The sequence below is a fragment of the Tachysurus vachellii genome, chromosome 13, assembly GCF_030014155.1.
Source record: "Tachysurus vachellii isolate PV-2020 chromosome 13, HZAU_Pvac_v1, whole genome shotgun sequence".
NCBI classification, from domain to species: domain Eukaryota; kingdom Metazoa; phylum Chordata; class Actinopteri; order Siluriformes; family Bagridae; genus Tachysurus; species Tachysurus vachellii.
Window position 1 is genome coordinate 6,768,243 of NC_083472.1, and position 60,948 is coordinate 6,829,190.

General features: G+C 37.6%; 2 protein-coding genes across 9 annotated transcripts in view; one reads left to right on the forward strand and one right to left on the reverse strand.

The window, feature by feature from the left end:
- The window catches only part of map1ab (microtubule-associated protein 1Ab), a 33,770-nt gene extending 7,568 nt beyond the window's left edge, over positions 1–26,202 (forward strand). The window contains exons 1-6 of one of the 2 annotated variants that reach the window (XM_060885166.1): positions 4,700–4,781; positions 10,928–11,010; positions 11,211–11,348; positions 11,847–22,131; positions 22,208–22,437; positions 22,519–26,202. In XM_060885166.1, coding sequence (XP_060741149.1) covers positions 11,955–22,131; positions 22,208–22,437; positions 22,519–22,674 — 10,563 coding nt within the window. In that variant the 5' untranslated portion in view covers positions 4,700–4,781; positions 10,928–11,010; positions 11,211–11,348; positions 11,847–11,954 and the 3' untranslated portion in view covers positions 22,675–26,202. Of the gene's footprint in view, positions 1–4,699; positions 4,782–10,927; positions 11,011–11,210; positions 11,349–11,846; positions 22,132–22,207; positions 22,438–22,518 lie in introns of those variants that run through there. The other variant, XM_060885165.1, reaches the window with a different exon arrangement.
- Positions 26,203–27,764: 1,562 nt separating this feature from the next.
- On the reverse strand, positions 27,765–56,843 carry ppip5k1b (diphosphoinositol pentakisphosphate kinase 1b). 7 transcript variants are annotated; one of them, XM_060886054.1, is made up of 29 exons: positions 56,621–56,843; positions 52,835–53,207; positions 52,141–52,336; positions 51,950–52,040; positions 51,772–51,857; positions 50,809–50,963; positions 50,617–50,712; positions 50,350–50,511; positions 50,150–50,271; positions 49,869–49,970; positions 49,401–49,487; positions 49,244–49,319; positions 48,592–48,701; positions 45,188–45,273; positions 43,081–43,206; positions 41,476–41,597; positions 41,071–41,253; positions 40,831–40,972; positions 40,386–40,609; positions 40,161–40,291; positions 39,119–39,239; positions 38,912–39,019; positions 38,716–38,832; positions 38,447–38,584; positions 37,551–37,647; positions 36,355–36,483; positions 34,570–34,632; positions 30,161–30,298; positions 27,765–30,003 (listed from the first exon to the last, which is right to left on the reverse strand). In XM_060886054.1, exons 2-29 carry the CDS (start codon positions 52,985–52,987, stop codon positions 29,909–29,911), a joined length of 3,456 nt encoding a protein of 1,151 aa, XP_060742037.1. In that variant the 5' UTR covers positions 52,988–53,207; positions 56,621–56,843; the 3' UTR covers positions 27,765–29,908. The 7 variants fall into 7 exon arrangements, with proteins under 7 accessions (XP_060742037.1, XP_060742038.1, XP_060742036.1 ...); XM_060886055.1 differs by having other exon boundaries at positions 39,119–39,233; positions 40,164–40,291; positions 50,611–50,712; XM_060886053.1 differs by having other exon boundaries at positions 50,611–50,712.
- Positions 56,844–60,948: the final 4,105 nt, after the last annotated feature.

The window sequence follows — 60,948 nt, forward strand, 5'->3', positions numbered from 1 at the left end:
CCCTTAACCCTCAACTGCTCAGTTGTATGAAATAAAAAAAGCGTATGTTTCTCTGGATAAGGATTTCTGCCAAATGCCATAAATGGAAAATTTGTCAGTTTATTCATAATCATTTCAGTAGTTTTGGTCCAAGAGACCTCAAAAAATTTGAACTACAAAGTTCTTTCTGCCATGCTGAACCATTTTCATGGACAGAATCCTTCATAAAGCTTTTAAGTTTTTTCCTATTTACAGTCAACATTTTTGGCACATACCACTAAAATGCAATGTAATGCAATGTATGATATTTTAGGGTTAAATATACATGGGCTCTGTATAGTTTAACTGAAAATGAATGATCAGATGTTAAATCGTTAGAAAGGCTTTTTGGAGTGCAGGGTGTAGTTTTATCATGTGTCCTGGTGGTAAATTCTATTTTAATAAACTTACAGATTAGAATAGAATAGATTTAAAATTGCTCTGGTTGTAATAAATGGCATATTACTTGCTTATATGTTTTATATCCATTACCTGACTTTTGTAGGTTAACATCATCACTGTTTTGTACTGAAACATTTTGGACATGAAATAATAAGAAACATTTACATGTGTAAATATATAATAAATAAATAAATAAATAAATAAAAGTTTTTCAAATTTAAAATTTTACCACATATATTTTCGACACGCCATTATCATTTCTTATAAGAATATCTTATATGAAAGGTAAGTAATTGATCCTTTTAAGTGTTTTTATTGATTGTTTTATAAGATAATATTTGTATAATTTTTTATCAACCATTCTAGAGTACAGAGAATAGAATAGAATACAACAAAGTATACATGTGAATTTTTAGTAGGCTGTTTGTTAAGTGTAAATAGGTGTCAAGAGAAGTTGCTGAGAAGAGTAACATGGAGCAAATCTGCCTGCACAGTCACATCGCATTAGACCGGACAGCTCAAACCTGCAATCCTGGTCTCCATCTACATCAGGACAAATGGAATCTATTTGGCTGTATGTCTGGTTATTGCTCCATTACCAGATGTTATATAACCCTTTGTTTGATTCATTTCAGTGAGCTATATAGATATTTTACTCTCAGTGGAGTGTGCTGACTGCAGGACACTGAGATGCAATACTGTGCAAAAAAAAAAAAATCCTCATGTGCTGGCAACAAGGGTGACAGTAGCAAATCACCTACAGTTAGGGTATAATTTTGTCTCAGTGGCACTTAATCTCACACTGTCTCTCTCTGTGCCCTCCCACCTCCTGATGCAGGTATAAATAAACATCAGAGTTTAAATTATAGCTGTGATCAGGGCCTTATTCACAAATTAATGGTCAGTATATAGATTATACAGAGGTGGCTATGCTTGGTTAGCATAATCTGATCATTTTCTATTTATAGTGCATGTGAAGGTTTAATCATTTATTTACACTTGAGTACTGCACTGATTATACAGGCACACAGACTGCATGGTGCTCTGATGTGCTGTGTCATTCTGCGCAGCTTTTTTTTTTTTTTAATTCTTCCTGTTGCTGATGTCATATTCTGGAGATGCAATGCAATAAGCTTCAAGTGATGTTCCCAGACATCTTTCTGTCTAGGTTTTCTGTACAAATGGTTTGAATCTGTATTAATTTGCAAGCTTCTGGCAAAACATACATTTATATGAAATAAGCAAAGCTTGTTTTAGTGGTTAATTGTTAACGGCTAATGACTGTTTTGAAGCATGTGTTGTTCTGGCTATTCTGAAACTACTGTTTAAGCTCTAAGGATAACTAATGTGAGCATATTGATATTTCAGAAGATCCTAGAACCCATAAGGGGGAACTCATACATTATGGACGAAGAAATTGTAAACGCCTTGGAAAAAAAGTTAATATATTTAAGGCACCAAATGCAAACAAGACATTAGATTCAGTGGCTTTTTATGGAATCACGGTTTGTACAATTTCACAGAATGTATTATATTTGAGGTTGAATTACATTAACATTTCAATATTACATTAAAATCCATATTTATATAAGCTGGTTACATACTGTAGACATCAAAACTTCTGTGTAATGCATTTGATGAAGATCATTCAAGCCAGAATATAGCTTAACGATGATGCAGTTCTCTCCTCATTCTTCATTACATACACAATAGGTACCTCTATCTACATCCATTTTTTTCTTTGAATTCAAACTTGAACTCACACATTCCTGACAAATATGACTCAATAAAACTAATACCCAAAGGGATTTTCAGGGTTGCTCATGCAGGGAATAGTGCAGACTTCCTTGGCACCATACATAATGGAGTATGCTGAATAATTTAGAGTTTGGATATTGATATCACTGCAGATTGGTTCTGAGGGCTAGCTTTGCATTACTCTGTCAAGGTCTTCTGGCATTGATTCCCTAGGCAGATTTTGCATGACTATCGATATCACTTGCAATAAAGCATAATCTTACCTGTGTTTCTAGAGCAAGCAGGATCACCAGACGTGGACATTAAGCCCATTAATGTGTATGCTCATTCAATCATTTAAAAATTGATTCATAGCTCATTCAATCATAGCAAATGATTCACAGCAGTGGGTCTTGGAATTAATGTTGGAAATGGAGTTTGGTATTTAAAAAAGCTATTAATACACTTTATTTGGCTTTTTGATTTTGAATGATGAATATTTTTAGAGCTCAATGAGAATGTCAGCTGTATATATTTGGCCCTTATATGATTATAAGCTATGCATTAATATTAGCTTATCACAATACCCATCTCATATGAGTGCAGGGTCAGTACTATGGGTGGCAGAGAGTATTTTGGACTATAAGGGCCTTGCTTGATGGCTCTATTATTGTAGAATTAACATTGGTGCTAGTACTGCTTCACCTAATGGTCCACCTTTATATGTCTGAGCCATGTGTATATAATAGTACTATGAATAATTAATAATATTAGTACCAAGTCATATAAGCGAGTATTACTGGAAGTTTTGATAAAAAAGAAAGCCAGTTAAAATTTTAATTGTCTGCACCAATCACTTGTTGTATTCAGTCAAATCCATATAAAAATAACTCTATTATTCACTACAGCTGGTGCACATCTAATAAATCAATGAGATGTTATTTGTTCCACAGGGAAACACAGAAAATATGGCTTGTCTTTGGGAATTGACACAGCACTAAAATCTCTATGACAAAAAACCTCCAAACAAACAAAAATGCTGGCTGGGATATAGATCTATCCTCATGTCTTCTACCAGACCCTAAGCAATGTCTCGGCACAAAATACACTTCTATACCATTCCATGACCATAATGTCTGTTAAACAATCTGTTAATGTAGTTCTAATGTAATTGCCTCAGCTTTACCCATGAGGCTTTTCTTGAAGTTTCCACATTAGACCGATAGCCATGCTGCTTATTTTGAGTTATAAATAAAACCGCTGATTAAGAGAAACAATTTAATTTGTAAGTAAACAGTGATGCAGTGGGTAGAGTTGCCATTTCCTCGATTCAGCCTTCAGCTCGGGTTGCTGTCAGCTGAGTTTCTCATTTTCTCCCTGTGTTGACATGGGTTTTCTCCTGTTGGCTAAAAACTTGCAGGTAGGTGGAGTGGACATGCTTAAATGCCTCTTGGTATGAGTGTGTGAATTTGTGTGCGCATGGCGACCTGCGATGGACTAGCATCCCATCTGTGGTAAATTCTCCCACTTTGCTCCCAGCTTTCACTGAATAAACTCAGGATCCTCCAAGACACTGACCAGGATAAAGCAGTCACAAAAGATAAATACATGTGTAAATTATTTACATTTGTCTTAGAAACACATTTCAAACTTTAACCTTTGTTACCTTTAATCTACTGTACTGTATATTGTATATGAAATTGTTTTACCTGTTATAAGTGACACTGTACCAAGGCCAGTGTCAAAAGAACTATCAAGCTGAACAAAAAAACTAAACAAATTAATATTATTTTTTTCCTGTACAACCATCCTGTACACATAAATACAAGTTAACATACTATAGAAATTGTGATTGAGTAATTGAGTAGTTAATCGTCTTTAATGGGACTTTACATAGTTAACCATTTTTAGTTTGATAAAGAGTTTGGGGAAAAAAGGGGAGAAAACACAAAAACTATACGGGATAAAGTCATTCCCAGTGAATTCCCAACTGAAGATTCCTTATGAGTTCTAGACTTAAATGTTTTTATTTGAAAGAATACCCTTGATATAAGTAAACTAAACATGAATATGAATAAAGGCCATTACATATCAAGATAATTGGATCTTTGATGCTAATTCAAGACATAAGGACTAGGAGTTCATTTATAGTGTAATGTATTGGAATGTATTTGTAATGAAATGTTAGCTCTCTGAACACTGCAGATAGCTTTAACCACACCTTCAACCTGGCAGGTGTGAAATCATTACATTAAAGTGTTAACTGAACAGATTGACACGTGACACTGCAAAATGACCTAATGGATGTTTTCTAAAAGCCTTTTGTTTCAGACCATTTTTTTAAGTGTAGTGCCTGAGTGTTTTTATGATCATCTCCCATTGATCAACATTCAGCTGCATTTCTCATTTTTTTGCCGTGCCACTGTGGCCGTATCCCAATTCTCCAGCCTCCCTCCAATCCGCTCCTCCCTTCACAATCCCCCACCCACCCACCCACCCTTCCTTCCTCCCTCCCTCCCTCCCTCACTGCCATCCTCTCTCATCAGATCCGCACACACTCCGCACAGCACTCACCGCCGGCTCCGCACACGACACCGCGGCTGAAGTGGCCCGCATCAGTAACGGTACGTAGATGTGTGCGCACTTTCTACTTGCAGTTTCTCTCACAAAGCGGGCGTTGGTATGACATGACTGCGGATGTAAAGTCATTCTCTCTCTCTCTCTCTCTCTCTCTCTCTCTCTCTCTCTCTCTCTCACTTACACACACACACACACACACACATACACACACACCGCCCGGCTTCTGAAACAATGACGTCGTTAAATCTAGACGCCGGCTGCTTATCCTTCCGTGACCGCATTTTAGTGACTTTATTAGTCCTGAAGTAAGAACGAAGTAATTAAACCTTCAGACTGTGTGTTAAATTCACACAGACGTGCGCTTGAGGAGCGAGCAGAGCGCATTCAACCCCGTCGTTTTATCCAAACTAAGTGGATTAATTTAGAGTCATTCTGCCGGCTGACAACATAAAACCGAGTTCAGGTTCAAAGCCACAAATGTATAACGAGTATATAATGTTAGAGACGCTGCATCGCTTTGACAGAGACTTGTAGGAGTTAATAAAGTGATGTTATGTAGTTATATGAAGATCTTCACCATCCTCTGACTCAAACGTCCTGAATGACGCACTAATGCGCCACGGCGCAGAGACTCGACACCGCTTTAAGGTATTTAGTTTGTTTTGTTTTGCTGGTATGTTTAGGCTTGCTATGCGAAATATTTTGTATTTATTATTCCTGGAATGGACAGGAATAAAAAATAGCCTGTTAAATAACATTTCACGTCTCTGTATTGATAGGAGTGTAAAAGTGCGCATAGAAAATCCGGTCCATGATCGATTACCGTCTGTGTCGCATAGAGAGAATCCGACAAAAAAAAAATCCAAATAATTCCGCGTATTGATGAAGTGGTCAGTGACTCAGCGTAAACCGGCTCCCTCCCATCTCTGTCTGCGTCGCAAGATTAAATCCAAAAAAGAAAGAGAGAGAGAGAGAGAGAGAGAGAGAGAGAGAGAGAGAGACCAAAGAAATAAGCGTGTTGATGTCTGGATTTTTTTCACATTAGCTTTCCATTAACTTTAAACTTATGTTCTTATCCAAACAAGAAATCCTCCCAACAAAATCAATATGTTAATTGTTCTCTTATACTAACTACATTGCTGACTATCCTGTTATTATAATAGTCTAAATGATCATGTTTTTTGTTTGTGACTGGCATGGTTATCAAATGCAGTTATTATTTCATTTTTCAGGGTAACACGTGAGGTGGTATTCTTCTGTGAATTATTTCTAATACTGCCAACACCTCATATCAGCACAGCAATGGAGGCTTAGTGACGGTTTCATTGCTCCCACTTACAGTAAATGGTGGCTAAGCAACAGCAGTGCAAAAAGCCTGTCAGTTTATACTGACCCGAGAGTAGAGTTGGATCAAGGTTAAGACACTGTAAGTAGGAAATCTGGTTGGGGATCAGCAGAAATACCCACCCTTACAGAAATCAAAGTTTCCAGACAGCAGATTAAACTCAGAGTATGATAGACTGAGTGCATGTGTCAATCTATGTAAATGTCAATACTTTTCACATTATGTGTAAGGAATTAGTACTTTTCAATATTTCCATTCACTTGTATCCTCTACTAAATAAAGCAGAGTTTCCTACCCCATGTCTAAAATCCATCGATTATACCCCCACCCTATCTTTTTCCAAACTAGTGGTAAATGCTACTATAAACTTGTGACCTGGGCTGGGAGGATCTCTGGGGTATTTGGGGCATCTCAGTGTACTTCCTGATAGAACCAAAAAGGGAACCAATCCTGAGCACTGAGTTCAGCAGGTTTTTTTGGAGTTGTGATGACCTGCAGTGAAATTTCTGCTTGTCATCGTTGTCCTGCATCCACTACATCATGTTTGTCTGTTTCGATAGATCAGCTTCATGTCCTATTAGACTTTGTGATAAAGTTAACATGGCAGGCTGAAAAGTCCCTGAAGGGCATGTCTGTCAGATTCAGTGTTACAATGGGACACATAGGGAACAGGCAGACAGGGACAGTCAGACCGATGACTCTACTGAGTCATTCATTCTGCTTGTTCTACTTACCACTGGGGGGAAATTAAGGACACAACATGACCTCTTTGTCAACACCTACATTGTCTTTACATTACATTAGGAATTGCATCTGTGTGATTATTCCTTAATCCGCATTAGGAACGGCTTGTTGGGGCAGACTTTGGGGGATTAATGAGCTCAAAAATGCTTCACCTGACAGATACCTATCTGGAATTTTTACCATTTACAGTATTAAACCAGCACCTGGTTTCATGGAATTCCAGTACAAATTACTTGTCAACAGTAAAGATTTCATCCCCATTTGATTGGAGAAAATCTGCCTAACCAATCATAGGTGGCAAAAATAAGCATAAAGTGGAATTTTGTAACAGCGTGTCCCTCACTTCTGTTTATTACAGTCAATATGTTGCAGTATCTAACACATGAATTGGTTAGGAGAGTTACTGCAGAAGTTCACTTGAGGAACAGTCTCCTTGGATATAGCATGCACGCTGTCTTTTAGGTGCTGAAGTGATCTGATGTATTGTGTCAAGTTTTCATTTACTGTGAGAGACGCTGAGACCCTTTGGGCACAGTGAGGTGAAAACCTCTCTTTCTTTCTCTCTCTCTCTCTCTCTCTCTCTCTCTCTCTCTCTCTCTCTCTCTCTCTCTTTCTCTTTCTCTTTCTCTAAGCAATGTCCTCCTCTTCCTTCTCTTTTACACACATCAAATATTTTTGTCTTTTATCCCTGTTAGTGGGCGACTGTGTTGGTGGGAGATTGAACAAACTGGCATTATAGCTGAACACCAGTATTAGTCTGTTGTATGCGGGCGTCTCTCCTGCACTAAGCACTGCAGCACTGTGCAGTGAGGACCACTCCCACTGGCTGACTGGGGATTATTGTTACATCTTAGGTCTCAGCTGTTTATGAAGGCATGTAATTTACCTTGCATAGACGTTGCACTGTTTAGTCATTAGTATAGTATACTAAATATTAACTGATTAGTATTAAAATCCTTTCTGCACACTTAATCCTTATTGAAGATGAAGTTGTTAAAACCTTTTATTTTTAAATTTAATGCATGATGTACAGTTGCTTAGTTTTTTGTTCTGGTTTTGTCTTGATAAAGTAAAAAAGGATTGTGGCTGCTGCCTAAAGCACTGTTCACCTTTTATTTAGATGTTCTAAATTAAGGGATAATGATATGAGACAAATGTGGAAAATATTTTGAAAGGGGTAAATTATCCTTGAAGATCCATAGGCTCATATGTTTCATTTATTTCTAGTCTGCATAGCACTTAATGCAAGAGTGCACACATCAAACCAAGTGCTGAGCAGAGACTTTAAAAAAGTGCTCCGGCCTTTTAAAGGGAAATGGATATCATGAATATCAATAATATCCAAATGTTAAAATACTAGAAATTGTAAAAAATGCTATGTGTAGTGATCAGTCCGATGAGCAGTTATTACTTGTATATCTTTCCTGTGGCATCTTTGTATTTGAATATAATTCTGCACAAAATGATAAATGTAATGTAATTTAATGTAAATGATAAAAGTATTACCATGTATTAGGTTATGAAATGTCTGACTTACATTTTTCTATGTATTTTATTTAATATGGAATGAAATATATATATATATATATATATATATTTTTTTTTTTTTTTACATATATTTTTTACATATATATTTTATGTAAAACCGATAAGGAACTGGCTAAACATAACCATGTTAGTTTCAAAATAATTTTGTTTGTAATAAAATAGCCAAATTTTGTGACTTCTGGACTTAATATAAGGCTCTGCTGCTAATATATTAAATGCACACATTTTACAAGTTTTCTGTACTTACTCTCAACAGACTGACTCCAACATAAGCAAGAATGATAATAATGCAAAAAGAGAGAGGGAATTTGGTTGGACCTTTGTGCTCATCTTTAGCTTAGGTTGAGTTTGGAGTTACTAGGCAATAGTGGTACTGAACCAAGTATGTTCTCCTTTCTTTTGTCTGCTTTGTCACAATTTTGTGTCCTTATTTTTGCACTGGTTAAAGTGGTTTTGCAAGTGGTTAAAAAAACATTTCCATTTGCTGTTCGAATTACTATATACTTATTTTGTGATATATAGAGCATGTGGTTTTAATCAGTGCACGAGGGTATATCTTTGTCCATGTGGTAGTCCTAGTTTCAGTGACACAGCTGAAATGATCTTATAGGCTTTAATTGTATTAATGGCAGAATCAATCACTGTAGCCAAGTCGCAGGATCAGGATTACATTAAGAAAGTAGGACATTCGTTGTTCTTGAAGCTACAGTAGAAATGAAGGTTAAATCTAGATGCCATTAAAATGTTGGATGACTTAATAAGACCAGTAAGTATTAAAGGTATGTTGAGGTGAAAGAAGACATATGCTTTTTTTGTGCTGTCAGATACTAGTTAATAATATGACAAATTAAAAATGCCTGTTAATTAAACTCTGGGTGACAGTTTTTTAATTGATAATTTATTGCCACATCTGTCTCCTCTAATACTACTCTTGATCAAGAGATAAACACTGTGCTCTTAGCTTTGTAATAATATCCAGAAGGCTTTATTTATGTGGTGTTTGTAGGCATTCAAGAGTGCAATAAATTTGACAGTACTGTCAGGAATCATCCTCAATCTCATCCTGTTATCAAAAAAATACATAAAGAATCTGAAGTGAAACAGCTGAAACATATGCAAAGTTTTAGACTGCATACTCTGCAGCAATGTCTGAAATTGACATAAGAAAAAATGCACATATGACATTATGCCATCAGGTAATGCTATGAGAAGCCATTTTATCGTCAGATCACGTCATATGGGGCGATTTCATTCCCAACTTCCATAGGCCTTTTTCTCTGGGGTGATTATATCTGGAGCAAACTATCTGGAGCAGTGCAGTAGCTTCGTCTCTGTTCTGTCACTGTTCTGTTGAGCTTATTTTAACACATTGCTCCCATTTTGAGTGTTCATGAGTGGATATTTATATCAAACAGGTCAATTGAGGTAGGACTGTGGCGCAATTATTTGATGTGCTGGAGAGATGGCTATTTTATGGACACACAGAGGAACATGTTCGTTTGACATAGCAGGACTGGTAGGTTATAGAATTGTCATATTAGTTTAAAGTGAAAAGTTCATCTGAGTGGAGGACAAGTTGTTGCGGCAGGATGATGTTCATTTGGTTTGCAAAATACTCAGAGGTGTGGAGCTTTGATATTCAAAGCTACTAGCTCTAAATGTATACCAATACTGTAGGTGACAATCAGCATAATACGATTTAAACCAGGACAACCCTCTGGATTCAAATGTAAAACGTTTCAAAATAATTCTTTCTTACAGATAATAATTATAAAAGAAAGACTCCATTAACTGTAGCAATATAATCATAAAAAAACACTTATATTGTCAAACAAGCAAAAGCACAACTCGTGAAGCAAGTGACATAGCTTTGATTTTCAAAATTGCTGTGTCACTGAACGCTACCCACAAATCTGAAAATGAAGGTCAGTCTGTGTGGAGGTCAGGCTGAGAAACCATCTGTAGTCAGTCTGCACTACTTCTATTAGGATACAGTTTGTTTTTTATCTTGTAACAGACTAAAAACTACAAAATAATTAGCTTGGTTCAGATTGGTATAGGAAAAACCCTTAGATCGAAGTTTTATAAGTATAGTAATTTATTTATTCTTAAACCTCTAATTATTAAGTTGGGTGCATTGCGGAACCATTTCAAATTCCAATGCAAATTCAAATGTGATATACTGTATGTATGTGTCATGTACTCTCTAGGAATTTCTGGAGAATATGCTGACAGATTTATTTTTTTATGCTGCTGCTGCCACCATTGGTACTTAGATATAATTACCCACACATACCCATATAATTTTTGGAGTCTTTTTCCTAAAGCTTCCTATCACAATGTCACAGCAGAAACTGATGTTAAAGGCAATGATTCATTAAACTGACACTGAATTAACAAGCAAACGACATGCATATACTGTAATGTATTATTTATTTAAAGTGGGATGAAAGGTTTGGCTAGGGAAAGGTTACAGCTAACATTACTTAAACATATGTAAAATATTTCCTTTCATTACTATCAGTAGTTAAAACATGTTTATGTTTATTGCAGGGCAAAGGACTCTACACCACAGAAGTGATGTACTTGAAACAGTTGTTTTAGTGAATCCATCAGAAGATACAGTACTTTCCGAGGTAGGTTTTTTTTAATCATGGTAGAAAACCTTCAAAATCAGTTTTTTGGAAATTGTCTTCATGCAGTTATGAACATAAACCGGAAAGATATTTTCTAATATGATAGCATAAGATAAGAATACATGACTTGCTAAAGCACAAAGTCAGAGCAGTTCTTAGCTGTATTTTAAATACCCGTTGTGTTTCAATCTTTGTCCTAGATCCAGTCTCTTGTGTCCAACCCAGCTGTGCACAAACTACTGGTCCTGAGTGGGCAGAACTCGGACCAAGGTGACCTGGTTCTTCAAACTGGGGTGTTTACTCATCAAGCTGTTTCACGTGTCTTGGCTGATCCTGGGGTAAATCAGAAACATTTAACTTTGTGTCTTTCTATGTACAAGTAATGTTTATCCTTTAGCCCATAGTTAGTGGTCAGTTACTGATCAGAGGATTGGTGCTGGCTAGATATTTTTTATTCTTTTCCCAGCAATGATATTGAAGTGTCTTCACTGCTTCATTCAATACACCAATGTCATTTACCATGGCCAATATGTGCAGGTATAACATAGGTATACCAAATAAACTGGCAATTAATGGTACATGCCCAATTAAACCTGGGAATACTAGTCCTTTCAGTACCTTGACACAATTCACATGTAAAATCCATGATCCACTACCATAAGTGAGCAGGAATAGGCAATAAATGGGTCTGTGGACATGTATTGTCAGTGTACAATGCTGTACTAATTTATATGACTGATATAAATTAAAGAACTGATCAAAATTTTGTAACTTTTATTTCTTATTGGTCTAGAAGTGAGTATGCGTCCTGATGTTCTCTCTTTGTCAAAATATAGGTTGTTAGCCAGCTGGAAAAAGCTGTCGCAGGGCAGCAGGCAACTCTCACTGTGTCCTGCCGAGCTGAGGCAGGTTGGACATCACTGGGACAGCATTTGAGGGAGGTTATGGACTTCAAATTGAATCCAGAGCCCATACTCCCCAAAATGGAAGGTGTCACAGAGTTCACAGAATACGTTTCTGAGACTGTAGATGTCCCATCCCCATTTGATTTGCTTGAGCCACCCACATCTGGAGGATTCCTTAAGCTATCCAAGCCTTGCTGTTACATCTTCCCTGGTGGTAGAGGTGACTCTGCTCTGTTTGCAGTCAATGGCTTCAATATTCTGATTGACGGTGGCTCTGAGAGAAGGTCATGCTTCTGGAAGCTAGTGAGACACTTGGATCGTATTGATTCCATTCTTCTCACCCACATTGGTGCTGACAACCTCCCTGGTATAAATGGACTGCTTCAACGGAAGATAGCAGAGCAAGAGGAAGAGCAATCACAAGGCTCAACTACCTATAGTGACTGGATGAAGAACCTCATCTCACCAGAGCTTGGAGTTGTGTTTTTCAATGTACCAGAGAAGTTGCGTACATCTGAATCAAACTTAAAAGTCAAGAGAAGTATTGAAGAGGCATCTCTAACATTGCAGTACCTTGACAAGCTTGGAATGACACCTGAACCTCTCTTCAGAGTAGTTAGTAATACAATTGAACCTATCACTCTTTTTCACAAGATGGGTGTGGGCAGGTTAGAAATGTTTGTCCTAAATCCTGTGAAAGACAGTAAGGAAATGCAGTTTCTTATGCAGAAATGGGCTGGTAACAGCAAAGCAAAAACGGGGATTGTTCTGCCCAATGGAAAGGAAGGAGAAATATCTGTGCCATACTTAACATCCATTACAGCTCTTGTGGTATGGCTTCCTGCCAGCCCAACAGAGAAGATTGTTAGAGTTCTGTTCCCTGGCAATGCTCCACAGAACAAAATTCTTGAGGGGCTTGAAAAGCTAAAACATCTGGACTTTTTGCGATATCCAGTGGCTACACAAAAGGACATTGCTTCAGGGGTCTCACCCTCTGTTATAAAACAGCCCAAATTAAAGCAAAGGGCTGAAAGCAAAGAAAGTCTTAAGTCATCTCCCAAAACACACACACCTACCAAGATTGTAAAGAAGGAAGCTGAAGAAGAAGACACATCTATTGTTGAGACAAAGACTGAAACTGTCAAGGAGATCAAAACTGAGAAGAAAGAGGAGAAAAAACACACCAGACCATTAAAACCAAAGACCGAGGTAACAGAAAAGAAAAAGTTATTAAAGGAGAAATCGATTAAAAAATACACCAAAGAAAGAGCAACAAAAATGGATGAGAAAAAGGACAAGGAAAAGAAAGAAATCAAGAAAGATAAACATGAGCTAAAAAAAGATGACTCTGTGAAAAAAGATGAGAAAAAAATGAAGAGCAAAGACGTTTCAAAACCAGAACTGAGGAAAATAACCAAACCTGATCTAAAACCCTTCACACCAGAAGTCAGAAAGACTCTTCACAAGGCAAAAACTCAAGGGAAACCCAAAACAATTAAGAGCAAGACTACTAAGGTAGAGCCTATTGCAGAACCAGTTTCCAAGGAAGCTGAGTCTAAAACTCAAGAGAGTGAGGCTGAGGTTAAATCTGTTCCCTCAACTCCAGAAGATCTGACAAAAGACTTTGAGGAGCTCAGAGAAAATGGCATTCATATAGATCACGACCATGCACCTGAAAAAGAATTGGTAGAAGAAGAACATGGACCAATTGCTGACACTACTGCTGAGACAGAGGAGGTCATTGATTCTCAGACTGCAAGAGAACTGCAGGAACCCTGCACTCAAGATAAGGATGAAGCACTAGCAACAACAGTGATCAAAGGAGAACCCGAGAAATCTGCAGATGAGTGCCAGGTAGAAGAGGGTGATAAATTTGAAGATGAAGGGACTGCTATAGAGGATGAAGAGGAGGAAGAGGAAGAAGTGTTGACAACTGAGAAGAAGACAGTAGAAGAGGAAGAAGATATGGGATTAGGGGATGAAGAAGATGAAGCGATGGTAAAGGATGCTAAAGATATGGAGGGATTTGACAGAAAACATGAAGTTGAGGAAATGGAAAAACACAAAAGCAGGGAAGAGCTTACAGAAATATCAAAGACGGAAATTGAGGAAGAGCAAATTGAAGATGAATATGTCATTGAAAAAGCAGAGCTGGAAGAAGCAGAAGATTTGGATGCCATTGCAGATGAAGAAATCAAAGATGTTGTTGATGAAAAAGTTATAAAGGAATGGGAGTACAAAGCAGCGGAGGATACTCATGCAGCCAAAGAGGAAGACATTGCATCTGCAGTTCAAGGAGCTGCTGCAGCAGAGAGTTTATCCTATATTCAAGATGAGACTATACCTGGTTACTCAGAAACTGAGCAGACAATCTCGGACGAAGAGATCCACGAGGAAGCAGAGGATAGAATACACCACCTTCAATATGAGGTCAGCACATATGATGTCTCAGTACCAGATAAACCAGGGTCATTTGATGCAATCCATGGCATGAAGGAGATGCAAGCATTGGGTGATGAAACGGCTAAATCATTTATGTGTGTCCAAGAACCTGCTATTTCTCTGTACACCAGCATAATTGCTGCTCCACTGGCAGAGGAGGAACATGTTTCTTCGGCAACATCCATCACTGAGTATGAAAAAGTGTCCTCTTTGCCCACCTCTGTTACTGAGGATCATTCGGTGACATCTGTCACAGCACCTCAGACTGAAGACACTGGAAAAAGCTCACTAGATTTGGACACAGTAAACATTGTACCTCCAATAACACAAACAGAGGCTACTCAAGGAAAAGACTACTTATACTCTGCTGGAACCATCTCTCCAACATCCTCCCTGGAGGAAGACAAATGCTTCAAATCACCTCCATCAGAGGAATGTCCACCACTTCCCCTTGAGGGGAAAACAGAAGAACTCGATACTATTGTTCACCACGATGAAGATGAGGAGGATGAGTATGAAGATCAAACACCAAACGTGGACATTTCTCTTGGAAAACTACAAGAAGGATATGCTGTTTCCCAACAACTGGAAGAGAAATCCAAAGAAAGTGACAAGCCCAAGAGCCCTGAGCCTGTTGCTTTGGAGTCCACACTAGACAAAAAAACACTGTCCTCTCCTGAACCAGGTGAAAGAACAGTTTCACCAATTAGAGACGACATCATTTCTAAACCAGTAGTTTCAGATTTAGGTCTTTTTCCAGAGACTGAAGATCGATGCTTCAGTCCAGATGACAGCACTGTGAAAATGGCCTCTCCTACTCAATCTGGACCACCTAGTGCCACTCACTCCCCTCTTCGTCTCTCACCAGTGGAAGATAAAGTCAAGGTGTTCCCTGAACCGTTGCAGCAAGAACAGGAAAAACTAGGTTTCCCCTTAGAGCTTAAAACTGATAAAAGTGAAAAACAAAGAATACATACTGACGAGGCAGATGAATACAAATCAGAGAAATCAGACACCTTTGCAGTAACTGATAAAAAAGAATTACAGAATCAGGAACAGAAGGAACAGTCTTTGGTGAAAGAGGAGGATGAATCTAAGGACACAAAGTTGTCCACCACTGTAACAGCTCCACAGACAGCAAAGGAGGAGATTTCTTCACTGAAAATGGAAGATTTAGCAGCAGATCGTGATGTAATCAAAGGAGACGCAAAGGCAAGTGGAGATGGTGAGGATAAATATCACGCCTTTTTCCAAGATAAAACCGCAGAAGAAGGAGAAAGTGTGTCTCTTGATATTCGTAATCAAATGATTGAAACACTTAAAGATGAGAAAAAAGAAAAAGAAAAGGAGCTTTATGAAGATGAAAAAGAAAAGGAGGAGAAACAAGAAGATTATAAGCAAATATCTCTCCCAGAAATAGAAAAAGACACAGATGTATCAGTATTAGAATCAAAAGAAAAACAGATAGAACAGCAGCAATCTATAATATCAGGATCAGAGAAAATAGGTCTGCTTCCTAAAGAGGATGAGGTGTCTCACAAAGTGTGTGACAAGACAGTAAGCGACACTAAACAAGATAAAGAATCTAAAGATAAAGCTAAGCATGATATGGAACTTCAGTCTCAAGTTATAGAGTCAAAACCAGAAATGTCTGACTTCCCTATCAAACTGGAAAGTGAAACGAAAGAGACGGATGTGATCAATGAACAAGCTAAAGACTTACAAGTATTATCACATACACCAGTTGAAAAATTGGATGAATCTTTTCCACAAGATGAAAATAAGGAGCAAACTAATGGTGTATTGATAGCATCAGAAAAAATGGATAAATTAGATGAGATAAAGGACAAAAAATTAGAAGGTACTGAAACTGTACTACTGCAATCCACTTTAAAAGATGTTGAACTATGTAAAGAAACAGAGAAAGCATCAAAGACGCAACATTTAACTTTGGAAACAGCAGACATAACCTCTAAAGGAGGTGTGGATGAGAGTCATTCCCAGACTCCCATCGAGTCATCATTTCTAGAAGACAAAACAAAACTGGAAGAAGAATGCAAAGAAAAGACCAAGGAAGACTTGAGCTCTGAAATACAGCATCCAGACTCATTGAAACATGTTTCTCCAATAACAGATAAACATGTAGTGGAGACTGAGACAATTATAGGAGTAAAAGATACAATAGTAGTATCAAAACAAGTTCAAGAATCTAAAGAAGACCAAGTAGAACAAATACGTACTCTGGATGATACACAGTTTTCACACAAAAGTAAGGAGGACGCTACAGAGAAACCTGTGGATGAGAAAATGGAAGCTAAAGATGAACATATAACAGACAGACAGCCTGAAGACTTCCAGGTACCCTTAGAGGAAAAACCCTTAGTGGTGAAAGAGGACCAACTGTCTAAACATAAGGAGGAATTAGGGACGCAGCTTAAATCTGACATAACATGCAAACATGAAGAATCCTCAGAGAAACACGAAGAGGAATCACAAACTATAGCAAATCTTAGTTCAGAACAGACAGTAATACTTCCCAAAGCAGACAAATCAGATCAATCTAAAGATGAAAAACTAAGCGTATCTGAAGCAGCAACTGATAAAGATAAGACCAAGGAAGATATTACACTAACAGAATCAGTCACAAGAAAAGATGATGTTTCCCCAAAAGCTGATCACGAGCCCAAGGATAAAGGTACAGAAGATTCCAAGTCCAAAGCTTTTGAACTTATTTCTGAGAAAAATGATTTATCAGACAAAGAAGATCAGTACTCTAAAGAAAAACAAGAGATTCAAATAGAAGAAGTTCATATACCAACGCCCACTTCAGAAAGAACCTGTGTAACTGACAAAGATCAAGACAAAGATCAAGAAACTAAAGAGATACACACAGAAGACAGCAAAACAAAAACTTGTGAATCATCTTCTCAAAGGACAGTCTCTCCAAAACCTGAATTGGAATCCAAAGAAAGTCCCATCACATCATTATCTGAGAACATTTCTTTATATGGATCAGATAAAATAATGGATTCAAAACATGATTTACCAATTAGAGAAGAAATAACCTGCAAACCAGATAGCTCCAAACCTGTGATCCCAGCACCACTTTATCAAGAGCCCGAGAAATCAACTGTAGAAGGAGCCAAACGAATTTCTGTGTCAAGCTCAGAGACAGAAGATTTGGAAGATCAGACAGATCTTATATACAGAGCACAACAGTACAGAGATGACCAACACCTGTCAATGTTTGAAACGGAGACCTTCATGTCAGTTTCAGAGAAAACAGACATTGGTGCTAAGCTGAATTTAGAGTATAAAGAAAAGTGTCTTGAAGACATTAAAACTGGAGCTTTATTTTTAGCAATGGAAACTACAGAGAGTAGCATAAAAACATTAGGTTCTGAATTTCCAACCAAGTACTCAGATAATGAAGAAAGTACTGAAGAAGATGAAGGCGATGCTGTCTGCATGGGGGGTGCAGGTTCAAGACCATTGTCAGTAGAACCACGGGTCTTAGAGGAAAAAAAGGAATGTTTTACCGAACAAATCCCATCTACAGCAGACACAATAAAAGATGAATTGGCAACAAAGATAGATGACAAAAATGTATTAAAGGATTTAAATAAGATTTCACCAGAGTTAGAAAAAGAGAGCAAGGAGCCCAAGACCACATCTATTTTGATATCTCCTTCAGAACATACTATGGCATCAACACTCATACAATCCACTCCTGCGTCCAGTGAGGCAAGTGTTGAGGAGTTCGAAAAACCTGAAACACTGGCTTACTCAACAGACATTTGTAAACCTGAGAAGGAAGTGCAGAGAGAGATGGAAAGAGAGCGAGAGATTGTCTCTCCAGTATTAGAAACATCCTTGTCATGTTTTAACAAAGTGGACAGTCTTGAAAAGACTGCTGATGATAAGATAAAAACAGAAAAAGAGAAAATGGATGACAGCAGCACCTACCAACCAGAAAAATTGAGCTATGAAGCTTCTAAATATGAGCCATATGAAAAACCAGTCTCAGAGGATCTTGAGAAGGATAAAGAGGACAAAGACAAATTTACTAAAACGAACCTTGACATAAATGTAGGTGACACTAGAAGGGCTAGCCAGGCATCTCTGCAGGGAGCTGCATGCCAAATAGATGAACAAAGTGATGAGGAACCAGTATCATTCAGCAAGGTTGACTATGATATGTCTTTCTCAGAGATGAAGACTAGTGTCCTTACTGGACCTAGTACCTGCTTTGAGCAAGATAATAAGGTGAGTTACCAAGAAGAAGAAGATGTGGACAAGAGTTCTGACAGCAAAACCACCCCTGTAGCTGCATCAAGTTCTTTTTCTTCCAGAGAAGTTCAAGACAAATCAGAGAAATTAGAAAGAGAAGAGAAAGAGAAAGAGAAGAAACCTGCCAAAGAGGACACAAGTTCTTGCTGTAGAGTAGAAGAAAAAGACCCTTGCTCTGAATTGTCATCAACATTACCTTGTCCCTCGGCCTATAGTCTGCCACAACCTGAAAAGTTAGACACTTGCTTAGAAAAGGATGTAAAGATAGAAGACACAATGGCTATGACAACACTTCAAGCTGAGACTCATGTAGATGTTATGACTTTCAAACCTGGGCAGGTTTCAGAAGTTCAGACAAGTGTAGAGTCCACAATACAGTCAACCTCGTATCAGACTGAGAACATACCAGAGAGTCAGATAAATGCAGATAAGATGGACATAAAGACAGCAAAGCAAATGGATGAAGATTCATCAGACAGCAAACAAGACCAAATTTCTTCTAGTATATATACACCACCAGAGAACACTATGCTCTCTGGTCAGTCAGCTACTGTTGGTGTAAGCAGCCATGTTTCTGATTCATCTCCTGACGAGCAACACGCCAATGTCCTTGCATCAGAGTGCACAAGTATTGCAAGTTCTCTGACCAGCAAAACACAGCTGGCGAGTGGTGAGACAGAAACATATCCAGTCAAAAGTGAACAATTTCTTGCAGAAAAAGTAGAAGATACAGAAGAGGAAGTTGAAGAAGATGAGGCCAGTGATTTGGGTATGGAAAAAGGTGCCAGAGAGATGTCTGAGAAAGAATCCAAAGCTTCTTATGATGCGGTGGATTCTAAATCAAGTTTTGAAGAATACTCTTTAAATAAAAACCAGAAGGAGGATGTTGTATCAGTAGCTTCAATAGATCCTTTACAGGGAAAGACAGCTGAATCACTCGTTAAAATTTTGGGGGAGACAGTTACAACAGCTCTCACACATGAAGTAGGAATCACAGACATTGAGCAGTCAAAGGAAAAGGAGAGCAGTGTTTCACATCCTGATCTAAGCAAGGCTAGTGAGCCTAAGCAAGAATGTGAGTTAGAGAAGACCTCTGATAAAAAAATCGAGGGAGCAGGTGCTCAAACTGTTATGTTAGAAACAACTCAGTCTTCGTCCTCTTCATCCTACAGTTATTCCTCTTCAACTTCTGCTTCATATTCTACAGGACTACACTTTGGTGAGGGACTTTCAGAGACCCCTATTACTATCCCCAGTGCTCATTTGAGGACTGATGCTGATAGTCTATCATACGAGTACTCTTCATTCAAAGAAGAGGAATCGCTTGCAATAGATTCATCCTATTTAAGCTCTGGTGTACAGTCAAGAGATGAAGCCATGGACGTTTCTGAAAAGCTCATATCCGCAACAGCTGAGTCTGTATCCAGTCTTGCAAGGTTTTCTCCACTCAGTCCATTAGAGGAGACTAAGTCTTTCCTTCAAGACCAGGTATCATCAGCAGAGGAAAAGTCAGAGGAAGAATTAGCAAGTATTAGATCAGACAAAGATAAGCCTTCTGACCAAAAAGATGTGTTAGCAAGTGACCCGCAGTGCTCAAAAGCACTGCAGCAGCTTGAAGTAGTTTCTGCTTCACCAGCCATGTTTGATATTGCTCCACTAAAGAAAGCTGATTCATCAGGAAAATACTCCCACGAAGAATCCTCTGACATTGAACATGAAGAAGGGACTTTACCGTGTAGAATTGAATGTGACCGAGCATCCCATGAGCAGAAAGGCATCACAGAGCCTGGAAAACATGCTGATGTCACCTCAATCATGCACTCTGCTCAGTCTAATTTGGAGACACAATCACCACATTTGTCCGTAGAACAGTCATCCAATGGGCCAACGGAAGTTTGCACCGACTCCCATGTAGATTCAAGTAAAGTAAGTGAAGTTGACACCATGTGCCTACCAGAGCCAAAGCAGGCAGAGGTGGAAAAAAAGAAAGAAGAGAAGAAAGATCATGTAAAGGATCATGACTTAGCTTGCGCTCCAAAGGAATCAGAAGATCAAGCAGATCAGCAGAAGGAGAAAAAAGAAGATTTGAAAGTAGAGGAGACAGTCCCAGGAAAAGAGAAGATGGGTGTGGAGAAAGAGAGAAAAGAAGATGAGCAGAGTAAGATGGAATTTAAAGATAAATCTCAAGAAAATAAAGAGAGTGAAATGGGTGATTTCATGAAAGAAGTAAAAGATGAGTGCAAAGAGAAAGAACAGTTGGAAAAGGTCAAAGAAGACGTTGACTGCAAGGCTGAGGAGAGAAAGCAACCAGTGAAGGTAGACTTACCAGAAAAAGATACTAAGAAAACAGATGGAGATGAGTCAATTAAAAAAAGCACCTCAGTCTCTGAGATGACTCAGGAGTCTACTTCATGTTCAACTACTATGCCTGACAGTACAGAGGATATGTCTAAACATCAGCAAGATGAGAAAGAAAAGAAAGAAAAGCTGGAATATGACATAAAAGAGCAGAAAGATCTAATTGTATCTCATTCAAGTGAACAACATTCTAAGCTGTCTAAAGAATTAAAGGAAGATTATACCCGACCTTCTGAACTCAGCATGGATGCCAGCTCCTCGTACTCACCTTCACTATACAAACATCACAAAGGAGAACTTTCACCATCATTCATTAATCCAAGCCCACATCACTTATCAAGTGAGGAGGAAGAAGAGGAAGTAAAAAGCGATTGCTCGAAGGAAGATGATTTTGACGATGAACGTGAACAACATTCTGTTAAAAGGAGATCACACAAACAACAGCGCCATCATTCTCATAGTCACCATGGAGACAGCAAGGAAGCAATCCATGCTCCTGCTAGTGGTGTGGCAAGTGGACATGGAGTATCACTTGCAGGAGAAGAAACCCCTCCAACCTCTCTGAGTGAGTCTCTTCCTTCTCAGTCTGACTCAGATGTACCACCCGAGACAGAGGAGTGTCCATCCATCACAGCCGAAGGAAACCTTGACTCCGATGAGGATGCAGAGCATTTACCAGTGGACAAGATGTCAGCTACTAGTGGAAGTGGAGGTGGTCTCCACTCATCGTCTCCAAGAACCCATGATCCTCCACCTGCCCCAATGAAAGACCCTGTCCCACAACCCCCCAAACCCGATGTGTGCATGGTAGACCCAGAAGCTGTTTTAAATGGGCAAAGCCACACAGAGAAACCTATGAAGAAAGATCTTAAAACCAACAAAGGGTTGAGGAAAACTCTAGGGAAGCAAAAGTCTTCATCTCCTGCACGTAAAGGTGATGGAAGGAGCAGGAGGTCCACAACACCCGTAAAACAAGCATCCAAGGACTCCTCGCCTCATGCCTCTTCTATAAAAAGGTTAGATTCTGAGAAGACTCTTCGTGTGTCTCGAATGTCTGAGACACAGGGTTCTAAGGGAGACAACTATCCAGGAAAAGGGCTCGTCAATGGTGTAAAGAGCAATACAGGTATGCAAATCAGCAAGTTCTTTAAAATAATCAGAATTTGTGCTAGATGTAATTTGTTTTATGATTTGCCCTTTAGGTTCGAACCAGAAGTCCACCTCTGGAGCTACCCCTGGAACACCTTTCTATGTTGATCTTGCCTACATTCCAAATCACTGCAGTGCTAAAAATGTAGATCAAGAATTTTTCAAACGAGTGCGTGCTGCTTACTATGTAGTGAGTGGAAATGATCCAGGCAGTGGGGAACCAAGTCGTGGAGTGCTGGATGCACTGCTTGAAGGCAAAGCACAGTGGGGAACCAATCTGCAGGTACATAACTAAAATGAAACTCCTAAATGATATTAAATTAAAATAATGAACCAATCAATAACTTATTTGCCCTCATATTAGGTGACGCTGATCCCTACCCATGACACGGAGGTGACTCGTGACTGGTACCAGCAGACTCACAAGAAGCAACAAGATCTGAACATAATGGTCTTGGCCAGTAGCAGCACAGTCGTTATGCAAGATGAGTCTTTCCCTGCCTGCAAAATAGAATTTTAGGCATGCTTTACATTTAGGGACACACAATTTCCTCATTATTAATTAAGACTAATTAGGACAGTGTATTCCTTACCATCCACAGCATTACATCCTACTTACTGCCATTTATAGTTTGTATCTTAGCCTGCAACAGAAGCAGATCCTTGTGCTCCAAGGCCTTACTAATAAGGTTTGGTTTAGAATCCTGATTTATGTTCTGTGCTCTTTCATTGGGTTTGAAAACCTAGGCAAATACTGTGAGGTTAACGTTTGTCATGGCAAACATCTTCAGTTTGTTGTATATTCAGTTTATTCCCATATTCCCAATTATAATCTTTTACAGACATGCTAACACTCAGATGCCCTAAATACGAATTTAAAGCACAAATTGGCCTTTGCAGTTTATTACTATGAAACATCAACCCACTTGTTTCTTCATTATCAAAGTTAACATGCTTTGTTACACATTTATTGTAACATTAATCTGGAATGAATATAGGATCCCGTAGAAGATATTTGTCAGCAGAAATCAAATCGTTTCAGACAACAAAACTAAGAAAAGGTCTGAGTAAGGTTTTAAAGAAGTGTATATACAGTACAGTAGAGCTTTCAGTATCAAAGACTTAAATCGTGCTATGCTAAAAAGCCACATACTCCATACATACCAGCAAAAACAAGCTAGCAGCCAGCCAATAAACAAGCAAACAAAAATGTCAACCATTTGCAAGTGCCAAATTAAAATTCTATAGTACCACAGCTATTTGTGAACAGGGGGTTGTAGATGTATTATGTACATGACTTTATGGCTTGGCACTGTAGATGAGCAGCGGCTTTGTGGTATTTGGCTGACTCATATATACCTGTTACGGGTGATGTAAAAAAAAAAAAGGGAAAGACATAAAAAAAATAAATCTGTTAAGAATTTAAATCAGTTAACAGTGTAAAAGGGTTATACATTGGTTTAATGCATGATGCTTGTGCAGCTTAGGTTTCTTTTAAGAAGGTGCAGTGTTTAAGGGTTTTGCTTTTATAATCAGCAATTTGTGTATTCCACAAATGTACATAAGAATTATACATTATTGCCAATTTCATCATTTTCATGAGCTCAGAAATGTTTTTCAGTTCAGCAGTAGCTTCAGCACAATGTTCTGATTCTGATCATCCTTTTAAGGCAAAGGTTACATATTAACATTGGTTTAAATAGAGGTGGCAGTGATTTATGTAGCAGTACATGTGACTGTGTAAATGATGGCTTGTATAAAAGAAGTGAGCACTGTTTCACGTATACACTATTGAAATGGAGAGCATGGGCCCCTGTTGTGTGCCTTCTGCTGTAACCATTTAGACAAAATAAGGGTTTACAGAATAATGCAGAAACACTTTAAATCACATGGAAAATGAACAGTACTTTGAAGCGTTAGCCAGATTTTGATGAGGAGGAATTACAAGTCCTTAGTAGCCTTATTACCAGATGTACAGTGACACATTATGGACTATTATAAAGTATATCCCAATCAATGCAAAATTATAAATATTTCATTATTTTGCACAGAGAAAGATTGCAACATTTTTAATGTGAAAAAGCCATTATAACAAAGGAGTATGGGTAGATAGAATGCATGTAAATATTACTTAAATAACCTTGGGATTATTAGCTTATTTTAAATTAAATATAAATATTTGAGGACGGGGCACTTCTAATATTTACTGAAACTTGAATATAACATAGTTGATTGAATCTAGTATGGCATCTTAAAATGTATGATCATGTATAATCATGTGGGTCTGTTATATGGTTTTAAAGGCCAGTCTGTGTATATACATTCAGTGAGTGAGCTGGAAGTCATGAATTGAGTTCAAATAATATAAAAACCCTCGAGCAGCATAACTAATTTAAATTAATTTAATTTTACTTATATTTATCTGACAGCTTGAGTATTACCTTTGTATTTAGTGTTTTGCTGGGGTGATAACCATGTTTATTTTTTTAAAAACACTATAGATATGTCTCTTCATCTCTATGTTAATGTAGACATTAAAGTAAATGCTTATAGAGTCTTAATTTTTGAATTTGTAAAAAAAAAAAAAAAAAAAGCCAACATTTTAATTATATTTATTATTGTGGTATTTACTATATGCAGAACAGACTGAGATTAGGTCAGGGGCTGTGTATGAAAGATATAAATCTTAATTCCTGTAAGAAATTTTTTGCAGTTTTGTTATAAGATTCTACATCCCTTTTTTTTTTGTGGAACATTTTATTGCCAGTGTCTTCATTCAAATGAAGCCAAGCAAACATTACAGCACCTGGGATCTCAAAATGAAGAATTAAATTCATGTCTTAATTGTTTATTTCAGACATTTATAATAATTAATAATTCAGTATTATAGACTGCAGATGACACTGTATTTTGTTTTAATTGGTTAATGTTTGTATGGGAATTTATTTGGATTTTTTTTCTATAAGGTCCAAAGCAATGAAATTACCTCTGGTCCTGTTGACCTCATAAATGACATGAGCCTATATGACTGAAACTGCTCTCTAATCCCAACATAAACGTATAACTATACACCAATGACAAGATGTATTTTTGATAGGTGAACTATACGAATGGGATTCTGTACTGTATGCTTATAGATATGGATATGTTTTAATATTTGGCCTTAGGAACAAGTACTGTCTGATCTCCTTGATTATGTATGATTGCTGTGCACAGACCACTGTGCAGTGTACTGTATGCACTAACTTCATATTATTGAATGTATAAGTTGCTTTGCTGGATGTTGCTAGCAAATATGCATATGGTACAGTGACCTTTGAGTGAAATGGTGACAAGACTGTGATAAGTTAATATGTAAAACCATAACTGCAGACTCATTCAGATATTACTGAGTAACGATGCATTGTTCTCTCAGTACCTGAAGACTGAAAATCGTACAAACTACAGGTTTTCTCCTCCTGAATGACTTGAATTGTACACGACAAAATCTAAAGGGAAGAACCTCTCTGCTTACGTACACTTGCAGACACCAATCAAAATAGCAATTGGCTACAAACATTCTCTTGTGGGACATTTTCATTTTGGAGCATTTTATCATGAGTGGAATTTTACTTTGCAAAAAGCAAGAACAAACTTCAGATATAAGGTACCTATTTTGTTTCAGGTCCATACTCTAGAGTCCATTCTCCGAAATGAATAGCTTTGTCTGCCCTTACATCATGCCAACGCATCGATTTCTGCATGTGATTTATTAGTTATAATCCTGAATGTACTTCTTTAATAACTAAAACAAGAACACTATTTTAAAAGGTATATTTGAACAAGCTAATTGTCTTAATAGTACTGAAATATGCATATTATCGGGCTTTGCTTCTGTTTGCCCTAAGATGTTGTTGAGAAGATGCTGTGATAGTTCCTGTTTTTTGCTGCTGTATGTGTCTTAATTCTGTTCCTCTTTAGTGCAATATAACAAATGAGCTCTTTCAATTCCAAACACACTTAGATTTCTGCTTACTGTAAAACGGAACCATCCTAGTCATCATGAATAATAATAATAATAAACTAAAATTCTGAGAAAGTGTTGTCTTTGTTTCACTCAGAATTGTTGATCATTTAGAATCTAGATAGTACATGCTGCCTAAACACACACACACCTACAGCGAGTCCATTCACAGTCCCTTCCCCATGAATCATGAAGTTCCTAATGATGATGATCATCATGATGAAGGTCCTTCCAACTAGATTGGATGCGTTTCTTTGTCAATTAGCATTTTCTGCAGACATTTAAATTTATTCTGCCGCTACCATCATGAGTTACATCATCAATAAATAGTAATGATCCTGTTCAAGAAGCACCCATGCAAGCTCAAGCCATGGCACTACATCCACTGATGAGCTTGTATGTTTTGGATCATTAGCAGATCTCATCTTTCTCCACACTTTGAACTTTCCGTCACTTTGGTAGAGGTTAATCTTGATTCCCGAACTTTTGTGCCTCATTTCTTTGTGAATTCCAATGGCCTTTGGATGTATGCTCTTTATTTCTCTGGGCTTCATGGTAGTTTTTACATATGTTAACAACAAATTTAAAACTCGGGGCTCAACCAAGATTAGGCATTCAGAGCTATAATCTGTTCAATCAATCTACCAGGACGTCAAGAAACACTTGTCAGTCACATGTTCCAATATTTTCGATCACTAGAAAAATGGGTATGTTTAAACAAAAGATGCCATTGTTTAAAGTTGTTTAACACATCTAGACATGCATTATATATAACATGAGAACATGCAGAGCTTTATTATTTGAACTGGAAAGTCAAACAGTACTGACACGCTGGTAAATTGGTTTGCTGAATGAACAGATCATTTTTGCCAGCTAGCGGAACTTCACATGCTATCTGAGCCACTATAACCCATGATAGTATATGTTTGGCTGACATCCAATGTGTATTTTACACTCTTAAGTGGAGAGTGATTTTTGTTATTTGTCAGAAGTGATTATCGAATAAGACAAACTACAATCTAAACCAAGCATATACCTGTTAAAGAAGCTGACTTTGATAGAAGTGCCGACTCCAAATGAAGACCAAAAGAAACAGTCGCAAGAGTTGTAGGTAATAACAACCTATAGTCATTATGTATAGAATCTTTACTCATTATAATGTGTTCGGATTATAAACACAACATATGACGTATAAACAGTTGCCATTACCTTGAGAGGGGAATCAGGGCACTCTTTTTAATTCGGGACACAATGTAGACATCTTGAATGCCTGTGTGGAACACTCAGTTACAATGACATCACCATTTGGCTTCCTGTTTAAGCCTGGCTGAGACTTGTTCTGAATAAATCATCTCTTTGTCTCCGTCTCTCTTCTATGCTACACAGCCGCTGGTTCAGCCAAGGTTTCACAGAAGTCAATTGGCATCAGGACCCGTCACCATAGTAACGCAGCACAGCTAAGGACAAAGTATGAGTCATCACATGGTTCAGTGCTTCCTGAATAAATCCATGAGTCTTTCTTTCTGAAACATACTAATAAACTTTTCAAGTTTAGCATCATGTTCTGACAGTGTGAGTGTTCATTTATAATATCTTAATAACTCAAATCATCAACACAACGATCTTTTATTCGTATATAAAATAAAGCAACCAAGATTTTATACACGCGTTCATATAACATTGAAATCTTTAAAATTAAATTGTTCAAAGATCTTGAATATAATAATAACAACTCAGAGACAGCAGATCATAAACATTCTTAAGCAGGACACTACCAGAGTATACAGAGGTAAAAATCTCAAAACAGTACTGGCTGAGATGTTTATTAACAAACAAAACAAAACAAAACAAACAAAGAAAGAAAAAACTACACTTGTAATACTTATAATAGTAATACGTCACTGCTGTGAACAAAGTACATCCTAAAATATTATCATGTTCATATAATCGTACAAATAGTTCTATTTCATTCAAGTATTCCTTTTATTATAACAAGTTACCTTATGCAATACATGCCAAAAAAACAACCACAAAAAAAGACCATTTCAAATATTAAAAATTTCAACACTATATCAGTAATTTAAAAGTTGTGCTCGATCATCTGGCTGCAGGATAATTACTTTGATTTATTTGATGTGTACACTGGCACAGTGACTCAGCTGTATGTGTGCGCTGGAAGAGGAAACGTTACCATGGAAAACACCACTGTGTTCTGATTGGTCTACCTGCATCTCTTAGGTGTTGCCTGACATGGAGTGACATTACGTCATCCAATGAAATCACTTGGCTTTAAGAAGATGTGACAAGTGCAATCAGCTGAGAGAACAGACAATTACTAGTGTGTATTCTTATCTTCACACAGCTCAGAATAAGCTATAATTAAATCTCACTCCTGCAGATTACAGAGGTATAACAGTGCAACTAATTGTTGGATTCAGCGTTCTGCTGCTTCTCTGGTGCTGAAGAGGCTCGGCATATCTGAGCTTCTGCACAACCGGGCAAAATACAATAAATGCAAAGGAGAGAAGATGAATATATGGACACTCTATATACTGTACTGGAGTGGCAGCATATGGGAGAAGCTACACCTCAAATGGGTGTTCTTGGATTAGCAGCAGTCACCTGTTGTACTATCAAACAAATTATAAAGCTGATCTCAGGTCAGAATAAATAAGAGAGATGAGGATCATTGCTGCTGCACAGTGTGTGACTGGAGGTTTACTAGCTGTGAGGTGCTGAGGTCCTGTCAATGACTGAGCTGAAGGTTATACACTGGAATCATTGATGGATAGAGTGCTGGCATCCTCAGACAGACAGACACGGACAGACAGACAGAGGCACAATCAGTTGCTAAGGCACATATGATACAATATGTCCTAGGATATAACTGGCTTAGCAAAAATCACTCATAAATCAAAAATATTGCTTTGGTAATCTGTCTGGTCCTTTCCCATATGTGTAAGTAATGCCCACCTACCATTAACTACAGGAGGTGGCAGTTTGACTGACATTATAAAAGACCAATCATGCTTTAGTTATAGAAAATAGTTTTTTTCAAAATAAAAATTAGTTTTCCTGTCAAAACCTGGGGTGTGTAAGAGTGAATAGTCGATCAGATTACATAAGACTGTGACCAGCTGAATGTAAATATAATTTTAGATGCTCAGTGCTTTAAGAATGAGATGGCACAGTGCCAGCAAATAACTATAAGTTTGCTCAAGAAGGCAAATCAACCATATAATATTTTAATCTATTCTTATTTACCGTATTGGTTAAAAAAAATGGTATCCTAAAGAATGTACCAAGTTTAACTCAGAAACAAAATGCACATCGTAAGTGAATTATTAAAAAAAACAAAAAACTCAAAGCTGTGACAGATTTCATATGCAACCTAGTATTGTGGTAAAGGGAAATGCTTAGAGCTGATGCTTCAGCCAATCTACATATATTACATTGCCAAAATAAAACACACCTCACACAAGACATTATGACACTTAAATCTCAGTGTGAGCTAAAGTTAAGTAGACCCATCACTGTGCTCAAGTGGATGTGACTGTGTAAATCCTGCATGGACTTGTGTCTTTGTCTCTTTGGTGGCAAACGCTCAAGAATGCTGCATATTTTAGAGAGCTCTCGACTACAGGAGTCTATTGCAGATGGTCAAATGTTGGGGATGATGGATTGCTTTTGGAGTCCTGGAAGGCTGCAATATTGGAAAAAGATACACACAATTCAAAGACAGGGCTAGCTGTTATGGCAGTGGAGAAGCTAATGAAGTCCTAGCTGTCTCCTGGCTCTCAGACTCTGTGGAAGGTTGAATCTGAGAATCAAACACTGCTCTCAGAGCTGGAGGGTACAACAGAGAAAAGAAGAGCATAATGCTTGGTTAAGACCTTTAGGATTATCTTCAATTTTTTTTAACAGCAAAAACTATATTGTTAAAAAACAATAGCAGGATATATTAAAAGAGTATCCGTGATCGTGACCATGTGCATCTACCTACTTTTCAGAGTCTTGGCGAGTGTCTCTCTTCGGCTTTCACACACTTTGTTGAGGAATTCATCCACCTGTTTCAGCGACAGAGAGTTGTGAAGGGTCTCTAAGGGGTATATAGATGGCACCATGGAGCAGCCTTCGAATCCTGAATAACATAAAAAACACAAAATTAAAAATAAAAATTGAAAAGAAAAGGTCATCCTCTGTGTCTAGTCTAGCCCCAAAAGAACAAACCTCTGACAACATGGCAACAAACCAAAACCTTCTCACTATAATAAAGATATATCTGTCTGCTCCCAAATCTCCTAATACCAAGGTCAGTCACAGAATTTCCACACTAATTTGTGTTTTTCATTGACAACCCATCTCATTTAACATTGTACATTACAAATCACTGTAAGCCTCACAGCAAGTGAATAATCTCAAACTGCTGGAGTGACTAATGCACCAATTGAACAGAGTTGAAATGGTTATAACTCTAAACACTCCCAACAGTGTTCCCTCAATGTATAATCTGGTTTGTTTTTGGTCTGTTCTTGCTGCAGGGCTTGATGGAGTCAGATGGCACAAACTGCTTTAAAGGATAAAGTGGTGCTTCGTGGTATTGAAATTATTATTCCTTGGAGGTGAGGAAATTCAGGCTGCTTACTTCAGAACCAAGAGGAAGTCATACTAAAAAGTCTGTCTAGAATGCAATCTAGCATGGTGAAGAATGAACACCCTGGATCTATCTCTAGAGAATTTGTCCTCTTTCGCTCTTCTCATAAGAATCTTGGCTCATGTCGATTGCAGCCGAGAATCTAATAAATAGTAAGGCATCAGTTCATTTATACAGAGAACCAGATGATGGAAAGGTGAGTGGAAAATGGATGGAGGGAAAATGAAAAGCTGGAATGAGAGAGAGTGAGAGAGAGAGAGAGCGAGCGAGAGAGAGAAAGAGAGAGAGAGAGAGAGAGCGAGAGAGAGAGAGAGAAATGTGAGTATGAAAGGGAAAGAGAGATGGTTCTGGAAGGTAAACAATCCTAACTGAGCAAGATTTTTTTTTTCCAAATAAAATAGCACACAAAGGATCCAATTTGCTTTTGATCCATAAAACACTCTCAGCGGCCAGTCTGCAGACAGAAATGTACATTTAAGTACCTGATTAAGAGAATGAATTTAGTGGGTCTGGTGTTTGGCCAGGATAGAGAAGCTGATTCATGGCCAGTACAATGCAAGTACAGGACCAAGAGCTTCAATTCACATCAAACATCAGAATAGAGAAAAATATGATCATTTGACTTTGGTCATGCTGTGGATAGGTGGGCTGCTTGAATGATCTCCTGGGATTTTCATACACAGCACTTTCTACAGTCTATGCAAAAATAAAATAATGAGTAAATTTTAAGGTGGAAACACCATTTGGGTAAGAGAGGTTGGATAAAACAACACCCGAAGGCTATACCAGGTCCCAGGTCATGATGTCAGCCAAGCACAGGAATCTGAGGCTATGGTGGGCACAGACTATTTGCTAACCTTACAGCCACAATTTACCCATCTTATAATGAAGATTTCTATTGTGATGATACAGCACATGTTCTCTCTGACTACATGGACATGACAATGAGGTCAGAGTATTTCAGTAGCCTCCACAGTCACCAGAACTGAACCCAACAGAGCACCACTGATGTGCAGCTTTCATTAGTTTTGAAGTGCCTCAGCTGTAGATTCTGTATTAAAACTGGCCAAATCAACCAAAATATAACACTCCACTATTGATTTCCCCTCCTCGTTTCATGCGACACATAACCATATGCTGTTTTCCCAAGTGGATACTCAGACAAAACTGCACTGCAATGAGACAGTAATAAAGAAGCAAGACATGCCCTTATTTGTTCTGAGACTCAGTGAACACAGACAAGGATGGAGATGCAGCAGAAAAATGGGTAGTTGAGATGGTGGTGTGCTACAGCCACGAAAATCAGTCACGAGACTGCAATTTAGTGCCAGCAGGTTAACAGGCAGAGGGGGTAGGAGGAGTGAGGGGTAGGAGGAGTGAGGGGTAGGAGGAGTGAGGCTGGTGAGTGAACACAGAAGTCAGCTGAGCACTAAGTCAGCAAGTCAGCATCATAGTGCTGTGTCTCAGCAGACTCTGAGAGGAAGGAGCAAAAAGGAGAAGCCAAGTAAAAAGGAAGAGAGAGAAAAAGGATCATAGAAAAGGTAACATACAGGAACTCTTTTGGGACAAAAGGGTTCTGAGAAAGTAATGGTAGGATTTTTCTCCTCTTTTCCCCGCAAGCAAAACAGTAATAAAATAATAAGAGAAACAGTCTAGGACAAAGACAAAGGAGAAGCAGAGGGAAGAGAGTCAGGATGTGGATGAGGAAGATAAATATGTCTTGTACAGCACACAGAACCTTTTAAATGTCTTCTCACAACTTCTCAGCTCAGTGAGTCAGCAAGCGAGACAAATTACCAACTACAGCTGAGCATTTCTAAACTAAAAGTAGAGACATTGCAGCATTAGAGCCACTAATTCACACTTCAGAGAACATTATAAAGGATTCCAGTATAATTAAAACCACCTAACCTGTGATCATGTCTGAATGGGGCGTTAACTTACCATGAGAAAACTGTTCATCTTGTCACTGTTCAATTCAGTCCACAATTTATATATGGCCTTTAACTGACTTCTGTATTAGGGTGCACAGCAGCTTTATGATTCCACTGTGATCAATTACTCTGAAACATATCATGAATTATAAAATAACTCGCCGCTGCCGCTTTAAATGAACGGTAAATCTAGTGTGTTCTCTATCAGAAATACAAAATAACGTGTTCTAGAAAAAGACTTGGGTGATAGATTTAGCCAAACAAATGTCTATATCAGTTAACATCAGGAAGATTTGAACAAAATACGACACTACGTAGATGATGTGCTCTTTAAGTACATTTTTTAATCTTTAATTAATCTTTCATGTATAAACAAATACTTAAAATAGTGCTCTATGGCTGATTTTTTCAATTTAAAGTACTGTATTAGACCAGTGCTTGTGATTTGACACACAGGTTCAGGACAGCCTAATCTCCCTTAGGCTGATTCATTTATTTATTTATTTTTCCAATAAAACTGCCACATCAAATTGATTGAGAATTTGCCTTTATCTCTTTCCACACACACTTTGAACTGTACTGTGCCGAGCACATTCAGCATTCTAATAATATTCAGGCTCCTCTGGATTAGACACTAAAATATTTTTCTATGAAACAATTTAAATGGTAATCACTGGGATGACTATTCACAGGGCTGAAACATAGAACAGGTATAAATATTTCTTTTAGTTTATTTATCCCTAATTTCTCCTAATTTGCTCAGTTCCCACCAACTAGGCAACAGATGCAGACCAAGAAGGATGAAGCCAGTTTCTGTATCGGTTCAAGCTGCTGCACATTCACAGCTGACTCACGGCTATTGATGGCTGTGATATAATCAGGATTCACATTCACAATCTTTTGATGATATGGTAAAAGTAATATAACCAAAGCCCTCAAACACCAATAATCCAGAAGTTTCCAGAGCTAGAGCTTTTATAAAACAAACAGATCTACTTCAGTTTACTTCTGTTCCAAAGCTGTAGATAAACATAAGACTTCTGCTGTTTCTTAAAAACCTTGCTTTTTCTGCTAAGAATAGAAACAGATGTAAAGGAAACCATGACAAATTGTGGTCACATTATCCATAATGCAACTGTTACCAAGACACAAAATACCATTTTTTAGGTTACAGCTGAAATATTTCTTTCATCAGCTGTGATTTAGCCTAAGGATGTCAGCCACAATGTGCATAGATAGATAAGATCCACAGTGCATCTTAGCAAAAATGGTGAAGACAGTTTGCCTTTATATTCTTGCCTTTATAGTCATCTTTATTCCTAATGTGTAACAACTCTCTGTTGTTCAGTATCTTGTTATATAATAGCTACAGCAAGTCCAAAATGGAAACTGGAATTAACACTGATCATTAATTCTAAAGCACAATCATGGCAAGGTTAACGATTTTCCATATGGATTGTGCTATCAGATACCACCAACTACATGACAGTGCAAAAATCAATCAATCAATCAATCATGAAATAGATGGATATATGCAAAAAAAGGACATGCAATTATCCAATGAAATATTAAAGGAATGGAAAATAAGGACTAAAAGAGTGAGGAATTAATTAGGACCATAAGTAGGATTTAGGTGGTAAATTCAAATATATTGGATGAGAACAATTGTGAGGAGAAATAATGGGAAAAAAATCAAATTTCACAAAAATTGCTAATTAGGGTCACAAGATCAAAATGCTAACAAATCACTAACTGCTTTGTTGAAATGACCCCCAAGGAAGCATGCATGTATTTAAACACATGGACTCCAAACAACTGTCATACCATTAGTTGGATGCCTGGCATATGACACAGAAAACCTCTTTACAGCCGGCATTGAGAGCAACTCTGAGGAAATAAAAGAAGCATTGTCACTCTGGTGCTCTAAACAAAAGTAAAACCCTTCCAAAATATGCTCTAGAATGAAGTTATATAAAATGTATATAACAGAAAGAGTCCAGTCATCCCTTCCATTTTTATGAAGCAGCATGACAAGGCACTATTTTGGGCATAATTTTAGTGGTCCAATATATTGCAGACCTCAAGTATAATCATACAGTGACACCCTGTGGCCAAAATTCCAATTAAGCTCAACTTTGAAGCGATATGCTTACAATAAGCGTCAGTTCAGTCAGTCCCAAGATATTAACCATGCAGATGTCTCTGAATATAGAGATGTTATTAAAACACCAGGAAGTGAGGATGAAATCTATCTGGTGAAAGCATGTGAAATTGATTTATTAATTACCACTAAACTTCAGCAAAATACACCATTGTGGCAGTTTGTCAGGTTCACCTTCCAAATAAGTCAGGGATAGTGAGATATCAAAAGTAGTCTAGTGTAATATCTACAATCTACAATATAATTATGCATGTAAGAGCATGAATTTCTAATGTGGGCCGACATGATAGGTTTGTCTAATAAAGTGGCCAGCAAACCCAATGATAGTCTGGGTACAGTGAAACACCAACTACCTTGCAGGCTTAACTGCTATGACGTCTAACTAAACAGCTATATCCTCAATTGTAAATAAATTTGGCAGATTTAGGCAGAACAGATTTGTCAGACAAATGAATCCTTATAAATTAAAGGTTAATACTGTGATCTCTAAATGTTCATCGATAGAAAAGAATGGAGCTGATCTATGGGCTAAGACAGGAATGTATACATACAAATAAACATATAGAGATTTATTAAACTGATAACCTGGCAATTGTCTAGTCACTAGGCTTTCTGACTTCCAAGTCACCAGGTTGAACTGCCACATATTCAAATTCTGCTCTAATCTAAAAATAAATAATGGAGTAGGAAGCAGTCATGCTGTGCTTGCAAAACAAGCAAAATAGTGCCCTCTGGAGGCGATAACAAACCTAGCTGATTTAGAATTTTCTGTGTATAAAGGGTTGCATAAAAAACACAAAAAAGGCAATCTTACTCAAAACACCACAAGTAGAACACAACCACACACTTGCATTCAAATAAAACTGGGACAAGATATGCATTATTAGAAATACACCGCTTTCTTTGTATGTCTCTTTATAATGAGTGCACACACACATACATATACACACACACACACACACACATTGTTTGCAAGCACAAATTTTGGTGCTGGTTGAAATCCAACATGCAATGTGTCAGCATAGAAGATATGGTGTGTAATAAAAGTGAAATATGCCAAAGGTCAATTTAAAGTGAATTTAAAGTAGATGAAACAGATGGTTGGTTAGGAAGAAGAATTTTAGCATTCAGAAAGCCTAAAGAGAATGTACAGGGAAGAGTGGTCAAGCCAAGCTGAAGCCAAATGTTTCAAGCAGGCTTTCGAAAGAAGCTGGGAATAGACAGAAATCCAAAGATCTGTGCAGCCTTTAGCCAAGTCTGTGCATAAACAAAAGTCTGTATGTGGGAGAGGCAAGTTTTTAAGAATAGAGTAGCACAGAAGTAATTGTGAAGCATGGATTGCCAAGCGCAATAGAAATGGATCAGGAATATTGAGAAGGAACTGTGTGTAGTCTTTTCATCAGCTTGCTTTAATAAAGGCAGAAAGCGCAACTGGACAGAGGACATACCCTCTCTACTGACTCGACTCTGAGGGGACATGGCTTTTTTGCGCTGGGTTCTGGCCAGCTCTCGAAGGTTGGGGGCACTGGAGGACACCCCCCGGAAGGAGGAACTGAAGAGACCAGAGAACAGTGAGCCTGTGAGGGGTGGGAGAGACCATGAGGTAGACAGAGAGGGGTGTAGGAAAGGAAATGGTTGATGATGGTTAAATTTCACTCCTGTACATGCAGCATCTCTTAAACGGTTTAATGGTTTTCATGCCCAATGCATCACATTATACTTAATTACAGTATGTTAGTTTAACAGCTAACATCAAGCCACAAACTTTTTATCTGTCCTGCACCAAACCTATATGTGTGCTATGACTCATAAAATTACCAGAATCATTTCACACATAATACAAACTGTTCAAGTGGAAACTTTAAGTGTGTTAAATACTGAGTAATGGAAAACTAACTGGCTTCTGGAAAACCGAAACAAAACTCAAAGTAAGTAGTGTCACATTTGGGACTTTCAAAAACTTTCCCATGAAATGCTAGTCACAGACGCACTGCCCAGTTTATTTTAGGTTGACCAGATGCAGCACATGCATGGTCACTAACAAGTCCTACACAAAGGACAAAGTCAAACATTGTTCACAGATTTATTTAAATGCAGCTATATTTAGACAGCAAAGGCATGTCTCCATTTCTAAATCATCTTCATAGCTAGTATACAGCAGCACACAGCCAACTTTTATTGTTACGGTTTAGCATATAACATCCTGGTTAATCTTTAACGTCATACTAGGTTTGTTCAACTTTTGTTTTAATGGAATATAAACTCTTTTTGCCAAGACGTAAATAAATAGTGTGAACACTGTAGTTACACAAGTTTCAAGTGGCATGTAACATGAGACACCGTCTGCATTGTTTTGATCAAGCTTTTTGTCCCTGTCAGAAATAGGACAGGCCTGTATAACACTCTGTGGGCTGCCAGAAGCTATATTTAGACACACTATGAACTAAGTATGAACTGACTCTTCATGTCAGAGCCTCATAGGTGCTGTGAAAAATAAGTTAACATTTTATTAGTATCCAGGTCATCCATGGGACAAAGAGAGAGAGAGAGAGAGAGAGAGAAAGAGAGAAATGTGATCTATCACTGACTCTGATGATGTAAGGGCATTTGGTAAGTCTGCAAGAGAGGAACACTTGATACATACCAAGGCCACCGGATTTGACCTCACAGGGTTGGCGGGAACATGACGGAAAGAGGCGATAAGCTGCACCACGAGAAGAGGTTGTGCTCTCTGAGAGGACCTGCGTTCAAAATACATACTATATATGGCGCTAGAACAGGCTGTAAGATGACAAGCTAATAGTTTTCTATTTCAAATGTATTTCTGACACTTATAGATATTTTTGCAATATATAATTGCTATCGCTGTATCTACTTTCAGCAAGCTAGCAAGATTATTTCAGAGTTATAAAAAAGCTATGCATATATTTAACGACAAAACTACATTAGAGTCAAATCAGCAGCTTGTTGGAGTTATTGTACGTCACAACGTTGACATAATAATGTCACACTGCCCAGCCTTATGACAGGTTATACTTTAGCCAAAGTTGATATTTAATATATTTTCTCCCTAATTCAGTCTTGGCCAATTCCCCCCCACCAGTCAGGTCTCACCAACATAGGACAAACAGAGGGTGAAGGCTAACATGTGTTTCCTATACATACACAAAGCAGGCCAATGACATTTTGGTCAATGACAATAACATTAATAAAATTATAATCCTTAAATGAAAGGCAGCAAACTTTGGTATCAATTCCAGGCCAGCTAATAAGATTATCTGGACCAGCATAGCATCAGATGATTGGCATGCCAGACCTCTAAATACACTGTGAGCATGAACTTTGAAACCAATAGGAAATTCTGTCCATCATAACGGCAGATACAAAATATTTAATGTTTTGCTTTTTATGGTTTGCAGATCATTAACTACCTTTCTAGATTGTATCTACAGAAGAGCTGGCACATAGCTATCTCTTAGCAGGACTGTACTGGATGTGAAAAAAAACAATGAGGCTAGAGATTGTGTTAAAGAACTGTACCTCCATGGACCCAGTTTTTCGGCTACGAATCAGTGGGGACTTTCTTTGAACGCTCGGGTGTTCAGTAAGAACGGCTCGATCAGGTTCATCCTGAGACAAATCCTCCAGACTGCCCAGATTTTCTTGCTTGTCCTGGTTCTGAATTCAAATCAGTCATTATCACTATCTCTTCTATTCTAATTTCCATTTTTTTTAGATATTGTTATATATTATATATTTCTGTGAAAGGTTATCATACTCATGGTGCATACACATTCACATACACGCACCTCAGAAGAGGCAGGGCGGAACCCAAAGCCCAATGGTGCATTCTCTTCATCACGGCAGCTCTTCACCCCGGGACTGAAGTGTAGCTCTACATGGAAACGTTCCTCTGAAGACGGATCCTGTCCACACACACACAAAACTATACGGACACTGGCATACAGGAGTAGAAGATACATATAAGAGGATGAAGGCTTTTACCTTATTATTGTCTTCATACAGCATAATGACTATCTGAGTCATGTAGTTGAGTTCAGTTACAGCACTGAGGTAGTCCATGGCCTGCTTCCACTGCTCGTCTTTCTCCTCCTGAAACAGAACAGTGTGACGACAAAGTAATTTAAAAATTGGATTCGGAGTTACATTTTTTTTCTATACGCTGTGCATGATTGATTGGGTCATACTGACATTAAGAAGGCCTCCGTATCGGAATATGCTTAGCAGGGAATGCACATGACTCTCACTAGTGAAATAAAGCCGGGTCCGCACATGCCGACCCGGAGACATCACGCCTCGCGAATACCTGAACCACCAGAAGGAGATAAAAACACAACCTGATCACTCACAAAAGTTCACATCAGTTTAACAAAAATGATCTCGGCAAGTGAAAGCATTTTGAATACAGATAAATGTATGTAGTATAATGAGATTATTATAAAACAAATATACGGATGTGTTAAAAGGACGACGAGGATAGAGTTAGGTGGAAACAGATGATTTGCTGTAGCGACGCCTAACAGGAAAAGCCGAAAGTAGTAGAAGAAGAAAATTATTATAGTATTTTTAGTAGAATTTCTTGTAGAAATTGAACTCATTTTAAGTGCTTGGATTTGTCATTCCATTTAGAAACAAATATTCTGTTCTATACTGCAAATACTATGCAATATATTTGCTACTATGACAACTGCTGTAAATTTACCTCCAGACTATTACCAGAGACTATTGTACAGTATGAGATACTAGTGTATCTCGTTCACTACAAATTTATATATGCTTGATTGAATAAATAAAATGATATATTATTTATTACCTCAAAGACAATCTAATATTGATAGAAATGGTTATCTTCTAACAACAATTTTAAAAGTTAATAATTTTGTATACATTTATTTCTGCATTTTTCTTTTAGTTGTTTTTAAATTCTTTGAAAAAATAAATGCCTGAAAGTAAAGTTATTTGCCAGTAAAATAAAATAATTGAAAAAGTTCATTTGTAAAATATGTTTAATAATTTCATGTTTGTTTTAATGTAATCGCATAATGTATAGTAATATTTTTAAAGTTAAAGTTAAAAGTTTTTGCACAAGAAATTACACTTTGCACTCTATGAAGTCTTTGTCGGTAAGATTCAGATCGGTACTTTCTACAACCTCTAAACCATAAAATCACACTGTCTTACGGAGATAAATCAAGTTGTGTTGTGTATTATATTGTAATGAGGTCCAGAGGCTCACAGTGGATGTAGCTTGTTGACAGCCTCATCCTCATGTGTCCTCTGGAGGTCCAGCTGGATTTTTTTAACCAGAGGTAGGCAGTAGGCACTAGCAATGTCCAGCTTCTCCATTTTATTTATTCCATACTCCTGAGGTCGTAAACACACATATGAGAGACAGAAAACAAGGAGAAATAAGAACCAGACAAGAATCAAACTAATAAAAATCTCTCAGCTGTTCTACCTGAGGAATGATGATGTCGGCGAGCGCACGAGACAACCGAAAGAGCTCCAGCATGTTCTCCAGGCCCAGAGAACTGTTGTGCTGCATGTCATACTTCACACAGTCATAGATGTCGGGGATTTTGCTGATGTCATAGCGACCATTCTTCATGCGGAAGTCTCTTTCCAGCTTGGACCACCGCTGGAGCATGAGCTCCAAAGTCTCACTGTGGTACAGCTGCAGATCTGATACGAAACAGTTCAATCATATTGGATTAGACAAACTAAATAGTTTATTAATGTAAATGAGGGTATTCATTGTTATTTGTTCTCTACATAAAAACTAGTTTACTAGCAGTTAAGTAGCTAACGGTAGTTTAGTATGTTTTTAATAAAAAAAATTTGCATGAAAAAGTAAGTTTTCTGAGGCTTTAAATCAATCTGAAATTTAAGAGAAACAGCCCTACCTGCAGACTTGGGGTCCTCTAGTCGCTTGCGTATCTGACGTGTAAGGCTCTGAATGAGAGCAAAAACCTTGTCACAAGTTTTGACAGGGTTTTCTATGATATTCATGGAGTTGACCAGAGAAGGGCTTTCAGTTGGGGCAAGCTGGAAGAAATGTTAACAGGAGAAAGTTAAACACACAAAGGAAACATTTGAGACAGGTATAAAAGGGGAGAAGTTATAGGTAGAGAACTATGCAGTACTTTTTGGTAGTCCTCCTCAGTGAAGTTTTTGTCTTTCTGCATGATCTCATGGAGCCGAGCTTTGACGCGCTGTTGGCAGTCTGTTAGTGAGTCACTGTCACTGTCCAGCAGGCCATTCATATTGGCACTCTTCACCATTTGCACCAGGATAGGGGTTAACTCACCCTCCAGAGCCAACAGCCCCTAAAAACACACACTCCATATTTACATTTATATTATACTATATATATATGTGTGTGTGTGTGTGTGCGCGTATATATATATACATATATATATATATACACATATATACACAGTATATATACACACACACACATATACATGTATATGTGTGTTTGTGTGTGTGTGCTTTGCATGTCACGCATCCAGGCAGACAAAATCACACAAGTATGTACAGACAAGTACCTTTGCAAAAGCAGCAGCAGTCATCTGTACCCGGCCTTCGTCTGAAGCGTAGATCTTGAGGTCATGGCGGTAGGTGCTGTGTAAACGCAGTAGGCCACATCCAGGGAATCCAGCATAGTCTCCTGCAAGAGGGTATAGTCTTGTATTTTAGCAAAAATACAAAAGAAAAAATGCCCCCGAATAATATTCACCAGATTTTGTCATGTGCTTTTTTAGTCTTCCCTTATTTCTGTTTGTTATATAAATGTTATATCTCTTAAAAAGATGATGATGAAAAGAATTCATGCAAAGCTTAGGCATGACTGATAATTGTCTCTGTGGCTTTTTTGATATGGGAGTGTTACAAGACAACACAGACCTGGGGTCACTTTCAGGGTCCATTTTCAAAAATAAATAAGATTGTTTAGAGCAACCAAGGCACACCACAGACTTGGGAACTTCACACTGCTTATGTAACTACACAAAGCTTTATTATAGTCATGAAGACCATCATCATGGAGTCTTTTCCATGGTCTCTTATAGCATGTTACAAAATCTTTTTCACACATCACAGGCGATGCAGTGAGCTTTAAATGATAACGAGAAAAGCAGCACAGAAAGCCAAATATCATTCCCACACTTGAAAGCCCTTCTTACCACAGTCAGTAGGGGACTCACAGCCCAGGGATCTGCGGTTTTCTAGTTTATAATTCAAGGCAAGAGAAGAATAAATCAGTGAGCAACACGATGTTACTCTCTTTCTAATAGCAGAATATGACTCAGCAAGAATATGGGAAAATGTTTGGCCATGGTTAGGATTTAGAGGGGAAAAAAAAGAAAGAAAACCCGTCTTCATGACATGGTTGGAGATTACAGACGTGTATACAACTTTAAGAGAAATGATTTTAGCACTAATAATGCAATATTGCAAAAGTAAATGAATAAACAAAATAGCAAAAGCTTTTCACAAACTCTGTAACGTAAATGTAAATAAAATTGTAAAATGTAATAAAAGAAATCAAAGTTTTTGACCTTGATGATGTACAGTATATATGTATGAATAAATGAATGTGACTTTAGTTTTGCTATCATTGTTTATTCTACTTATTGCATTATTAAAAAAAAGGGCTTGACACATCACATGTCTTGCTACTCCAAAAGCAGCTGAGCATGTAATTTACAATATATCAAAGTCCAGAGGTTAATAAGGCAATAGTCGTCCATTCCAAAAGTCAGAGCCACATGACATAAGGACATTAACTGACTGCATTAGTGAAAAAAATCACATAATAACAGAATCATGCATCATCTTTATACTCACTACTCTTTATACTCAGTGATTTCTTTTACAAAATGTAAAGTACTGTATACTTTTCTAAGTTATAATTTAAACTGACATTTATCCTTTATGGGAGCTGGCATAGTGCCAGCTTTATTATCCTCTTGTAAGAGCCTTGTGAACTTTGCTACTATGGTAAAGATAAAAGACAGCTTTATTTGAGTCTCAAAGAAATTAATAAATAATGAACAAAATGAATATATCTGTTTAGATAAAGTCATCCAGATTAGTCACTTTATGTGTGTGTGTGTGTGTGTGTGTGTGTGTGTGTGTGTGTGTGTGTGCACCTTGTCCTCCAGGGTACATGCAGCGAAAGGCTCTCCCCAGCTCCTCAGCCTGCACTCGACCGGCTGGCGTCAGCTCACCGCCCCACTTTAGCACCAACAACAAAGATGGACCTTCTTTCTGAGTGTCTACACACACACAAACGTACACACACAGACGTACACACACACAGACGTACACACACACAGGTGTACACACACACAGAGGTGTACACACACACAGACGTACACACACACAGACGTACACACACACAGACGTACACACACACAGACGTACACACACATGTACACACACACAGACACGTACACACACAGACACATACACACACACAGACACATACACAGACACATACACAGACACACAGACACATACACACAGACACATACACACACACACACATACACACACACACATACACACACACAGACACATACACACACAGACACATACACACACACAGACACATACACACACAGACACATACACACACAGACACATACACACATACACACACACACAGACACATACACACACACACATACACACACACACAGACACATACACACACACACAGACACATACACACACACACAGACACATACACACACACATACACACACACAGACACATACACACACACATACACACACACAGACACATACACACACACACAGACAGCCACACACACACACAGACAGCCACACACACACACAGACAGCCACACACACACACACAGACAGCCACATACACACACACACACAGACAGACACATACACACACACAGACACACACACACAGACACATACACACACAGACACATACACACACAGACACATACACACACACACACATACACACACACACACAGACACATACACACAGATACATACACACACACAGACAGCCACATACACACACAGACAGCCACATACACATACACACACATACACACACACACAGACAGACACATACACATACACACACACAGACACATACACACACACAGACACATACACACACACAGACACATACACACACACAGACACATACACACACACAGACACATACACACACACAGACACATACACACACACAGACACATACACACACACAGACACATACACACACACAGACACATACACACACACAGACACATACACACACACAGACACATACACACACACAGACACATACACACACACAGACAGCCACACACACACACACAGACAGCCACATACACACACACACACAGACAGCCACATACACACACACAGACACACACACACAGACACATACACACACAGACACATACACACACAGACACATACACACACAGACAGACACATACACACACAGACAGACACATACACATACACACAGACACATACACACACACACAGACACATACACACACAGACAGCCACATACACACACAGACAGCCACATACACACACAGACAGCCACATACACACACAGACAGCCACATACACACACAGACAGCCACATACACACACACACACACACACACACATACACACACACACAGACAGACACAGACACATACACAGACACAGACACATACACACACACAGACACATACACACACACAGACACATACACACACACAGACACATACACACACACAGACACATACACACACACAGACACATACACACACACAGACACATACACACACACAGACACATACACACACACAGACACATACACACACACAGACACATACACACACACAGACACATACACACACACAGACACATACACACACACAGACACATACACACACACAGACACATACACACACACAGACACATACACACACAGACACATACACACACAGACACATACACACACAGACACATACACACACAGACATACACACACACAGACATACACACACACAGACATACACACACACACAGACATACACACACACACAGACATACACACACACAGACATACACACAGACATACACACACACAGACATACACACACAACATTTTAATGTTATGCACTCAGATATTTACACATAATATAAAATAAAGCTGTGAATCAGATCACTTCTGTTTTTAGTATAAAAATGTTTGCACCTTCTTCTTCACTTGATGCTTTAGGCTGGCCATTGGGCAGGTAGGTCAGCTGCACTTTGCGATTTATCCCAGAGAAATGGCCGTACCTTAAATACAAAAAAGGGCAGAACATGTGGTGCAGACACCACGGTCATACTGTCACACATAACACCCACAGGCCACAGCATAGCTTGTCATTTGCTAGCAGGTGCACGATAGCTGTCGTGTTTTTAGAAACATGTGTCAGGTTGCTCTTTTCAAAGTGTCTGTGGCCCAGAGCTGGTCCTTAAATCTTTAGACAAATATAAGGGAACATTTCAGCAACTCTGATGCAACTCTGTGATTGCACAATATGTGTGGTGGCCTGGAAAATCCCTACAAATGAGGAAATTTTGTAAGATTTTTTATTTTTGTAATATTATTTATTTACTTTCCAAACTCTGATCGATATTAATCTAAAAAATATTAGTGGTGCTATTATTAATTAATATTATTAAGTATTTGTGATTAATATTGAGAATATTAATAATATTCAATATTCATTGCTTAAGTCCATTTCATTGGCACAACTTTCCAACAACCGGACTGATACATGAGATTTCGGGTATGAGGAAGTCACACGCTTTCAAGGTTGCCAACTTTTTGCAAATGGATAAAAAAAATGTTTTATCATTTATATATGTATAAATGTGATGTTAAAACATTTTTATCCATTTGCCATAATTCATTCCAGTCATATCGGTTGGGTTTTTCCAGATCGCCAGATAAATAATAAGACCCCCTTTGTTCCTCTTTACTGTAAAAGACCCGAAGATCTGAATAAAACAAAGCAGTTAAGAGCAACATGCCTTAAAATAGAATACAAAACAAAGAGATAGACATCTGATTACCCAACATCTGATTATCAGACGTCAACAGTTTAAAATGCTTTAATACTTGGTTGGGAGTCAGTCTTTAAATAGAAAGTCCAAACGACACTGAACAGGTTTTAAAGCATTTTACAACAACTGTTGTACATACAACCTCTATTGTACATAAAGGTTTTCTTATTTCAAACCAAGCACTTCCCTAAAGTTTACATTCATGTAAATATTCACAAAAAGTAGCCTTCCCAACATAATGTTAACTAATCAAGGTCCCTAAGTGATGCATAGCAAGTAGGTTGTTTGAAATGAGGAAGCATAGAGGATTAAAGAGGGATGGAGTTTCTTTCGCAATTGAGACAGTTATTTGGGACATGCCTGAGGTGACATGCATCATAAATGTATAAATTCCCATTGCCCTCATTGAGAAAGAATTATAGCAAATGAGGGAACGTATATTATCTCATTGTTAAAGTATACAAGGCTAGAGGTTAATAACTATGAACTCAATGGCCTCCATAAGGATGAATGAACTTCTGGAGTGCATACTGATTATCATTCAGGCTGGATTCCCTTTGGAGAGAGTGGGCAGAAGAGATGGAGGGAGGGGAAGAGAAGAAAAAAGAGGAATGAATACTAAAATACTAAGCTCAGGGGCAGAAATATCACAGAAATCTTTTTCTCATAAAGCACAAATTACATTCGACAGTGCTCATTATTAAAATGTAAGCAGTTTAGTTATTAAAGGGCTATATTCAGAGTTAGGCATGATCAGAATACAGAGAAGTGTGCATCGCTATTCAGACCTCAAACATAACTACAGACTTAAACACTATTCAGAAGTTGCATGTGAGTTGCATACACTCAGTGGGATTAACCTAAGATAAAGACATGCCTTAATTATACACTGTTCTCTCCTTGGACTCAGTCCAGGAAACTGCCAAACTGCCAGTCTCAGTTACGGACTGGCAGTTTGTAATTTCATTATGCCGCACCGTATGTTTTGGGCTGTTAATATACTAAATAAAATCTACAGAATGCCATTTGAGGACAGTATTAAATATAGAAACATGATTAAATGTATTAATTAATCATTATTATTATCCTTTTACAGACCACAAAAGGATTTCACATAGGACACTGGAATAGGCAACATATTATATGTGTTTATTAGGTTATGATGAAGAAAAAAAAACATAGATAGATAGATAGATAGATAGATAGATAGATAGATAGATAGATAGATAGATAGATAGATAGATAGATAGATAGATAGATAGATAGTACTGTAATAAAGTGTCAAACAAATATAATTGCTGGATCTTGTGCGATTTCATTAAGAGTGGCAAATAAGGGAGAGTTAAAATTTGCAGTAATTTATGCCATAGATTACTACAATTACGATTTATGCAGCAATACGCTGACAATATATCAGTCTCCTATTAGACGTTTAATTAATCTCTATCATTTTCTTTGTATCATTGTATAATGTTAATTTCCTTCTTCAGTCATTTTCTATCCCTAAATTTTTGGGATTCACAAATAAGTTATTGTGTTTAAGGGCAATGGTGTAGATGCTATTGAAAACCCCAGCACAGATACTTCTACTCATGAAAAAAATCTGGCAACCTCAGATGTGAGAAATACTTGGAGGTGATTTGCATAATTTAAATGGGGTGCAAAGGACATGTTTAACCTGTCTCTGAACTTTCCTCAAATAAGTTTTAGACTTCAGCTGCCATCTCTGAATAGTACTCTGAAAAGATATTACACCATTTTATCTATTAGGAAGATATACAAATAATTTAATATATGTGTGTGGTGACCTGCAAAACATTTCATGTGGTGTAAGGGGTTTTGTGAACTGAAAACTGTTTCTCTTTTGAATATGTATCTCGGATAAAAATCCAAAATTGCATTTAAAGCATAAATTGCGATAGCTGTGCAGATTGCTTTTGGGTGAACTGCTATATAAACTGTTTAGAATCTATATCCATTTTGCAATGGTACATAGCTATACAACAGTTGGATCAAATTGTGAGATTCACATTTATCTAGGATGATTTTTCAACTTTAGACTGACTGTTTACTTTAAAATGACATCATACCTAGTATGACAACTGCAGGAAAATATGTACAAGATATCCACATTTCAAAGAAGAATATTTATGGTTTATTTAAGGTGGAAATATCAAAGTATGAATAAAGGCAAAAAGAAATAAAATAATTTTTTGGCTAAAATCTGATTTCTCGTCTTTTTCAACAGGCAGTGGGGTTTCCCAGATATATGGAAATGGAATAATGTCAAAATGTTCCATTTAAAAACAATATCTGGATGTAATGTCAATAGGACAGAAAAAATAGAAGTAAACGTTTCACAGTTGTGAAAGGAATAAAGTTGAATAGAGACTGAACAGGGAAGAGAAGAATTTCAAAGTAGGGGTGAAGTTACCTGGACGTGTTACCGATAATGTTGCAGCAGCTCAGTGCCATGTCATAGGCTTGGCACACACTGTTAATATTAATCTCTTAGTCTTAAGTGTTCACTTATAGTGTACTCACATCTCCAGCACAGTTTTCAGCTGTTCCAGTTTGGATTTCTTCTCCTCAATCTCACAGTCGTTGTGCTGACCCAATTCAGCTAGCAGCTGACGGGCAATGTCCAGGACCTCCTAATGACACAAATCAAAGATGGTTAAACACCCCTTTCAAAATTCGGACACACACACACACAGACAATTAATTAATAGCAAATATAGTCAAGTCACTTACCTTCCACACATACACACTAACCTAAAACCGGGGCACTATTGAACCCGGGGCACTGGAGAAGCGAGCCACCACCTCGGGTATTTGTGCATTAATATTATATGTTTTGATGGAAAACACCAGTCACATTCCACAGTCCAGAGGACATGTAAAGCTGATCTGAAGGATAAGGCTCATAAGGCTCATAGACGCTGACTTTAATATGCAATGAACTGTTTGACTATAAATTGGACAGCTGATTTAAATTGGGGAATGCATACTTTTTAGAATTTTACAGAGAAATATCTATGCACGGATACCTTCATTACATATTCATTAGGTATTCAACACTAGGTAGTAGTAGGACTGTTATTTTTTATGTATACAATATTTAAAATGGTACGGTTTCAAAGGCTATTAGCAAATATATTTATCTTAAAGCTCTTTGTTTAACATTTATACCCACCTGGAGCTGTTTTGGTTTCTTTAGTTTGAGCTTGCCTGTCTTGTAACCGCCATATTTTTCAAACAGGTCGAAGAACCTGAGAGAAAGACATAATTTAGGTACATAACACCATAGCTGACAGCTGTGGTATGAAGTGAGATGCGCAAATGGAACTTACAATGCATTTCTCACTTCCATCTTCATCTTCTGTTTGGGTGTACGATCTCCATGTCGGATCACGGCGATCACACAACGGAGCTCCATCCTGAAAGAGACCAAAATAATGGATTTGAGAATTTTACAGTGGGGCATTTATAATGTGCATTAATACTGACATGCCACATCCATTATACTGTGGAAGGTGCAATCTTAAAGACTGTTACAAAGTGCTGAAACCCAAAACTCCATAAACATCAACCAGAAGTCTCCAATCATAAATCATTACCATATAAACAATGCTATGTTATTCTTTGGAAAAGAACAGATTTTCTGATCTGTTTATTATTAGACTTTGATTATGCTGATAATTGGTTATACAAGTCCCTGTAAATTTTGCTACCACAAACTGGCTCTTAAAGAACTTTAGTCAACCACATACATATTTACTATGTAAAGTTAAATGGTTAAATTGTCAAATAGTACAAACATGGTTCCTGAGGTAGTAGGGACTATAGGGATGTCCTCTGCTTCCATGGGGATGGACCAGGGGATGTGGAACTGAGGAGCCAGTTCTCGCATCACCATGTTCCTGTAGGGAACAGAAGGATTTCAGAGTGACACCAATGCAATAAAAAATTGTGTTCAAGCATGTCAAAAATTTAAGATGATGTTGAGATGAGATGTGGTGATAAGTAATCTTTCATAACATCAAAAAAACAAAAACAAATAAATCATATAAACATTTTGATTTAAAAAAGCCTCACCTACCCCAGGACTTTGGCACAGTCATCATAGTATTTCATGGAGTTCTTTACAAAGCTAAATCCGTTTACATCGCAAACAAAGGAGTGGCCGTTTGCTCGGAGGAGGTCAAAACCACATACGGTTTGCTGTGGTGAGCAGATATCAGTGTCGGTTGACTCCAAACTTAATTGTGGACATAAAAGTGTTGGTAAAGAACAACATACCTTGAATGCCACACACACTTTGCGAGCCACAAGTTTCTCCATAGCAGTGAGCATCACTGGGTATCGGATCTCCTTCCCCTCGCTGTCTCTCTCCACCTTCCCATCCAGAGCAGGAGACTTACGAGCTTCTGCATGGGCATAATCAGGTCCTACTGTGTACACCTGTCATGCCAATAGAGACAAAAACACTGTATTAACAGTGTATTTAACCTTCCATTTAGTAACTCAAGCAGCAACAACTACACATAAAAATACACATGCCTTTACATCGGTCCCGTCTGTAGGCATGAATTCCTCATAAATGTAAGATCCAGTCTTACGAACGGTGCTCTCAGGGGAATAGACACTGCTGCGGCTCCCAATCTAAAGCACATAACACAATAAAAGAATTCTCTCTGTAGAAGTAAATGGAACACACACATTCCGAATACTCCTGACTCAAAGAGGATAGATAGCCACCTTCCTAAAGAGCCGCTGGCTGCCTCCACCAGCTGAAGTGGGATAATAGATGTACACGTTGTGGTCTTCTGCAGAGACGGGCTTCTCCACAAAAGGCTTATGAAACACTTCCCCATTTAACTCAACATGGTCTTCTCCTTCTACCAGGTTACATTCTGACACACACACACACACACACACTAAATTATTATTTTTTATCATTATCACTATAATAATAATAATAATAATAATAATAATAATAATCATCTATAACTAGAATTAGTCATTTTTTTACATAAGGATCAAGTCTCTGTCTCCCTGTGTATGGGAAAGTTTAACCCTCATGAAGGTCAAATACACAGTTAGAAATTTAGCTACTTAATAATTTCCATTTCCTGCACTTTTTAGATCTCAGAATCTTTTATCAGAATTCATCCTTTTGTTTTCTATTTGTTTCCAAAGTTCAAAAATTTTGAATGAATACTTGTGAAGAATTAAATTCCATTTTCAGGTTCCAAATTCTTTCCTATTCAAGTTATCCAACACTTTCTGAAGCCAGATTTAATTCACATTCAGTCAGACAGTTCATGGCTTGTTGTAGTCTAGGAAAGGAGCAGAAATTTTTCTTGGATTATAATTTCTCGATTTCTTTTTATATAAAGACAAACAGATGAATTAATGACCAAAAAATTGAGATTATTTCCCCATTGTGGGACGAATAAAGGTATAACTTTATTATATGTATATGTATAACTTATCTTAAAAAATAAAATACTGCAAGCAGGTACACAAGGAAATAATATTGAGGTAAGTGGGTGTGGTCAGTACAGAACGGTCGTTACATATGGCTGTACTTAGGCTTTGAGAAAGCCACATATATTCATAGTGTTATATGTGATTCTGTATGTGGGAAAACAAACACAATCGCATACATTTGAGAGCAAGAAGGTGAGAATTCATGTACCATGGATGCACCGCATTTACCTTCTGGTCTGTCAGGGTCCCGGTTTAACACAGCGTAATGTGGCAGGTCAATCCCCTCCTCCTTCAGAATGCGGTACACCTCTCTCCTAAAACCACAAATATTCAAGTCAGAAGGCTATTTTATGACAAAAAATAGGACACTATTAAACCTCTGAACATTTAGATAGATCAGAGCTACCTGTCCTGAATGAAATATTGCATATTGAGATCATTGATGAGAAGAGGGTTCCTTAATTTGGCATAACTCACTGCTTTGTCCAGAGGAAATCCTTCACATACATGAAAAAGAACAACAATAATTTACCGTAACAAGATTTTTATTCGAAAACTACCAATAATAATTCTTATGTTCTCAAACATGTGTGCTACCTTTGGAGTGAAAGGAGACGAGGCAGTCACACAGAGGCCAGTTCTCCACTGGTTCATTGAGTATGACGTCCTCAGGGAAGATGACCACTGTGATATACTCAAACTTACAAAGGCGCTCCATGATCTGGGTCATAGGCTTGGAGTTGGACTTCTTCATCATGGAGCAGATCCCCACCACAATCTGACGCTCTGAAGCCTGATGTCAGTGAGTGAAATCATGGCATTACCTCATGTAATAGCTAGTAGCAAATCAAGTTCTGCAAAGTTTGATCAATTTGCTGTTACAAATGAACAGAGTGAGCTGAGTTTTTTTAACCCTGCTTTCACAAAATTTCACAGGAGTGCCTTGCAATGGCACACAACGTATTCCAGTATTACAGTAGACTAATATATTGGATCAAATCTAAACAGTCTTATTGACATTGTACTAAGTTAAAGTTATAATAAACTATCTTTATCACTCTAACCACTTATACATGTATATTTAACTTTAATAACTACTAAATAATAATAATAACTTTAATAACTATAAAAAGTAGAATACTTGTATACAGGACTAGACAAAACGAGCAAAATTTTTTGGTAAATACTTGAAGATCTGTATTTTCCCAATGTCATTACTGTAAAATTCCCAAATCTATAGTACATTTCTCTCTTAACCACCTCTTAAGATGAATAACTATAATGTCTTTACCAGATCATCCTCCTCCTCTTCATCATAAGTTTCTGAAACGTTCTTCATGTTTTCACCCTCCAGTTCTCCACTCGTATGGTCCTCAAAACCCACCAGAAAACGTGTAACCTTGCTACAGACCTCCTCCTCCACCTGTCCTTCTGACTTTGACATGCCATGCACGTGTCAGCCAAACATGCCAAGCTCCATTGTACCATCACGTGCCAGCAATCAGCATCAGAAATAAGATCAGTGGTCCAAATAATCAGGGTACTGAAGGAGACCTTTTATTTCTTCTATTTAGGTGATTTCAAGAACATTCTGCCCTGATCGTTCGATCTCTTTCCAGAATCATCTTTTCATAGTTCAGGGAAATAAAAATGACAATGTCATTCTGCAATAAATGAAAAATTGAAAGTAAGTCAAAGTGATAGATTATAGATTGCACACAACAAATTAGATGTAGATATACACCAATGCTTAACAGTACATGCTTTCATATTTAGCCTCCATATACGTAGCGTATGCTATAGCATAAACACTAGCTTGGAAATAAACAATAAACCGAATAAAATACAAACTAAAGAATCCAAAAAGTGCTCATTATTTTCTTGAATTTTCATTCATACTCAGCCAATTCTGAACTGTGCTCTTTTTTTTAAGGTTAATTCAGGCCAGTCTGTTTTTGTGCCTTCATGTGCTAAGCTATAGAACATTGACTCCGTCTATGTGAGTATGAGTGTGCGAGTGAGTAATACACACAGCCTAGGAATAGCTCAAACACCTTCTGTAAAGCATCCTGGGGAGGGAAGGGAGAAAGATCAAATGTCTCTGGTTCCCAAACATAACTCATCACCCTGTGTAAGTGTTAACAGTCAATATTAACCTAAGCGGATGCTTTCCTAAATAAGCTTGTATCTGCTTCACTAACACATCTAAAGATTCATAAATAAACAGTCACAAATACATACAAAAACACTTAAGCCTGACTATCATTCATAATGAAACTGGAGCACCTTCCAAAGATATTTAAAGTGTCCAGCAAAGCTTGCATGTGAGTGGATACTTCAATAAAACTGTATATCGTTGTGATTGAGGGATGTAGAGCTGATCGGTGAAGGCTAACTTTTTACAACATGTAAACCTAACCACAACCCATTACTTATCTTCTTGGCTTCATTACAGAAACTATTATCTTAAACCTCTGTTTACATTGGAAAAGGCAGACTTCATTTTACATGCTCAATCATCTGTCACACACCTAAAATGTCAATGTTGATATAGAGAACATAATTCCACTAAATTATTTTTAAAAATCTTTAAAAAAAAAAAAAAAAAAAAAAAAAGCAGTATTTTCATAATGTGGTCTTTGCACTGTGATACTGAATTGAGTTGTTTTTAAATGGTTGATGCAACATACACAAGGGACTCTTGTAAATGGAAGTAAAACCTTGGCCATTAGATGGGTGCTCAGTAGGAATAACAAGAAAATTGAAAAAGGAAATAAACAAATTCAAAAGATAGCCTTCTTGTTGTGTACACTCTGAACAGACCTGCCCTTGCCGAGTTTACTCCAAACTGGAAGTTCCAGGTCAAGTTGCAAAATATCCAAAGGCAAACATCTCAAAGTAACTAAGCAGCCATTTATGCCATGTTCAATACATATTGTGTTTGTTATTTTCAGTAATTTTCCAACATTACATAGACCCAACCTTTTTCTAAGGAAAAATAAATCCCATGACTGCATGTAATTGTTCTCCAATCTTTCTAAATTAGAAAATCCTAAGATTTGCCTGCAAGCCATTTTCTTACAGATTAGCAGCCTGTTTAACCACATACCATAGACAATAGTGCTGCCATTGTCTTTCACACAAAACAACCTGCCAAACTCAGCCAAACACTCTGGCCTTTGAGATCATATCCTGCAAAACACCTCTATTATCATAACAGAGACTGCTAGTGCATCAACAGCTTTGAAATCATAGCTCCTATATAACTAATGTAGAGTAATTAGTCATTAGCAACTTGGGACTAGAACGCAACAAATAGTTCTCTGGTAGCAATTTAAAACTGAAAATGTAATTAGATGAACTGTTAATATTGCTCAAGGACAATGATGGGTTTTGTTTGAAGGGAGGTGGGGAGTTAGATAACCAGCTAAACAGACTAATACCATAGCACCGTTAATACAACACAGTGTGATGTGTAATAAAATAGTAAGACAATGTATCGAGAATATAACTCAGATTTACTCCCTGATTATCAATGGACGTCGGCTAACACTGGTCATGATCCCTGACTACAGATCTTTATTCTTTATTGTGTTCTGCAACCAAACTCTCCACTCTAGGACTTGCAAAAAAAAAAAAAAAAAAACATTTTGCCAAAGCTTTGACAATATGCCATTTAACACCAATACACTGAAAAGGGTGGAACAGAGGGATGGTAGATGACATCAAAATGTTGTCATCTGTTTTAACTGAGGCGATGTACTTATCTTGAAATTGCGAAAAACTGTGAAAGCTGATGAAGTAGCATCCTTCACCTCTCTAAGGTTATTTATCCACTAAACCACCAATATATGTGGAACTATGTGGTTTCTGTGGAGCTCTCTTACTATTCCTTACATCTTTGCTATACTGTAGTAAATTCTGTAGCGGTGTTAGGATTAGCGACTATAAACAGAGTGGAATCAAAGGACTCCGAGAAGTCAACTGCAATTTTACATAAATTGTAAATTTGAGTAACACTTAAAGTAATATTAATAGTTGATACAGACCCACAATTGTAATTCCATACTAATTCTAATGTCATTCTTAAAAATATAACTTTAGAACGTTTTTCTTTTTTTCTTAATTATTTTTCTTTTTTCTTTCTATAATATATATATATATATATATATATATATATATATATATATATATATATATATATATATATATATATACACAGTGTATAAAATTCTTCATTTATTGCTTCTATAGCATTAAAAATAAAAAAAAATCTGCTTTCTTTTATAAATAATCTAGCATACAAATGAGCTACTCTGCTCACTATATCACAGGCATATTTACACTGTAGGCTTACACGAGGCACCTGTTCTAAAAATAGAGTTTAAAGTGAATGTATGTGATGTTTCTCATTTCAACCTGCCCCTGTCGGCTGGTACATGCACTCATGCACTACTTATAGATGGCACTGAGTTTGACAGAAATGCACACAGTTACAATGGAACACGGCCTATTAATGCGCGCGTGCACTGATGACATTGACAGGGGCGCAGCCGCTCGTTTCGGTGGCTCGCGCGCATCTGAACGCTACATTAAACAGACCGTAAGTGGGATGAAGCGCTACTGACTTCCTCCTCCATGTGCAAGTGCACTACAGTACATAGGGTGTGAAATTATGGCTCCTTTACTCTAATTTCATACAACAAGGCGTCCTTTTTTCTCTCTTCCCCTTTTTTCTTTTCTTTTCTTTCTATTTCCATGCTCACTGAGATTGAATCACAAATTGCACACCAGGATTTATTTCCTACTGCTACAGAGGATGTTGCTATTTTCAAGGAGAAAATATAATAAATTTGTGTTTAATAAATAACTAATTGATAACAAACGAACAAGGAATAACTAGTCACCTATGGAAAAATATATAACATAACAACTTTATCCTTCACAACTATTTTAATGACACGTCCGACACTCGACTTTATTGTCAAATCAATGTGCTCGACTTCAAAAAGTTATTATGACGTCACAAGACCGGAATAAGATGGAGTGCATGATAAAGTTATGGAGAGTTACTCACTCGATCAGAAGGGGAACAAACTTCCTTGTCTGTTGTCAAATGTAAAGCTCACTAACTAAGTTCAGAAAGAAAAAGCACACACTGACTTCTGACCACAAGCATAAACTCTACTACGCTCCTAAGTAGTATGTCAGAGGCAGTAGGTCACCGACAGAGACGTTTTGTTTCAGCATACTATTTAGTACGGTAGTGTGTGTTCTCGGACGGATACTACTTTCTTTCTTTTGAGGTAGACGTGTGAGTGAGGACCGAACACTATTAGACTTAATGACTGCCACCTACAGCACTGGCGATGAAAGGAAGTTCACTTGATGTTCACTTTAATGTTCACTTCAAACAACCTTTCACAAAGTTTATCTTCGTTTTGTTCATATGTCCATAAGCCGTCTGCAATCTCTATTATTTTATATCAGTTATAGACTAGTGAGTAGATAGTATTAGGAAGTTACTAACATCAAAGTAGGTATGAAAAGTCTGTCTGATTCTCTCTCTCTGTGTGTGTGTGTGTGTGTGTGTGTGTGTGTCTCTCTCTGTCCCTCTCTCTCCTCTCTCTCTGTCTCTGCCTGTCTGTCTGTCTCTCTCTCTCTCTCTCTCTCTCTCTCTCTCTCTATATAAATCTATATCTATATATATATCTCTATATCTATATATATATATATATATATATATATATACACACACACACACACACACACACACACACACACACACACACACACAATACAATACTAAGCCCTGATGGAGCAGCAGAGGGCTCCATTTGCACAATATGGCCTTGGCAACCAAGTATGTATGTTAAGCTTTGCATCAGTTCTTTCCCTATGACCTCTGGAATAGGCTTCAGATCCACTGCTGCCGACGATAACGTGGTTAATGAAGTTACATGATTGAATGAATCTTTATCCTGCTGGTGTCTTCTGGCAAAGAGACTTGTAATTGTTCCTGTTACAGTCAAATGTTCTTCTAATGATAAAGACACAAGAGGCCAATGAATATGAACAATATATTAACATGCATTACATAAAATCACTTTCAACATATCATGTAAGATATTTGCTCAAAGGTTATGTACAGTAACAGGGTTCTGCTCCTGAAACATTTCCATAAAGCTTCCTTTCATTTAAATGGAACACTGTACAAGACCACTTTTCCCCTGATGGACTGTGTTAATTCCCCAGTGAGCAGAAGATCTGGGAAATAAGTCAAAGAGACTCTGTTTAGCGGCGCTACACCTCTGTGCTTTTCAAGAGGTGTCTGATGACAAGAGGAGACAGAGCTTGAGGAGAGAGAGTGAGAGAGCTGCCTGCTTCTAGCTGATTTTCCTGTGAAAGGTCAATGAGGACAGCTTTTTCAGAATTGAGCAGGCAGAAGAACAAGCATTTGATGCTTAAAAGCAGCAAAAAAATCACTGGGCTTTAAAACCCTTTTTTTTTTATTTTTATTTTATTATTTTTTTTTTATGGATTTTCAATTTTCCTGTTATTCACATGCAATACTTTTACTGAGATTAAGTAGCCCTAACATATTTTTCCATTTATATGAAATCCCAAAATGAGCCATTTACTTTTTTTTTTTTTTTTTTTGCTCCTCCGCATCAGTTTTTACCTGAACAGAGTTGTTTATTTAAAATAAATAAGGTCTGTTTAATCCCCATGTCCTACTTTTCCACAGGCTGGTTATTATATATCATACGCAAACTTCCTTCAGACTTGAAAAAACGTCAGATCAGCAGTTTTCCACAAGCTTGAAATTTGTCACCAGAAAGAGATTTGACCCTGTGAACAGTCTTTACTACGTCCTCATGAGGCATCATTTCCGACTTCACCCTCAGTTTTCATTAATGATATACTTTTTTAAACACAAAATTGTTTTTATTTTTAAAAATAGTTTATGAACAGTAAAGTCATGCACAGACAGATTTACCACCAGCAGTGTGTTAAGGGATTGAGGACACTCTGAACAGACAGGAATCTGGTTACCAGACCTTTTCTTACTGTGTTACTCCTTGGCCTAAATCTGATGAAAAGCTGATTCACTGGTGAAAGATATAGATGGAGATATGATTATTGTGACAGGTTTAAAAGTACAAGAACAAATAAATATAGAGTATATCTCAAACACTGCATTTACAGTACCTGATGACACAATCCATCACTTGTGACACTATATTCTTTTCTATGTACATTTTCTTATTCTTTTCACGAATAAGATAAGGTGAACATTTGAATAATCGGCTAGATGATTACATTACAATTAAATGTATGATTCAATGTGCATTGAATTGTCTTGTTTTCCACTAGTTAGCGATGTAGACTGATCTATTTTGATGTCTATTTTGGTGTCCTCCTGACAATTCCCCTATGAAATGTGATATAAATGTCTGTAATACAACCAACCCACATTTTATACCCTAACTAAGCTGTTCCTAAAGTAATAACGAGTTACCAACCTGGACCTGGGAAGTGGCCTAGAAACGTCTAGCGTCTAATGCCAATAACAGTCAAATCTAATTTTTATTTCCAAATCTCATACCTGTAACATTACTTATGGGAAACTTTTGTGAAACTATGAAGTCAGGCTCATGTAATTAACATTTAAAACCAAAATCTTCCACTAAGTATAAAAAAAGCAAATGCAAAAATTAGTATTAGTAGTCAGGGCAGATTAAGCATAAAGTCTAGTTACGAAGCAGTCAAAAGTACAGATGTTTCAATTTTGATCCATAATTCAAACTAGTAGCATTATTAGAGTAGTATCAGTAATCATGAACACATACACACAAACACGCACACATTCACACACACACACACACACACACACACACACACACACACACATTCACACACGCACACACACACACACACACACACACACACACACACACACACACACACACATGCACACACACATGCACAAACATTTGAACATAGATATTATTCACACACAGTCTGGCTAATCTTAAGACATTCTTTGTCTGTAAAGTTTTAAGCCACTCCTGGGCCCTATACTTGGTCCTGATTTTCACCCATAATACACAAACACATACAGAATGACTTACACACTAGCTAGTAATGGGTAGGGGCTGTCAGGGGTCACCCGTTTTTGCTCTAGTCACCCTTTTTGACTCCATAAAATCCTCTATGTGTTTGCAAGGCCAGTGAACTGTCATTAATAATGCCATAAAGTCAGGCCTCATAGTCAAGCCTTACAGTCTTACTTTCCTGACACTGCTATTTTTTCAAACAATGAAGCACTATGATATTATATACTAGACAGAAACTAGAAAATTTCCAGACACTTTACATCTAATTTGCTTTCCTTTTTTGAACAAGAGATTCATTACAAATAGTCCATAGTGATGTCACTGAGCAGCAGGGCAGGTTCATGCAGTATTGCCATATGAAATGGAGCAAACAGATCATTTGAACTCTGTGGGCCCTACTCACTACATTGTGTTATAAGCATGACTAAATCCTTTTCTATTTTTTAATATTTAAATTGGCATCTAGATATAAAGTGCATGAGCATCTTTATTTTGATAGAACCTAGTAACCCGTAGATAAAGCAACACAAACAGGAGTGAGAGTCATTAAGACAGCAGCAACTGGGCTGTTAGATATTTCTTGTATGAAGTAAGAGAGAGTGAGAAGAAGGAAAAAGTGAAAATGTTTTCCTCAGCTAATTTCACAGCCACTGAGCAAGATGAGAAAAATGGCTAGGGAACAAATCAGTCATATAAGGCATTCAGCACTGCCTCATCTAATGACCAAAGTCTGCCTGATCTTAGCCTAGACTTATGTCAACTCATATATATATATTTTAATATAACAAAATAAAACAACATATAACAAAATATAGCACATTTTAATATAACAAAATAACCACCATGCTGGCCATGGTATGCCAGAAGGTTTTTTAATAGAATGAGAAACGTGTAGTTATGGTTCTCCACTGTAAAACAGATATTTTTGTTCTCAAAGGGGACTGAGTATAAAATAACATAGTTACCCATTTGCCTACCATATATGAACTCTGTCTTTATACTTTCAGCACAGTATCAACAGAAAATGGTTTGTGCATTACATCAAGTGTTTTTATGGGCAGGTTCCTAATGCTGGAATTGCTGTGCAAACTCTTAGATCCTGGATGTCAACTGATTCAAATAGGAACTTGAAGGATTAATGTTCACTGACTATTCCTGATCATTTGATGCTGATAAAAGTAATGCACTGTTGTTTAGTTAAGGTGATGTTTACATACACATCTACTGTATGTGTATATTATATAACATCATGATAGTTCTGTCTCATAATACTGGTACAATAAGT

Excerpts from the sequence above, each read along its gene's own strand:
- ppip5k1b (XM_060886053.1), bottom strand. The coding sequence starts at position 52,987 with ATGTCAAAGTCAGAAGGACAGGTGGAGGAGGAGGTCTGTAGCAAGGTT. Across the intron at positions 52,337-52,834 it reads AAGAGGAGGAGGATGATCTG|GCTTCAGAGCGTCAGATTGT; the intron begins GTAAAGACATTA and ends CACTGACATCAG. Across the intron at positions 37,648-38,446 it reads GAAAAACTGGGTCCATGGAG|GTCCTCTCAGAGAGCACAAC; the intron begins GTACAGTTCTTT and ends TTTTGAACGCAG.